General features: G+C 54.0%; 6 protein-coding genes and 1 pseudogene across 7 annotated transcripts; 4 read left to right on the top strand and 3 right to left on the bottom strand.

Annotated features, from left to right (window-relative positions):
* Positions 1-12,283: 12,283 nt before the first annotated feature.
* LOC102852884 lies at positions 12,284-17,014 on the bottom strand (annotated as a pseudogene).
* On the top strand, positions 17,013-23,985 carry SCNN1D (sodium channel, non-voltage-gated 1, delta subunit). The gene is made up of 13 exons (XM_006885946.1): positions 17,013-17,048; positions 18,657-19,015; positions 19,685-19,898; positions 20,029-20,201; positions 20,380-20,486; positions 20,687-20,880; positions 21,054-21,146; positions 21,323-21,440; positions 21,606-21,684; positions 22,148-22,214; positions 22,310-22,495; positions 22,723-22,816; positions 23,780-23,985. The coding sequence occupies exons 1-13, from the start codon at positions 17,013-17,015 to the stop codon at positions 23,983-23,985; spliced, it is 1,926 nt and encodes a 641-aa protein (XP_006886008.1).
* A 1,860-nt stretch (positions 23,986-25,845) lies between these two features.
* On the bottom strand, positions 25,846-41,289 carry ACAP3 (ArfGAP with coiled-coil, ankyrin repeat and PH domains 3). Its single transcript, XM_006885850.1, has 24 exons — positions 41,243-41,289; positions 37,359-37,416; positions 36,139-36,258; positions 35,891-35,944; positions 34,670-34,728; positions 33,545-33,728; positions 33,132-33,176; positions 32,956-33,051; positions 32,791-32,865; positions 31,540-31,551; positions 30,711-30,823; positions 30,553-30,604; positions 30,189-30,289; positions 30,000-30,111; positions 29,530-29,738; positions 29,384-29,453; positions 29,194-29,288; positions 28,875-29,098; positions 28,607-28,714; positions 27,188-27,286; positions 26,852-27,072; positions 26,497-26,606; positions 26,298-26,408; positions 25,846-25,993 (listed from the first exon to the last, which is right to left on the bottom strand). Exons 1-24 carry the CDS (start codon positions 41,287-41,289, stop codon positions 25,846-25,848), a joined length of 2,523 nt encoding a protein of 840 aa, XP_006885912.1.
* Positions 41,290-42,381: 1,092 nt separating this feature from the next.
* On the top strand, positions 42,382-45,046 carry PUSL1 (pseudouridylate synthase-like 1). The gene is given in 8 exon segments (XM_006885945.1): positions 42,382-42,455; positions 42,672-42,729; positions 42,874-43,061; positions 43,232-43,381; positions 43,464-43,634; positions 44,452-44,506; positions 44,592-44,823; positions 44,904-45,046. Coding segments are annotated over 8 exon segments (1,071 nt in total).
* Positions 45,047-45,761: 715 nt separating this feature from the next.
* CPSF3L (cleavage and polyadenylation specific factor 3-like) lies at positions 45,762-55,827 on the bottom strand. Of its 2 annotated transcripts, XM_006885848.1 has the most exons (17): positions 55,797-55,825; positions 52,716-52,813; positions 52,371-52,444; positions 51,430-51,658; positions 48,742-48,840; positions 48,625-48,659; positions 48,203-48,341; positions 47,901-47,965; positions 47,628-47,817; positions 47,279-47,362; positions 47,002-47,091; positions 46,739-46,901; positions 46,526-46,633; positions 46,379-46,440; positions 46,137-46,279; positions 45,934-46,063; positions 45,762-45,831 (listed from the first exon to the last, which is right to left on the bottom strand). In XM_006885848.1, exons 1-17 carry the CDS (start codon positions 55,822-55,824, stop codon positions 45,766-45,768), a joined length of 1,803 nt encoding a protein of 600 aa, XP_006885910.1. In that variant the 5' UTR covers position 55,825; the 3' UTR covers positions 45,762-45,765. The 2 variants fall into 2 exon arrangements, with proteins under 2 accessions (XP_006885910.1, XP_006885911.1); XM_006885849.1 differs by lacking the exons at positions 51,430-51,658; positions 52,371-52,444 and having other exon boundaries at positions 55,797-55,827.
* Positions 55,828-58,125: 2,298 nt separating this feature from the next.
* GLTPD1 (glycolipid transfer protein domain containing 1) lies at positions 58,126-59,038 on the top strand. Its single transcript, XM_006885847.1, has 2 exons — positions 58,126-58,247; positions 58,516-59,038. Exons 1-2 carry the CDS (start codon positions 58,126-58,128, stop codon positions 59,036-59,038), a joined length of 645 nt encoding a protein of 214 aa, XP_006885909.1.
* Positions 59,039-61,290: 2,252 nt separating this feature from the next.
* On the top strand, positions 61,291-64,672 carry LOC102851664 (taste receptor type 1 member 3-like). The gene is made up of 6 exons (XM_006885944.1): positions 61,291-61,481; positions 61,660-61,960; positions 62,051-62,833; positions 62,967-63,170; positions 63,392-63,512; positions 63,687-64,672. The coding sequence occupies exons 1-6, from the start codon at positions 61,291-61,293 to the stop codon at positions 64,670-64,672; spliced, it is 2,586 nt and encodes an 861-aa protein (XP_006886006.1).
* Positions 64,673-65,423: the final 751 nt, after the last annotated feature.

The raw sequence follows: 65,423 nt of genomic DNA, 5'->3' as shown, positions 1-65,423 counted from the left end.
CCAAGATGGCCGCTGGCGGGGCGGGACTGGCGGTGCTTCCGTTTCCGGGGAGCAGAAGCGGCCGCTCTAGGCGACGCTGGAGGATTGTGCTCTCGTCTTGCTGTCCCCTTGTTCGCCAGCTGAGTCTGCGTGGCGCTGCTGCTCCAAGACGAGGGTTGATAACTTGGGTGCAGCCCGCGGATCGGGCCCTACAGCAGGCATCCTGTTACCGGATCGTCCTCCGCGCAGGCGGTGGCGGGGAGACAGTGACCAGCCCGAGCCCCATACTCACGGTCCCCTCCAAGCTTCGCGTTCGGGCGGATAGCAAGCGAGCCAGGGCTACAGTTTCCCAAAGAGACAAGCTCAGTAAAAGAATGACTCCGGCAAGGACACCGACCTGCACTACAGCAAATTTCCCAGAGATCAGCCCCGTTCAGGTCCAGCACCCCAAGTCTTGTAAGGCATAATGAGCACCCAATCAGTGACCAGTTTGCCTGTAATGTCTCAGGGCCCGGAGGAGTCAGATCCTGGGCTGCCTTTGAAAATCTACCCCAAGTAAAGTCCCCATGGACAAGCCTACACAGCCCCATAACGTCCGTGGAGAAAGAGAACTCATAAAAATACTCCACTGTTTCCCCACTGGCCGAATTTTCCACCCAGTTTGTGAATAGGCTCATTGTGCATCAGTGGACACCGCACTGAACTTGTTTTCTGCTCCCACGGTCCCCTCCCTAGCCCTGGGGAGGAGGGGAGGTAGAGCTGGCCATCGGAGTCTAACATGAGGCAGAACAGGGAAGTGACATGTGGAAGGTTGGGGTGTACAGGTAATAGAATGGAACTGGTCACCAGAGATGGCATTGTGAGAGGCCCTGGCTGCAGCACGTGTAGCCACTGTCCTGGAGCTCCTTGGCCCCATGGCTGACATCTTCCAGCTTAGATCTAACCACACTGATCAATGCATCAGCCTTGGGTTGACAGAGGAACAGACTCAGAGAAACTCATATGTCAAGTGATCCTGTGTTCAGGGATATGTGTGAACATTCATGTGAACTCATGTGAGCTCTTTACATCCCATGGCCTTGCTCCAGCATCCTCCCTTACCTCCTCTTTGCCTGCTGAGCTCATGGTTCACCTCATGGCTCTCCAAGATATCTTTCTTCTAGCAGCCCTTCACTCGCTAGAGTTGCTCTCGAACCCCTGCCTTCCAAAGCAGAGCACCAAAAACAAGAAGGGCTTCTGTCCTCTCGTGTCCTCATATCTGACTTTTTAAAAAATTATTTTCTGTGTGTGTACCATCAAATCAGATGTGACTGGTACAGGAGGAGACTGCTCCTCCTTCCCCAGCAGAGCACCTGCGTGCCTCTGGGATTGCAGTGCATCTTCTTGCCACTAGGCCACCAGAGCTCCCTATATCTGACTTTTTTTAACTGATGTGAAGGTGACTGACATGTGGGCAGGTGAATTGTGAGAGTGGATCAATCGATGACTAGATGAGGGGAAAATTAGACAGGTGAGCATATAACCTACCACTGTGAAAGTCAGCCAGGACCAAATGGGGGAATTGGGGATCCTCTACAGGTTGTCCTAGGATACCTCTGCCCTTGTGGCCTCCGCAGTAGCAGAAACAGATATTGATTACAGGATGTGCTTGGCCTTGGAGAGCTTGGCTTTGAACTTGCCCTTCACCTCCTCACCTCTCCCTTCTTTAAAATTCAACCTGGACTGATGTGAGAGACCATGTGACAATTCATAGAGAACAGAAACCTGGCCTTCTTCCTAGCCATCAGCAGAGGAGTGTCATCACAGGTCCGGGAAGAAGCTCGTGTGCCTGCCTACTTGTGTATGCTGCCAACGTCATGAGCCAGTCGCTGCGAGTCTGCCCCTAGTGTCTGCCCCTGAGCCTTTTTGGTCTTACTCCGCAGAGCCCTGTTACCTACCTCCAGAAAGAGTGGGTGGCACTAATTATTTTTTTAGCTCTTGAAGAGTTATGTAAGGGGATCAGAAGGAGCACTGAGATTCTGGGAACAGGAGGCCCACAAACACTCATACACACATGTAAAGTGCCACCAAGGAAGGGGACAAATCAGGGATCTCTCTGCCTCCATATACTCTCTCTATTCTCTTTTCTGCCTCCCCCCAAAACATGAAAATATGACACCCATGTAGGAACTTAGGAGAGTCATGTGGAAACAGGGCCTCTACCATGCAATGAATTACATAGTTGTTGTTGTTTTGTGCCGTCGAGTCGTAGACAACTCACAGCGACCCTATGAACCAACAGCCTGAGCACTGTTCGTACATAACGTTTCTGGAGGCAAGTCACTTCGGAACTCCTTGCCACTAGGCCATCAGAGTGCCCTGTGAATAAATTACATAGTAGGGTCCTTTTTTAAAAAATGTATTATTAATTTCAATGAAAATTTACAGAGACTTTAGGTTTCCATTCATTCATTGTTGAACTTTTCTCCCCTCCCAACCCTCCTCCCCAGTACACTACCCTCTTGGAAAAGTTGAAGAAAAATTCATTCATTGTTCTACAAACCCTCCCCCAGGTCCACTCCACTATGCAGCCTTCGCTCTGGACTCCTATCATGACAGAAATACCTAATCACATATGCCTTTTAAACAGTTTTCTCCCTCATCTGTTTCAATGCAGTATACATTATTGAACCCATCTTTCTCAGTCTCCCCCCAACCCCAAGGTCAGTCCTGTTTTACAACAGTGGCACCATGCAGTATTTGTCCTTCTGTGACTGAGATATTTCACTCAGCATAATGTCCACCAGAGTCACCCATTTTGAATACTAGTGCATGAGTTCCTTGTTTTTCAATGCAGTGTAGTATTCCATTGTGTGAATATATCCAGCTTCTCTATCCATTCATTTGTTAATGGGCACGTAAGTTGTTTCCAGCTCCTTGCTATTGTGAACAAAGCCACAATAAACATGGGTGTGTATAGTAGGGTCCTTCTGAAAGACCCACTGTCATCATAGTGACCCTTTATCAAGGCTGTAAATCTATACGGGGAGATACTGCTCATTTTTCTCTTGAGAAACACACAGGTGAAATCGAACCACCAACCTTTTGGTTAACAGCCAGACACATTGCATATTACACCTCCAAGGCGATGGTCCTTCTGTTCTTTATAACGCTCATATAATGACTGGCAGTAACTATGCAAAATAAGGTACTGTGGTCCACAAAATGGGTTGGACCACCTGCTGCTGATGCAAATAAAGTACATGGAACCTGTGTGCATAATAACTCGCCTGGGCTGTGATGTTCAGTGGTTTGGAAGTTCTATAATCCTGTAATTGGCAATTACTTAACTACATAATATGATTTTTGCTTAAAATAAGACCCCACTTTTTATTGCAATTTAAGGGGAAATCTATGCAGGAAATTGGTTTTCCAATCAACAAGTCATACATCTTTTGTTTCATGACATAAATTACAGTGCCCAGATGTCAACTCCCTTCCACATTCTTCCTGTGTTTTCCATATCTATTCAGCCTTCTTTCCTATCCTTTCCTTCTTTTTGAACTTTAATCCCTGGACAGATGCTGCCTTTTCTACCTTGTATAGTAGATGGCTCTAAGGAGTCTTGGTGTTACTAGTCACTTCCTGTTGTTGTTATTGTTAGGTGTCATCAAGTCCATTAGGACTCGTTAGCAACCCTATGCACAGCAGATCCAAGCCTTGCCCTATGCTATGAGCCACCCTCATGATCTCTGGTATACTTTATCACTTTACAGGCCTACCTTGGGGATGAGTTGAGTTCTAAGCTCGAAAGGTAACTAAAGTCCTTAGTCTCAGAGGAACCACTAGTCTCTATCAGATGAGTAAGCCTAGCCTTTTTTTATGCTTTTGAGTTTTGCTCCACATTTCCCCCCACTTTGGCCAGGACCCTCTATTTTGATCCTTTCTGGAGCAGTCAGCAGTGGTAGCCAGGCACTATGCAGCTCTTCTAGTCTCAGGTTTGTGGAGACTAGGGTTAATGTGATCAGTTGGTCCTTTGGAATAACTGTTTCCATCCATATTTAATTCTCTTTACTCTTCTTTGTTCTACATGCGAGGAGACCAATGATAGTTCCACTTTAATATTCTTCATTTTGTTATGTACCTGTATGTCTGTAGTTATGGTTCCCCTTGCTCAAATCAGAAGTTCCTATGAAAATATTGCTAAAGATCATCCAAAACCAGCTAGAATAATACATTGACAGAGAACTGCCAGAGTTCAAGCTGGGTTTAGAAGAGGCCATGGCACTAGGGATATCATTACTAATGCCAGATATATCCTAGCTGAAAACAGAGATACCGGAAGAATATCTATCTATGTTTTATTGACTATGTAAAGGCATTTGACTGTGTGGATCATAACAAACTATGGCTGACATTGAGAAGGATGGAAATTCCAAAACATTTACTTATGCTTATCCAAAACCTATACCTAGACCAAGAAGTTGTTGTCTGAACAAAGCAAGGGAACGCTGCATGGTTTCAAATCAAGAAAGGTGTGCAGCAGGGCTGTGTCCTTTCTCTACAACTATTCAGTCTGTATGCTGAGGAAATCATTCAAGAAAATGGATCTTGTGAATGAGAATGTGGTATCAGTATTGGAGGAAGATTCATCAATGATCTGTGTCATGCTTGCTTGCTGAAAGTGAGGACTACTTGAGGTGCTTGCTGCAGAAGATTAAGGACTATAGCCGTCAAATATAGACTACATCTCAATATCAAGAAAACAAAAACTTCATCACTGGGCCAACAGACATCATGGTAGATGGAGAAAAGATTGAAATTGTCAACAATATCCGCGTTCTTGGATGCACAATCAACACGCTTGGTACCAGGAGATCAGGAGACATAGCATTTGAGAAAGTCTGCTGTCATGAACCTCTTCAAAGTTCTGATGACCAATGATGTCAGTTTAAAGACTGGGGTGCACTTGATTCCAGCCATGGTCTTTCCAGTCACCTGTTATACATCTGAGTGCTGGGCGATAAATAAGAATGACAGAGAAGAGTCAATGCTTTTGAGTTATGTTTTTGGAAAACAGTACTGAATATCCCATGAAATGCCAAAAGAACAAACAGATACGTCTTGGAGAATGTGAAAGCAGAGTGCTTTTTAGACACAAGAACGATGAAGTTTCATCTCATGTACTTTGGGCATGTTGTTGGGACAGACTATTCTTTGAAGAGGTACATCATAGTTGGAAAGGTGGAAGTTCACCAAAAGAAAGGAAGATCTTCAGTGACTGCGACAATGGGCACCAGTGTGTCAGGAGTGATAGGGTTGGTGCAGGTTAGGACAGTGTTCAAATCTGTTGTTCATAGGGTCACTATGGGTTGTGCTAAACTCGAAGGCACCTAACAACAACAGCAATGAGGGCACAGTCTGTAGATGAATGCTCTGGCAAACGTCTCTCTTTTGCTTGGAATCTTCATCTTTGCTCATCATCATCTGACCTCCAGTTGTTGGAATTCGAGCCAGCAGCCCGGCCTCTACCTGATTCACCAGCTTTCACGACCTTGTGAGCCAGTAACCTGCCACCTGACTTGCAACCACATGTGTCAGGAGAAGCCTCCAGAGAACCCAAAGCCACATCTCAGGGGCAGGACCACTTCTGGATTGGAGAGGCTGGAAGTGCCCTCAGAAAAGACCTCTTGCTCCTGTGCACTGGGTAGCCAGAGTGGCTCGAGCAGCTGTCTATGATGGCCAGATTACAGAAAGAGGGTGACATCAGTCACTCCTTCCCACATTCTAGACAGAAAGGCCTGTGTCCCCACAGCTTCCAGGATGCTGGAAGGTGAGCATCAAGAAATTATGCTCCAATAGACCATGTCTCACCAGGAGCTGGCCCTGGTCAGATCTGACCAATGGACACAATTGGGCTGAGCTCAAAGGAAGGTTCTGAGGTAGCCAAAGGAGGTCTGCACCACATACCCCTATCGACAGACTCCTACCTGTGGGAGGTGAGGGGCACCTAGGCACACCACATCTGTGCAACCACATGCTTCCTAAAATCCAGCTGTGGGTCACCTGCCTTGACAATGGGGTCTATTCTGGGAGAGAACAAGGAGAACCAAAGAGGCAGCTGTCTAAGGACAAGGCCCTAACATCCCACCCACTCCTGGCCCCACTGGGAGCAACACACAAGTGCAGAGCCCCTGTGTCTCAGGCTTTATATGAGAGGGTCAGGTATAGGCCAAGGGCAGGCTCCAGACTGTATGTGAGGGTGGGGTTCCATTCAATGCTCAAGACACTGCACACTCATGTTTATCATGGCTTTGTTCACAATAGCAAAGAGTTGGAAACAAGCTAAGTGTCCATCAACAAAAGAATGGATAGAGAAGCTGTGGTATGTTCACACAATGGAATGCTACGCTGCATTGAAAAACAAGGAACTCATTCAATATTATTCAAAATGAGTGACCCTGGAGGACATTATGCTGAGTGAAATATCTCCATCACAAAATGACAAATACTGCATAGTGCAAATGTTGTAAAATGAGACTGACATTGGGGTTGGAGGGGAAACTGAGAAAGATGGGATAAATAATGTATACTGCATTCAAACAGATGAAGGAAAGAACTGTTTAAAAGGGATATATGATTAGGTATTACTGTCATGACATGAGTCCAAAGGGAAGGCTGCACAGTGGAGTAGACTTGGGGGGAGGGATTGTATAACAATGAAAGAATTTTTCCTTTACTTTTCAAAGAGAAGAAAGAATTGGGGGGGAAGAATTGGCAGGGAGAAAAGTGCAACAATGAATGAATGGAAATCTAAAGTCTCTGTAAATTTTCATTAAAATAATTAATCACTCGAGACACCTAGAGTCTCCAGACAGGTCCTCGTTCCTCCCAAGACTTAGCTGTAAGAAGGACAGAGGCGCTGAACTTGGGGCCGTACTCAGCAGGCTGGCTGGAGAATGCAGAAGGCTGAGGGGAGCAGGGCTGCAGTTATGCACTCACACCATCCATTCCCAGGCACCCTCACCTGCTGTCACTGCAGACTAGAGAGGATCAAGCTTGGCCCAACCTCATACTAGGGGTCAGAACACCCATCCTACCCTAGCCAAAGCACCTAGTACTCCCTTTGGACAGGAGTCTGGGAACCAGCCAGGCAGCAGAAGGACCTGGGAGGAAGAATCTGTGGCCTCTTTGATTCTAGGGGATGTCTCTATGCTGGAGTAGGGGGCATCAGGAGACTCTGCCCTCCCAAACCAATGAACCAGGGCCACCTCCTGACCTCTGTCCAAGCTCAGACTGGGCTGTGGCTCTGTACAGTGGTACCTGGATAGACCTTAACTAGAAGCCAGAAAGGTGGGCCAGACTGCATGCCTTGGGCTGCACAGAGCCCGTCCCTCTTCCCAGACACCCCAGTTACCTCGCAGCCTCACTGCTCTCCTGGAACTCACTGTCGCAACCTGATGACGATGGGAGACACAGGTTGCTCCAGTTTTAATTAGCCAGATAGAGCCTGAGGGCCCATCCTCTGCTGTCGCTGATGGCCTCCCCAGACAGTGTGGCTCAAGAGGTACAGTCCCACCTCCAGAGGGAAACGGCTCATTATGGAAGGGAGACCAGAGACACCATGGCCTGCGTCACAGTTGGAGCCCTGCACGCTTAGCATAGCTGGTCCAACCTCCAAGCATACACCTTTGCACTTAAGGAAATCAGCTCAGACAGGTTGAGCAATTTGGGTATGTCACACAGCTGGTCAGTGACGGTGTCTTGATTCGCACCTAAGTCTGGGTGAAACCATGGCCGAGCTTTTGGCTGTGTGATTTCTCATGTGACGTCACAGGAGATATCTCCGTCCTTCCCAGCCGTGAACCCTGCTCACGGTCCAGACCCCCCATACTGGGTGGGGTGGGGTGGAAAGCACCCAGAGCCTGTTCTAATTTGATGCAGTGGGGCCCCGAGTCCACTGCTCAAGCCTGGGACTAGGTTGAGAGTCTGGTCATCAACAAGATCATTGTGTTGTCTTGGGGATGCAGTGGGTCCTCCAGTGAGACCAGGGGCAATGAGTGGTCCTTGGCCACAGGGACACCCTGTGATCCTGGGGACACAAGGACACCTGGCTGTTTTGTTGTTGTTGTTGTTGTTGGGGTTTTTTTCTTTTTGTGTGTGGAGCTTCTGGTAGATTTGAACTGCGTACCTTCGGGATTGCAGCACAGCCTCTTGCCACTAGGCCACCAGAGCTCCAACACCTGGCTGTTTTAAGGGTATAGGGATATCTAGAAATCATGAGATGAGCTCTGGTGGTTTAGTTGTAAGGAATTGTGCTGCCAACCCAAAGGCAGGCAGTTTGAATCCACCATATGTCTCTCTAGAGAAAAAAGGGCAGTCTCTTCCCATATGATTTTCTGCCTCTGAAAACCCACTCAGCTCTGAGTCAGTTTCAACTTGTTGGTACATGACAACAATCACAACAGCAGTCATCTTAGGACTACGGGAACACCTAGTGGTCCTGGGAGGATAAGGATATCTAGTCCAGAGAGGAGAGGGACATTTGCCTTCAAAAACCACTGGCTTCGTGTGAGCACACGTAAAGTGAGGACATCAGCCTCAGAGATGGTGTGATTTGGAACCTGTGTGAGGTATGTGGTCTTATGGTGTGGTGTGTGGATGTTGTTTTGCTGAGTGGATGTGGTGGTAGTGTGTGCAACATCATTTTAGTAGGTGACATGTCATCTTACTTAGTGATGTATGATTTTATCTTGTGCTGTGTGAGCTTAGTGTAGAGTGTGCTCTGTGCATGTGTTTTCTTAGCATGTAACACGTCATCTTATTGTGCAGGCTTAGCATGTGGTGCCTGGTCTTAGTATGTGGTAGTGGTGGTTGTTATGTCCCATCGAGTTGCCTGTAACTCATCGTGATCCTGTGTACAACAGCTCAGAACTCTGCCCTATCCTGACTGTCTCACCTAATCCCACTGACCCAATTACCGTGTCAACCCATCTCATCCGGGGTCTTCCTCTCCTGTGCTGTCCCTCTACCCTTCCAAGCATGATGTCCTTCTCCAAGGGCTGGTCCCTCCTGGCCTTGTGCTAAGACTATGTGAGACAGAGCTTCAAAAGCCTTGCCTCTAAGGAAAAACTTGGTTACACCCTCACCAAGACAGACCTATTTGTTGTCCTAGTGGTCCATGGTATGCTCAGTACTCTTCTTTCTCCAGCACCACATCTCTGATGCACAGCATGTAATTGCGAAGACCATGGCCTGGATCAGGTGCACCTTAATCTTCTAGTTCCTCAGCACTCTGGAGAGGTCCCTGACAGCAGACTTCCCCAGTGTAATTTGTCTTTTGATTTCCTGACTGCTGGTGCCAAGAGTATTGGTTGTGGAGCTGAGCAACCTGAAATTGTTAACAACCACAATCTTTTCTCCACCCATCCTGGTGCTGCCAATTGGCCCAGTGGTAAAAATCTTTGTCTTAGTACTTAGTGGATGTATGTGTATGTTATGAATTGAATTGTTTTCCCCCACCAAAATAGACATTGCAAATCCATAGTGAAGACTACAGTCCTTGACATTTTGCAGCAAGCACTTCAGGTCCCATCTCAGTTGCAGCAAGAGCTTCAGGTCCCGTCTCAGTTTCAGCAAGCAAGGTTGTGTCATCTGCATAAAATAGTTTGTTAATAAGTCTTCCTCCAATCCTGACGCTACATTCCTCCTCATAGAGCCCAGCTTCCCACATGATCTGTTCTGCATATAGATTGAAGAGGTATGGATACAGGTCACATCCCTGTCGCACTCTTTTGCTGATTTTGAGCCATGCAGTATTTCTCTGCTCTGTTCTGAGGACAGCTTCCTGGTCCAATAGGTTTCTCATAAGCACAATCAAGTTTTCTGGGATTCCCATTCTCCTCAAGGTTAACCACAATTTCTTGTGATCCACACCATCAAATGCCTTTGCATAGTCAATGAAACACAGATAGACATTCCTCTTGTACTCTGCTTTCTGCCAAGATCCATCTGACATTGGCAATCATGTCTCTAGTGCCACAGCCTCTCCAAAATCCTGCTTGTATTTCTAGTAGTTCTCTGTCAATGTACCAATGTACTGTTCCAGTTGTTCCAGTTGTTTCAGGATAATCTTCAGTAGGATTTGACTTGCATGTGATATGAATGATATTGTATGATAATTTCCACACTCCATTGGGTCCCTGTTTTATGAAATGGGAATACATATGGGTGTCTTCCAGTCAGTTGGCCAGGTAGTCGTCCTCCAGATTTTTAGCACAACCTGGTGAGTACATCCAGCATCAAATCAAATACACAGAAACAAAAATTTGATCTTAAGTCTGTCCCACCTGAATTTAGAAAACAACTCAGGAACAGGTTTAAGGCCTTGAACCCTAATGAACCAGATGAGCTGTGGGAGGATACCAAGAATATCATCCACAAAGAATGTAAAAGGTCATTACAAAGACAGAAGATGGAAAGACCATACTGGATGTCAGAAGAGACTCTGAATATTGCACTAGAGCACCAAGAAGACAAAGCAAAGGGAAGAACTCAAGAAGTTAAGGAGCCTAATAGAAGATTTCAAAGAGCAACACGGGAAGACAAAGCAAAGTATTATAATGTAATGTGCAAGGGACTGGAGTTGGAAACTCAAAAGGGCCGTACTCGCTTGGCATTTCTTAAGCTGAAGGAACTAAAAAGCAAATTCAAGCCTCCAGATGCAATACTTAAGGATGTTATGGCAGACTATTGAATGATCCAGGAAGTAATTAAAAGAAGATAGAAGGAGTACACAAAGTCAATGTACCAAAAAGAATTGGCTGACACAGAAGAATTTCAAGACATAACATATGATCAAGAGGCAATGGTGACGGAAAGGAAGTTCAAGTTTCTCTGAGGGACTTGGCAAAAAAATATATCCCAGCAATTGATGGAATACCGATTGATATACCAAAGCTTGATAGCCAAGAAAACCCAATGGAGCGTTCTCCTAGGTCAGAATGGACTCAGGGGCTGGAGGTTTGGGTGTTTCCTTCTGGTTTAGTATTGGAAGCTTAGATTTCCTTTAAGAAACTGTTTAAAAAAGAATTTAAAAAGCTATTGATAAAACTATGAATATCAAAGGCAATTCTGGTGAGGAATCAGAATAAAGTAAAGAGAACTACTTTTTAAAATGTGTGTGTGTGTGTGTGTGTGTGTGTGTGTGTGTGTGTGTGTGTGTACCGTCAAATCAGATCTGACTCGTACAGGAGAAAATTGCCCCTCCTTCTCCAGCAGAACGTCTGGTAGATTCAAACCGTGTACCTCTGGGATTTCAGTGCAGCTTCTTGCCTCTATGCTGCCACCAGAGCTCTGAGAATTACTTTTTAAAAGTCTCTGTTATTGTGGTGTTTTGTACAATTGAGTTGGAATGGACTCTTTCTCATAGGAACAGCTGGAGAATTTGAACTGCATTCCTCTGGGCTGGTAGCACAACTCCTTACCAGTAGACCACCAATACTCCCTAAAGTTGTCGATGTTGTTGTTATTGTTGTTGTTGTGTACCGCAGAGTCAGAATCAACCCACAGCTGACTCTCTGGCAGATTTTCAAAGGCTATTAATCGCATGGAAGGAGATTACCCATCTTTCTTCTGCGGAGCAGCTTGCGGCCTTGAACTGCGTGCTTTCAGGATTGCAGCTCAGCTTCTTGCGACTAGGTCCAAAGTGTCTCTAGTTTTTGTTAATTAACTCATTGCTGTCAAGTCGTAACAGACTCACAGCTGCTGCTCCAGCAGGTTTTTGGAGGCTGTACGTTGCATGGAAGGAGACTGTCCATCTTTCTCACACAGAGCCACTGGTGGATTGAGATTGTCAAAGAAGCGTCAGCTCTGGTTAGTGACACAGCTCCCTGCTGACTGCACCACCAAAGCCACCTTCTGCAGCCTTAGAGAATACATTTGGGGCCAACAGTGAAATGTGGCAATTAACAGGGATGTAAAATCTGTCTCTGGTGAAGGTGTAAAAAGAATGTAATGGACACATGATTAAATGATGGGGAGAGGACAGTGTTTTTTTAACAAAGTAGCAAAGAACCCATTTAAAATATTTTGGAATGTTTGGGGGAAGGTAAAACTTGGAAGTGATGAACTTGAATCTACTCAGGGAACTGACTCAACAAACTCTTTTTTTAAAAAAAAACACAAAAACAACAAAACAAGGCTTTTAATTTAAGCACTTGTAAATGCAGAGACAACAGGGTACTTTTCTCATCTCATTTTGCTTTTCTGCACGTTAGGAGTTTTTTAATTGAGCTGGCTGTCATGCAAATTTCCTCGCGTCCACCTAGAAACACTTGTGGTGTACAGTCGAGGGGCCAAACTCATACTAGTCCTTCTTGCTTATGCACATATCTCAGAAGGTAGACAGGGAGGCTAGCATGGAGGCACCCATGCCCTCTGGAGGAGCAATGATCTTGATTTTCACACTCCTGGGAGCCAGTGCCACCATCTCCTGCATCATTCTGTGAAGCCTGAGTACATGGTGGAACCCCCAGAGAGAACTGCATTGCTGTAAAGTTCCTTGCGGATATTGATGTCACAACTTTGAATGGATTTTATGGCCATTTTATGTAGGCCACAAGTCTCCATGCCCAGGATGGAGGGCTGGAGGAGCACCTCGGGGCAGTGGAAACGTTCACTGCGAATGTGGATGAGCTGCCCATCTGGCAGCTCATAGCTTTTTTCTAACGAAGAGGAGCAGGCTCAGTGACCATCTCCTGCTCGTAGTCCATGGCTACATAACACAAACTTTTTTTTATTTTTGTGTGAGTGTACCGTCAAATCAGATCTGACTGGTACAGGAGGAGATTGTCCCTCCTTTTCCCGGCAGAGCATCTGGTGGATTCGAACCGTGTGCCTCTGGGATTGTAGTTGCAGCTCCTTGCCACTAGGCCACCAGAGCTCCCCAACACAAACTTTCTTTGATGTCACACACAATTTCCCGCTCAGCGACTGTTAAGAAGCAGTAGCCTCGCTCCCTGAGGATCATCATCAGGTGGTCAGTCAGGTTCTTGCCTGCAAGGTCAAGGTGCTGGACAGCGTGTGGCAGAGCATGACCCTCGTAAACTGGAATGACATGTGTGACGCCATATCCAGAATCTACCCCGATGCCAGTGGTGCAACCAGAGGCAAACAGGGGCATCACGGCCTGGATTGCCATATGCATGGTGGGCCTGTCGAAGCCCTCAAACATGACCTGGGCCAGCTTTTCTCTATTAGACCTGAGGCTGAGAGGGGCCTTGGTCAGCAGCACAGGATGCTCTTCAGGGGCCACACGAAGCTCACTGTAAAAGATGTAGTGCCAGATCTTCTCGATGTCATCCCAATTGGTCACCATCCATGCTGGATGAGGTACTGGAGGGCCAGGATGCCTCTCTTCCTCTGGGCTTCATGACCCATGTAACAGTCTATCTGGCCCATGCCCAGCATCATGCCCCAGTACCGAGGGCACCCCACAATGGAAGGAAAGACAGCCTCGGGGGCATCATCGCCCTCAAAACCGGCCTTGCACATGCCAGAGCCAAGGTCCACCACGATCACAGCATTCTCATCAAACACAGTCACCTTCAGAGTTGCTGGTGTCACCTTGTATCAGTGACTCTCTGGTGGTGAGGGGCTTCTGTCCCCACAATGGACACTGTCTCCGCTTTCGGTTGCAGGTTTTTTTTCTCCTCCTTATCTTCATTAGTTACAGAAGGGCATTGCTTGCAGAGAGAAAATGAAGATGCATGATCTGGTATTTTTTTAAAAAATCCTGGTCTCTAATGCAAGTGTGTCTATTATCAGTAGGAAGAGACTGGATGAGCCCTTGATGAGGGCCCATGTGTGCTGGTGGCTCTAGGCCAGGGGCAGAGCCCCCATGGGCCTTGGCAGGGCCTAACTCAACAAACTCTTAAAGAGGCCATGTGTTGAGATTTTTTTTCCACCTTGCCATTTGTAGTAGAGAGAGCTGATGCAAAACTTCTTGGCCCGAGGGCCACAGGTCCCAGGGCCCAAAACTCTTTTTCCGGCAATGGGGTCGGGGTGTGGGCTGCATAGTGCACCCTGGGGTACCTGGTATAGAATGTGCCGATCAGGAAAGTTACACCTTCTCTCCTCCTCGAATCCCAAAAACTCTTTTTCTGGCAATGGCGTCTGGGTGCGGGCTGGCTAGTGTGCCCCGGGGTATCTGATGTAGAGTGTGCAGATCAGGAAAGCTCCGCCTCTCTCTCCTCTCCGAATTCCAAAGAAAGAAATGTGCTTAAAAACAAACTGAAAAATGAAAACAAAATTTTAAAGATCTGGAAAATCCTATATGCATGTTCACCAAGGAGGTGGCTGCACAATCATTAATTATTAAGATTATGCCTACGATTGATAAGCTAACCAAGAGGAGAAAATGCATCTGTTTAGATCAAAAGGAAAAGAGACATAATGAAAGGGAAGTTGCCTGCCTCTTAGACTTCTGCAGGCAGGAAATGTACCCAAGGGGTCACCTCTGTCATTCTCCAAGGAGAAGAAAGGATCATCCCTGGAGCAGCAGAACTTTGGGAAGGAACACCGAAAGCAAGCAAGGCTACAACAGCTGCAAAGGGTGAGGCCACAGCTTTCTAGGTTGAACAGTGTCAAACTTTCATTACCTCAGTTCTGGAGTGGTGCTGTTGTTCACAAGTGTCAGGGAGATGAGGCCACTTCCCAAAGCTGAGAGAGTGCCATGTGCAAGAGGCAGAAGAGTGAGCGCTGTCAGTGCCGGGGAGCATTGGGGCTGGGCAAAAACCAGGAGAGCAGAGGTGCTTTCCCAGAGGACCTGGAAGGCAGAATAGAAAAGTCCAAGGCCACGAGGCCTCCACCCAGAATCCAGAGATCATCATCAACACCCCAAATCTTGAGGACCAGATCCAAATGGTCCCAAAGAACAGAGGTTCTACAAGGTTGTAGAACTAAAGTAAATTATTCTGCTGGATTTTGAACTTGCTTTAGCCTAAGATAGAGCTTTGGCGGTGGACTCCCCATAGGGAGTTGAATAGCCAACCCAAAGATGACGCTTCTTTGGCGTTTCAAATCCACTAGTGGCTCCGAGGGAGAAAGACAGACAATCTCTTCCTGTGCAATTTATAGCCTCCAAAAACCCACTGGAAATACAGCTATGGGTAAGTTCTAACCCCCTCATGGCAATGAGGTGTTTGGGCTTTTGTGTGTTTGTTTGTTTTCCTTATTGTGTGCCATTGAGTCAGATGAAACTGGCACAGGAAGAGATTGCCCATCCTTCTCCAGCGGATCATCTGGTGGATTTGAACCATACACCTTCAGGATTGCAGCTCAGCTTCTTGCCACTAGGACACCAGAACTCCCTTCACAATTGAGGTTTTTTTAAGGTTTCTGCCTATTGCCTCTTCTTTATCTCAAGTATTTTTCATTTGTAATGGAAATGTCTCCCTCGTGTCTGTGCACCCAATGAACTTTGGAAACAGCTCATGTCCCAGATTTCACCGGGCTGCCAATGAGGAGGAATTTTGCCACAAGATAGGATATGCCCAAAGTATCATCTGTACTTGATTTAGATGATTCAGAAGTGAGATGATGATGATGATGATGATGATGATGATGATGATGATGATTACTCGGAGTTGATTTGAAACTTTGAGCATGACCTCATAACCTAAATGTGGTGGTGGTGGTGGTGGTGGCGTTTTCTTTTTGTGTACCATTGAATCTGATCCAACTGACGCAGGAGAGAAATTGCCCCTCTTTCTCCAGCGGAGCATCTACTAAACACTGTTTTGCATGTGAAAAGAATATGAATTTGGGATAAGGGCAAAGAGTGGAATGTTAGAGATTGAATGTGTCTTAGCATTTAGCACGATCCTACCCTGGAATGTGTCGCCTTAATGTGGAGCATGTCAAGTTGCCATAGTTATTACTGGTAGGTGCCATCGAGTCAACTCTGACTCGCAGTGACCCCATGAATAATAGGTTGAAACTGTGCCTGATCCCCGTGATCTCTGACATTCATGAGCCTGCTGTTACAGTCACGGGGTCAATTCATCCCGTTGAGCACCTTCCTCTCTTTCGCTGACCTTTCCCAGCATAATGTCTTCTCCCAAGGACTAGATCTTCCTGACAACATGCCCAAAGTATGTGAGATGAAATTTCACCATCCTTGCCTCTAAGGAGCACCTTGATGCACTTCCTCCAAGACAGATTTATCTGTGTCATCTCTCGGGGGGTAGTGAGTAAGGAGTTGCACTGCCAAGCTGAGGAAAGCTGGTTCAAATCCACCAGCTGTTCCTGTCGAGAAAGAGAGGCAATTCTTCTCTCATGCAATCAAGCTATCACCTCTGAAAACCAGCTGGAGGCTCAGCTCTAAGTCAGTTACAGTCCAATGGCACATTACAACAAGCAACAATCATGAGATGTGTGGACTTCCCATGTGGCATGTCATTCATCGTGGCCAGGATTGTGTGATCTCAGCCCATTGGGGGAGGCTGGGCTTCCATGGTCACCCAAGAGCACCAGGGACTGTCTCGACACCAGGCCCTGGGTTGTTCCCACAACTAGCAACCATCTAATAGCTGGGGATAGACAGGTGAACCCCCATCAACTCCCACCCAATGCGCCCCCCCCCCAGTGCTTAGGGCTTTCAGTGCCAGCTGAGCAGGAGGAGGCAGCATCTAGGTTAGGAGCTGGCGGGAGCAGGAAGAGCATCTGGTGGACCTTGTTCAATGCCATGTTCCATGGGGGACCTGAGCTCCAGGGCTGAGTAGGCAAACTGTGCAACCAGGGGTTCCCAGGTCAACACCTACTTCTCTCCCTACCAGGCCAGGGTTTTGGGTCCCACACCTCAGCCTGCAAAAACTTTCCCTTCCTGGTCCCAAGAGCAGGTGTGGCCACCCCCAGGCCCACTCTGCCCCTCCCTTTCCACCCGCCCCTGCATGCCTGCCTCTCATAAATAGGAGGCTGCCTGGCCAGTCTCAATTCACATCCTGGCCTTGTCTTCTGCTGAGCTGATACCATCGTGCCCAGCTGTCAGGACCATGGACGCGTCTACTCCTGCAAGCTCTGACTTTAAGGTATCCAGACAGCTGGAGGCAGAGGGGTATCATATGGGCAGGGAACCATGGGCAGGAAGAGTTCTTCAGGGCTCTGCTTCCCACTGCGGCCTCTGGGATGATGCTGTCAAGGCAGGATTCTGGCTGGGAAGATGCTGCAGTCACCCAGGGCCTTGCCCTCTCCTCTCTGAGCAGGGAGCAATAACACACACACACACACGTGTCCGTGTGGTGGGTGAACAGAGCCACTGAAGGCGCCCAGGGTGGGCACCTCCCAGAGTGTGTCCACAAGCCACATACCACACAGGGATATGAGTGGGAGTGTAATTGGAGCCAGGTCAGAAGAGGGTGGGGTACTAGCAGCATCAGTGGGGTGCCTAATGGGCTTTAAAGACAGCATATGTGTACAGTGGTGTGCATGTGCGTGTATGCACACAGGTGTATGGATACACATGTGGGGATGTGGATTTGTGTTCTGGGCTATGTTTGAGAAACCTTGGGTCTCTGTGAGTCTCTGCCCTGGTACTCAGGTCCCCAACGTCATCTCGGAGAAGGCCTGGCTACACTGGTTGGTCTGCAAGACTCTCTGTTCAGAGATGCCCCTTTGCCTGCCCTTGTAGCCCCAGCTGTGCTAGGAGAGGTCAAGTAGGAGAAAGCTAGTCTAGGTGAAGAGGAAAGGCAATTAAAAAAGTCAGACAGAACCTTCCAGGGTCTCCTTGCCTCACCTGTAAGGTGGTAGCTGATCGGTCCTATCTTACCAAGGTGCTTAACGTGGAGACATGTGTGGGTACCACTGGATGCTATTGGGGCCCACGCTGGCATGAGGAGCCCCAGGGGCCACGAGGCCAGGGGACCGGGGGCTCTGATCCTGCCCTCCATGCCTCACCCCTGGGGCCCGGCACAACTGGCTGGCCTGCCTCTGCAAGCACTTCCCAGCATGCACGTGAGCAGCTTGCCTGGACTTACCTGCTGGGACACACAATTGGCTGAGACCCAGCAGGTGCTCCCCCCAGCCCAGCCTCCTCCCCAGGGCCTTCCCAGCACCTGGGCAGCAGGAAGAGGCCAGAAGGCTCAGCTAATTCACACCACGATGAGGGGACTGTGCAAAGCTCACAGGAGTCATGTGCAAGTGTGGCCAGGCCCCACAACGGCCACCTGCTGGTCCTTGTGTTCAGGGAAACTGAGCTCCAGGCATGTCCAAGAGGGAAGTTGGCCAAGGGACCGTGGAGGCAGGCAGGACACAACCAGAGTCCTAAAGTGGCCCTTTTCCCCTGGACCTCCCAAGTCCCCATACTTAGCTGGCCCCACTTGCCCACCTTACCCTGAAACCGAGGTACTGGAAAGGGGTTCTCCAGAGGCTCAATTCAGCGATGGTGCCTTGCCCTGGAGCACAGCATTGGACAGAGCTCAGGCCTGACCTTTTTCCCAAACTGGGCTAGACCAGCTTGGCTCTACACTTACTGGTTAAATAGCATTGGGCCTTTGAGAATATAGACCCAAGACAATGTCCAACACCTGACCAGGTACCATGGAATTTGAGTTGCCAAGGCCCAAACTGTCTCAAGTCTGTAAGGGCGGGGGAGGGACCTGGCAGGGCCAGAAGCCTGCTATAACACTTGTCTACCCCAGGCAGGAGATGGAATCCCCAAGGCCTCAGAAGGACCAGTGACCTGGAGGTACCCCCAGGCACAGCTATCAGCACCACCACTGCCACAGCCTCTGCCCCCCATGAAGGAACACCAGGATGAACTGGAGGAGCTGCACACCTCCTTCACAGAGCTGTTTACCTTCTTCTGTGCCAATACCACCATCCATGGCCCCCGCCACCTTGTCAGCCGCAGTCGCCTCCGAAGGGTGACCTGGGGGCTGCTGCTCCTGGGTGCCCTGGGCATGTTCTGCCATCATCTTCAGAAGAGGAACAATGACGTTACCCACGGGGACAGCAAGCCCTCCCTGGCAATCACGCTGTGCGACATGAACCCACACCGGTGAGGGCAAAGTTCGGGGGAAGGGAAAGAACAGGAGTTAAAATAGGGCAGGGCCAGTGCTGTGGGGGGTGCAAGCTAAGAGGGCAACTTCTCACCTGGCAACCTGTGGGCACCCTCCATATTGCCTCCTTTAGCTGGCCAGTGATGACCTCATCTCCTCCCAACTCTTGGCCAGCCAGGGCCTTCTGGACCTTTGCTTGGAGGAGGGGGAGGGATAAAGACACACAGCAGGTACAGCCCAATGTGACCAGCATGTCCCCAGGCTCAGAGGAGGGAGTATGCTTTTCTGAAGGGCAGCCCAGAGTTGAGCTGCGGTGCCAATCATTGAGAAGGGAGCAGAGCTGGACTTGGGAGTTGAGGCATCAGGGGTGCAGGCAGAGGGGATAGGTGGGCCAGGATGATTGAGCCTGCAATGGGGACAGGGCATGAGAGCCAGGCTGGGTTGAGGGATCTGCCACATTCTGTAGTCTCTAGAACCCATGGAAAGTTCCTAAGTTTGGTTCCAAAGCACCCCTTCAGGTGTCCAGGGCTGGGTGGCATACAGAGACTAACGCTGCAAGGTCTGCTACCTTGGGGGTCAGTGCAGCCCATCCCAGCAATGCCCAGGAACTGGGGTGAGGAGCCTCAGGACTGGAGCTCTGAATCACCATGCCCACTTATCTCACTCAGGCTTGTTCGCCAGCACCTGGAGGAGCTGGACAAGTTTGCACGGGAGAATATCTACTCTCTGATCAAGTTCAACATCAGTGAGACCAGCGACCCCACTAGGACCACTCCAATGGACAAAGGCCCAAGCCCTGAGTCAACCTTCCGGCTGGCCCGACAGCTCCATCTTCAGATGCTGAAAGAACCAGGCAGGCATTCTAAAGTGGGGTTCAGACTGGTGAGTGCCCTGCTGGGGCCACAGCAGGGGTCACTACATGCTGTCTCCTTGAGGGGCGAGTGGAGAGGAAAGCACTGCATGGGAGGGAGGGGCCTGTGGCCACAGGGCTGATCCCCCCATCACCCCTCAGTGTAACAGCACAGGAGGAGACTGCTTCAACCGCACCTTCTCCTCGAGGGAGAAAGCTATCCGTGAGTGGTACCACTTCCACTACATGAACATCCTGGCTGCCACCCAAGAACACAGCTACAAGAACCCCTTCATCCTCTCCTGTGAGAACAACCAGCAGGACTGCGAGGCTGAGTGAGGATTGGGACCAGACCGGGTGGGTGCACCCCCGGGAGAATGGCTGGCTGGAGGCTGTCGGACTTATAAGCCCCCCCTCAGATGAAGCAGGCTGTGACCCCTTCAGGCCAACTGAACTTGGGTGGTGGAACACCTATCACTAACATGGGCCTGATGGAGCTTCGCTCTATTCCAGGAGCTTCTACCATCACATTTACGGCAACTGCTACACCTTCAATGACATCTTGGCCTCAACACACCAGCATGCCACACAAAGTGAAGAGCGACTCTGGCTAAGTGGAGGTGCGGCTGAGTGGAGTTGGGCAAAGAGAGGGCCAGGCAGAGGTGAAGGTGGGGGTGCCCAGAGCCAGAGGGTAGACAGAGCGCCTGCTCAGTGGGGATATGGGAAGAGGGATGGAGTGGGTGGGCAAGGGATCAAATTGAGTGCCGGGTAGGGGCTTTGAGGAGCCAGCAGGAGGCTTCATCCTGTCACCATCCTCTAGGGATCACCCTGGTGCTCAGAGTGGAGCCACAGGACCACCTACCCTTGCTGTCCTCTGATACGGGCATAAAGGTCACGATCCACAAACGCAACCACACCCCCTTTCTGGAGCCGCCCTTCCTGGAGCCCCGCGTTCCAGAGTCCCAAATCTTCAACATCTTGCCGAGGACCGAGACCACCATCAGCATAGGAGAGGTGGGTGGCTGCTCTTCTGGGGTAGGCAGGGCTGTGGGAGGGCGTGGTCTACGCAGGGGGCGTGGCTTTGGGCGGGGTAATGCGTGGGCGTGGCCTGGGGAGGAGTCTGGCTCTCTTTGGGCGGGACCCATGGCAGGAGTTTGAAACTGCAACTTATTTCCTCCCCCCAAAAGGAATCCTGGTTCCCGAACCAATTTGCAAGCTGTGTGGACGGAGAAAAGGGCACAGACATGCAATTGCTGTACAATAAGTCCTATACCAGGCAGGTACGCTCTCAGAGTGGGCACCATGCTTCCCAGGGCGGAGCAGGGCCACACAGTCAGGGACCACGAGAGACGGCTGCTGCGGAGAAGAAGGAAAGTGGTTGTGTAGGCAGACAGGCCCCGGTGGGAGAATGATGGTGCTCAGGATCCCCAGTTCCCATCCCTTCTTTTTCTCCTAGGCCTGCCTGGTCTCCTGCTTCCAGCATCAGATGGTCAAGGACTGCTTCTGCGGCTACTACCGCTACCCTCTGCCGGCAGGAGCCGAGTACTGCACCTCTACCCGGTACCCAGCTTGGGGTGAGCAAGCCCACCACCTACCACCTTACCTCCTTGACCAGGGTTGAACCCCGGCCGGCTCACTGGGACTGCCTGCTCGGGTTGGACTCTCACCCATTCACCCCTACACCTCCCAGCCATCTTGGAGAGGACTCCTAACGGGTGATCTGTAACCCCCATCTCCAGGTCACTGCTTCTACAGCCTCTACCAGGAACTGGAAACTCGCAACCACTCTTGCTTCTCCAGCTGCCCCAGGTCCTGCAGGTGAGCAGATTGCACAAGGCGGGGACAGGTCACTACCTTAGGTACCAAGGCAGGGGGCTAACAGGTTGATCTGTCTTTCCTAGTGAATCTTTACATAAGCACTCCGTGGAAACTTCCAAGTGGGCTTTGTCCGAGTCTGCTGTAAGTAACCCTTAAAGGAGTGGAGGTGGATGGGGGCAGCCCTCGGACCTTGGTGCTAGGGGTGGGGGACTGGGCAGGAGACAATCGCCACATGGAACCTTCTGTGAATAGGACTGGATCCTGGCTATGCTTGAAGGCCCCGAGAAAGAAAACCAGAGCCCAGGGTAAGTTGAAAGCTTCCCCAGGGGGTCCTGTCCTAGCCTTTCACCCTGCCAGTAACATACCCTAATGCCCCCGTCAGAGGCCCCAAGGAAGCACCCCACAAAGCAGGGCAAGCGAGACCTGTGGGCCTACTCCCTCAGACATGTGTGTTCCTACCCAGGAGCAGCATCGCCAAAGTGAACATCAACTGGAGGCTCAACTACTTCAAGATGGAAAGGACACCAAAGGTAAGCTGTCAGGTGGGAGCTGGTCAACGAGGGGCGGGGCAAGGGCCGCCTGGTGCTGGTGGCCCTGCCCAAGCTCACTGAGGGCCTCACCACAGGAGGGCCCCATCCTACTTAAGCTGCTCGAAGAGATGAAGAATCTGATGGGCCAGTGTTTTGGCATGTCCATGCTGTCCGTGATGGAACTGCTGGAGCTGCTGTTTGACTCTGTGGCTCTCTCCCTGCTGCTGGGCTACCGCTGGCTCTATGACATGTGTGCATCCCGGGCCAAGTGCAGCACAAAGGCAAGATCAGCTCATGCCCAGCTAGAAGCTGGCCAGATCCCCAACAGCTGCCAACATGAACCCAAGCAACCCGGGGGTCAAGCCAACTTCATCGCCCATGGACGCTTCCAGGGACCCTGGGGGGGAGACTCAGCTAAAGAGTTAGGGCTGGGAGCCCCTTGCCAACCCCAGTCCTAGCACCTGAACTAGCTCTGCAGGAGCCATCAGCCATTTTGCCTGATCTTCAGAGCTGTGGCAAAATCTGCCCAGTGCAGGCCAGATTGCCCGCAAGCCCAGAAGTCCAGAAAGTGCAACACCTGGCGAACAAGGGCCAGACTTCTGGTACATCCAGGCCTGTTATGGGCCCAGCTGCCCTCCCTAGAGGTGGCATCACAAGTCTCAGGGGGCCCAGGCCAGAGAGGAGGGAGCGTCCACACCAATCTGAATGCCCATGTTTCAGGGGTGACCCTGTGTGCTCGTGTGCCTCTGCATGTATGTGTATTCATCAGCTTTGTGTGTCTGTGTCTGGAGGGGATGCATGTCTGTGTCAGCGTGTGGTGTGTCCATGTGTGTGAGGGATTCGCCTGTGTTTCAGAGCATGGAGACTCATCTGTTAATATCCATTATCATTTATCAAGTAAAGGCTGCTGATCATTGGGGCAGCCAAGCCATTTGGTGACCTTGAATTGTTTTGTAATAAAATATTGTTTCTACCTACTGGCTAGTGTTTATTTGCATCCCCATATCACTCTGCTTTGGCTAGGCTGACACCTCCTTAGCAGACCACAGCAGTAACATGGGAGGTATATAGACAGAAGGGTGAGGTAGGGTCAAAGGGGGTAATGGGCAAAGGGCCAGCTTGCAGGCCCTGGGAGTGGCCAGCTTCTGTTGGTGTCACCCTTTCCATCCTATCAGAGAAGGCTAAGGATGTTAAGAGTCAAAGTGTTGGAACTTTCATTAAAATTAATAAAATAAAAGGAAAAAAGAAAACATAAACAAGCTGGAAAAAAAAGTGTTGGAGCTTTGGTGACCTAGTGGTTAGGAGCTGTGCTGCCAACCTGAAGGCATGTGGTTCAAATCCACAAGCTGCTCTACGACAGAAAGATGGACACTCTCCTTTCATGTTCTTCATTGAAAACCCACCGGAAGGTCAGCTGTGGGTCAGTTCCAACTCAGTGGCATAATAACAACAGTATGTGCAAATTCTTAAATGGCACAGAGCATGAAAAGAAGACAGAAAGACTATAGTGTCACGGTACCAAAAACGTTTAAAAAGTCAAGAGTTAGGTCTCCTGTGTGCTGCAGCCATGATCATTCCCATGCGCTGTGTCTCCTGCGGCAAGATCGTGGGCAACAAGTGGGAAGCCTACCTGGGGCTGCTACAAGCCGAGTGCAGTGAGGCGGACGCCCTGGACGCACTGGGCCTGAAATGCTACTGTTGCCGCCGCATGCTGCTGGCCCATGTGGACCTCATTGAGAAGCTGCTCAACTATGCTCCCCTGGAGAAGTGACCACCCTGGAGAAGTGACCACCCTGGAGAAGTGACCACCCTGGAGAAGTGACCATGGATGGCTATGCCTCCAGGGCTGGGGCTCCGAGTGGGCTTGGCCCAGCCCAGCCCATGTCACCTCGGTCACTGCACCTCTGCTGACCCACAGATCGAGGCAGTGGTGGAATAAAACTTGTTGAATATAAAAAAAAAAGATCAAGAGTTCATCAAAATAGCTCCATTATTCTTATCAGGCCCCCTGCAGGTGAGGGCTGGGCTCTCCAGTTTGACCAAGGCTGAGAGTTGTCATTTTGGTGAAGAGATGCTTGTCATGCCCTACTCCTTTCGGAGAGGGCGGGAACCAGAAACAGAGCGAACACAGCCAATGAGCAGGCGGCAGAGATTTATTGACAGTGTGTAATCCGGAGTGGTGGGGCTCAAGCAGGGAGAAAGGAAGGAGTTAATTTTCTCTTCAGGGTTCACAGCCAGCAGGAGAGGGAGTTGGGGGTGCCTCAGGTCAGCCTTACCACCCACTGAGCCTCTCCGGACAGCATTTTGCATAATGGCCAGTTGACTGGCCACCGTTGGGGAAAGGGCCCAGCCACTGCCCCAGCCTTCCTTCAAAAAAGGGAAACAAAGAGGGCATTGGTGGGGCCCTGAAGATGCTGAGAGACCCCTCGCCCCAATGAGGGCCCAGCCCAAGGGGCAAGGCTGGTGGGGGCAAGGCCAGGCTGCAGGCAGAACCAGGGAAGGGAATCCTCTAGCATCCACAGAAAAGACGCGAGACAATGCAGAAAGGGCGTCGTAGAAAACCCGCTGAGCCGTAACAAAGGACATCGGATGCGGGTGGAAAGTGCCAAAGTTGCTTTATGCAGGGCTCTGGGTCGAGTACCGGAGAAGGTGTCTCCGGAAGGGCAGGGACAGGCCTGGGGTCGTCCCGCACCTTGGGCCTGTGTGGCCAGCCACAGGGCCCAGGACGCCAGCGTCCAGCAGAGGCCTAAGCCCCAGACCAGAGTCCTACCCACTCAGCACCTTCAAAGCCCAGCCTGGATGCTGGGTCCCTAAGTGAGGTACACGGGGTTGATCCCTGGATGGGCTATCCCTCCCTGCCCTGGTAAGGCACTGGTGGCCAGCCACCAGCCTTGGGGCCTAGAGAAGGGGCTCTGGGAAGAAGGAACTCAACTGGCAGGCCAGTGTTCTGGGGCAGTAAAAGTGGGGCACAAGGTGACATGAGCTCTGAGGACAGAGAGGGCACAAAGTGGCATGGGCCCCAGGAGGTGACCTGGGTTCTACAAGGTGACCCAGGCCCCAGTGCAGAAGAGGGCACAAGGTGACACAGGCTGAGAGGGCACAAGGTGGCATGGACCCCATAAGATGACCCAGGTCTCAGGGCAGCAAGGGCACACGAGGTGGCATCGACTCCAAATGGTGACCTGGGTCCTAGGTTTCAGGGGCACACATCAGATGACCCACACCCCAAGGGCAAAGAGGGCACAAGGTGACATGGGCCTTGAGTGGTTTGTGGTGTGAGCAACCCAAGCCCCAGAGGAAGGGTGGGTCACTTGAGGACATAGGATTCCCCAGGAGAAGTGAGGGCTACCAGGTGATGTGGCCTCCCTTCCTGAGAAAAACCTAGGGCTTGAAGACTCAGTGTCCGGCTCCCTCCCCCCTCCTGAGAAGTCTGGGCAGTTTGGAGGAGGGGAGAGTGGGTGAGCAGCGCCCCAGGAGCACCTGGCATGGGGGCTGTTGGAAGTGGGCCCAGGTGTGGTCACAGGCAGGGCCGGGGGGCGGGCAGGGCCAGGGTCTCCAGGAGCATGCGGGGTGGCCGGGCCGACGGCCGGGTGCCGGGGTAGGGTCCCGCGGCTGCCCGGCCGGCCCGGCCCTAGCTCTCCTCCAGATGGAGGCCAATGAATTCCTGGATACACCTGCGGTACTGGAGCTCCGTGGGGCTGCTGCCCGCCAGCGGGCCCGGCTGGCCAGGGGGTGCCTCGGCCTCACGCATCTCCTCTGTCATTCGCGCCAGACGGAGCCTGTGGACAGAACCGTGAGACATCCACCAAGGAAAATCCCACCCTTATCCGAAATGAAGAATAGGTCCCAGGACTCCACCTAGCCTCTGAGACTTATATGGTTAGATTCTCCACAACCTCATCCAACCCCTGACCTCCTAGGACCGCCCACCTCTCTGACCTCACCCCACCTCATGACTCACCCTGCAAGAACCCGCCCCTGGAGCCCCGCCTCCTAGAGCCCAGCCCCCAGAGCCCTGTCTGGCAGACACACACACAACACATACACACACCCCGCCCCCGCCAGCGCCTACACTACACGTACAAGGTGACGATGTCTGCGTTGGCCGCCTGCACTGCGATGCTCAGTGGGTCCTGCTGGTCATGGTCGAGAGCGTGCTGATCGGCCCCCCGCTTCAAGAACAGGCAGACCTGGCTATGGAGTGAGAGGGGCCGAGTTGGGGTGGGCTCAGAACGCGTTGGCAGGGGCTAGGGTGGGAGGCTGGGCAGGGAGGGCTGCTCACCCAGTACGGCCTAGGAGTGTGGCGTGGTGCAGGGGCGCTCGCCCCCGGCTGTCTCTTTGGTTCACGTCCGCTCCATTTTGCAGAAGGAATTCACAGACGATCAAGGAGCCCTGTGGAGTAGGGGTTGTCAGGATAGGCGCCCCCTCCCCCTGTCCTCTGCACCCATCCAGCGATGGGGACCCTGCCAGTTCCGAGTCTGGTCTCTGCAGAGCCAACGGATCCTTGTGTGGGCACCACAGAAGAACAGGTCAGGAATATGCAAATGCACGTGTATTATGCAAATACATGTCAAATTACTCAAATGAGCCTATGTTCCAGTCCACTGTTGCCCTGGACAATAGCTCCCCCTACTCACCCCTAGCACAGCCTGGACCAGTGGTGTCTTGCCTTCGTCCTCCGAGTCAGCCCAGTTGACCTCAGCCCCGTGCGCCAGCGCCGCAGCCAGTGCGGGTAGGTCGCGGGTGCGCGCAGCACGATGTGCTAAGAGCCCGGGATGCAGCTCACGCACATCAGCCAAGCCCCAGGCCTCCGCCTCTCCATCTGCTTCCCCGCTGGAAGCCTCCGACTCCCCGCCCTCTGCAGAGAGGGGTGCGGTCAGAGGCTGCATCACGGCCAGAGGACGCTGCAGCTGTGTCTCCCTCCCCCCACCCCGCAGCGAAGGGGCCCAGGGCACTAAGGGGCATACACTCACCCTCCTCTGTAACGCTGTCCACTACGGAACCCTGCCCGAAGGCCAGTACATCTGAGCTGCCATCTGAGCTGCCGCCCAGGCCGCTGTCGCTGCTCAGACCTGTGGGGACAGCGAACAGAGGGGTTCCTGAAAGTGAGGTCCTGAGCTCCAGTACCCCAGGAGAAAGGCTGAACCCTATCCTTCCCAGAGCAGCCTAGCCCCAGGCTTGGAGAGGGTGCAGCAGCGCCCTCTGCTGCATGCTGTCACCCCTCAGGGCGGCCTCTACAGCCCTCTCACTCCTGGCTCCTGTCCAGTCAATCCCTTCTGCCCACACTGCCCAGGAAAGGTCTGCACAGCGTCCTACGTCAGTGGGCTCAATAAACCTTCAACACTCATCTCCGTGGCTCAACTTTCAGCCAAACAATAAAATGGCCTATTAAAAAAACCACATCGCTAGGGAGCCTGAAGGAACTCAGATTGCTGGAAGCTGTAAATGGCACAGATTACTTATCTTTCGCCACCACCAGAGAGGTATCACTTTTGCATTGGCATGGAAACTCCCTAAGGACTACACCACCAGAACTCTCTAAGAGGTCTGTAAGTTGGCCAGTAACAGGAGTCAGACACTCACTCACTCCTTAGAAAAACCAATCACAAAGAGGCAAGAGAACAGTACTTGTTCAGGGCCAAAGTCCTACAGGCAAAATGAATGACTGACTGAATGAAAGATAAATATATTTTGTAAACTTTCACTCAAATCATAGTATTAAAAACATAATAAATAAATTTAAATTATTTGTCTTGCTTGTAGCATTTGCTGTGATATAAATAAATATGCCCACCAGTCAATTCCAAGCAGAGTCGAGAAAGATGTACAAAATTGTCTTTTATGAGCTGGTTCCTAAACATCACTGCTCCAGAATACACGCATGCATGCATACACACACACAAACACACACACACACACCCCGAGGATACACAGCCTGTCACATTCCCACTTAGACAATCCTCCAGTCTCATGTGCACACACACACACACACACACACAGATACGCAGATACGCTCACACATATACACACCTCTGTGCACACCACACAATCTTATGCATTCACACACATCCACCTTGTGTGCACACAGCTACACACACATAGACTTGCATACATCAGCCTCACCAGCCTTTGTCTTGGCTGCCAGGCCAACATGCATCTGAGATCCTCTCGGAATGCTATTTCTGCTGTAGTTCCACCAACTTCCTCCCTTCTCCATACTCCTAGACCAAGCTCTCTGTAACATCAGCTGCTTTCTCAGCCTGGTCATTCTCACAGACACTCCTGTGCCTCAGCAAGCAGGTGAGCCCTGCCCTTGGCCCCAGCTCTGCTGGCCTGGCTAGGATTTAAGGGCTATATGACAGGACGATGAAGGAGGGCTCCCTAGGACTTACTGCGTGGACCTGCACCAGCAGCCCCTGCATCAAAGTAGGAGAAGAGGGAATCCAGCTCATCTGGGCAGAAGAGCGAGTCTCGGCGGAACTTGCGCTCCAACGTACCAGCTGCAGAAGGTTCAGATTGTGAGAAACTGAGGTCCAGGGTGGGGTGGGCTACCCCAGGACATTCTGGGAGTTGGAATCTGTGAGCCCCTGCTTTCTTTCTAAGCACTTGAGCTGGGGGCTAAGCTTTGATAAGAATGCAATCCACTGAGGATCCTGGTACCTGAGGACAGGGCCACAACCGAGGGCAGGGTGGGCTCGAGCCGGACCTTGCGACGGGCAGTGGGAGCCCGGGGGGAGCTGTGGTGCCGCTGGCACTTCTGCACCCGCCAGTGCCGGGAGCCTAGCTCCCTGCTGGCCGGTGCCTCCTGGTCAGGTGCTGCCAGCAGCTTCCTCAAGAACTTCTTCTCCACATATTTGTCCTTGATCCAGGCCTCCTTGTCCTGCCTGGACCAGGGCAAATGTCAGGTGGGCCTCCCTAGCCCAGCAGGCCACACCTTTCACCTGGGGCTCGCTGGCCCAGTCAGCTGCACCCCTCTCACCTGGGACTGTTGGCTGTGGGCTTTTTGCTGCCCAGGCCCTCACATTGGGCCTCGTAGATCTGGTTCACAGTGCTATTTCCAAGCTCACACATCAGCTACAGGAGATCGTAGAGGGCAGTCAGCCTCTGTTTAAAGACCTTGACACCAGGCCCCACGACGGCCTAAGGCCAGTTCCCGCCCCAGTACCCACCTTCAGAAGCTCTGGCTCCCATGAGTCCAGTGTCAGGGACCGAACCTTGGAGCAGTGAACACCCAGGCTCCTGGAGGACAAGGGGCAGGACTGAGTCAGGGTACGCCCTGCTGCCTCTCCCCAGGTTGACCACCACCAGCACCTACCTGTGGATGCCTGAACACTCGATACAGAGCAGCACACCCAGGTTGATGCTGGCCCAACGCGGGTCTGGCTGCCCACAGTCGCCACACTGGCTGTTGCCAGCCACATTCTGCACACGCTGCAAAGTGCTGTCGGCCTTGGTGCTGCGCTCCCGAGAGTCCGAAGCCGAGTCTATACTGCTTGTGGAAGGGGATGCAGTGCGGTCCAGTCTCTGAGGACAGAGAAGGCAGCACGGCAAACTCAGCCCAGCTGGGTGTCAGTCTCCAATAGACCTGTTTCCACAGCAAGGCACTTCCTCCTCCCCGTCAGAGAACCCAACACAGGTCAAGGCCCCTGAAGTCTAAGGGTTGCACGTGTATGCATGCTTCCACGCAAACATGCTCACATGCACACATGTGCACACACTCATGTGCAGCCTGCAGGGCTCATCATGCAGCTGCTGTGGGTGTGTTCAGGGGCAGGGAGGGCACACCTCGCTGTAGCAGCTGTCGGGGCTCTCCCGGTAGGCAGAGGCAATGCTGGCCTGCACGGCTTGGACCCAGGCCTGCCGGAGTTTCTCGGAGTCGGCCTGCAGCATGCAGCTCCTGGAAACAGGGAGGCCATCAGGCCAGACTGGATGGGATACACCCCCAGCCCCCACCTCCAGGCTGCACCTCCTCACTTGGTGGGCGACACCACCTCGAAGCAGAACCTGCGCTCGATGTCCTCGCAGGGCTTCACGGAGCAGAGGCGGAGATCGTCGACGACCACGGTCAGCATGTCCTGCAGGTGTCACCACCGCTGGCCCCAGCTCTGCATCTTGGCCCACCCCCTCATCCTTGACGCCACTCACAGCCCCGCCTCTGAACATCACTTAATTCTAGGCAATCTGAGCCTCACATTCAGTCCTATCTCCAACCCTCTGGGCTTCTGATCTTGGTGCCCACAAATGTCCTCCCTCTGCTGGACCCACTGACCAGCCAAGCCATAGTCCAGATAGGAGAAGGGCCCAGCTAACCGTGACCCGGCCCAGTCCCTTTGCTCACCTTGAGCTTTTTCTGGTAGACCAGCTGGCTATTCTGAATGGAGAACCAGCGCCTGGCAGGTTAAGTAGGGCACAAGGAGTCAGCAGAGCTGCTCCCATTTTTTTCCTCTGGCCCACTCTGGCCTGCCCTCCCCCCAGCTCCCTGCACCAGGGTTTTACCGGTTCCACGTCTTGAAGGCATTGCTGGCCCTCTTGAAGAGGTAGCCCTCCATCACCACGCCGCTGGGGGCATCCACGTCAAACTCTGCCTTGGACTCGTCATAGGAAAAGTCCTGGGGAGGTCAGGCCTGAACCTCAGCAAGTGCCCCTCGTGCCTCCCTTCCCCTCACCCCCATGAAAGCTTCAGGGGGTGCTTGTTGGGGTGGTCACACAGGTCGCATGCACACACATGACTACATGCTCTCAAACACTAACCCTTGGCACTTCCTGCCCTGAAACCCCAAGGTGCAGCAGACCTCACTCACTCACAGCTCCACAGCTCGGGGCCTTGGTGCCAGCTTGCCCTGCCCTCCCCCCAGTCTCGAAAGAAAAAGCAGACTCCAGGACCAGGAAGGAAGCCGTCCCCGTCCCCCCTCCCTCCACATCCTGAGTCCATTCATGCCACCAGCTGGGCCTGTCCTCTAGCGCCTGACAGAGCTCCATTTAAGCCAGTGCCACTGAGCCCTATGTGTTGGTGTGCAGTGGGCTGGCGGCAGAGGCTGGGTGGAGGGAAGGAGGGGCTGCACCTGCTCCCAGCTCAGGCGGTGGAGGCGAGAACAGCTGCTGCCACCCCCACAGGCCAAGGTCTGCACTCAGCCGGAGTCCTGCTGGTGCCAGCCACAGCTCACAATCACAAGCACACAAGGGCCAGGAATGGCTAGAGGTCTGGGACCAGTGGAGGTGTCCTTGGTGCTGAATTGTCAGAACATCAGGGGAGGGCAGAGACCCTGCCCAGTCTGGTGTGCCCCAGCCCTGGGCCCCACACCCCTGAAGGTGGCAGCTCACTCACCTGCAGCAGTGTCTGGCAGGCCAGAGAGGGTGCAGGGGGGAAAGAGAACCAGTAAGTACTCCTGCCCCACCCCAACCTGAGGCTTTACTGCCCTGCCCCACCAGCCCACCTGCCTACCCCCACCCCGTTCTCAGCCCCGCCCCCTTCCCAGAGATTGATGGCCTCCAGGGGCTCCTCACCCCACCCTGAGGAACTGAAGAAGGTTTTCCACCACCCCCAGCTCCCACAGGCCTCTCTGCAGTCTCAAAATAGTTCACTCCCTTGCAGGCCTCCCACCTCTTTCCTTGGTCCCTTCAGGGGCAGCTGTCTGACAAATGAGCAGAGGCCACTGTAGGAGCCAACCCAGTGTCTGTGGCCACCACTGGCCCCCAAGAGGGACCCCAGGGAAAACCAGAAACCAAACCCATTGTCCTTGAGTCAGTTAATTCTGTATCAAGGGAGTCGAATCCACCGCCCCACAGGATTTCCTGGCAGTTCAGTCTTTATGGGTGAAGCTGACTTAGATTCTTACTGAGAGCAGCGTCTTGTTGTTGTTGTTGTTGTTATGTGCCCTCAAGTCGCTTGCGACTCATAGCGACCCCATGTACAACAGCCCTGAAACCTGCTCTATCCTGTGCCAACTTTATGTCTCTGACACACCTACCCCCATTACCCCAGTCACTGAATCAACCCATCTCATTGATGGTCTCCCTCTCTTTCTCTGTCCCTCTACCTTCCCAAGCATGACAGCTTGAGGGTCTAATTGTCAACCTTTTGGGTTAGCAGCCAAGCACTCAAACTCTACAGCATCAGGGTTCCTTGGGACCCCAGGGTTTCAGCCCGCAACCAAAGCATCTGCCAGACAAAGGGCCTTGGCCACCACCGCCCAGCCCAGCCCAGCCCAGGAGCTACCCACAGTCCCTCCCACCCCACTGAGTCAGAGGCCCCTCCCCCGCCTCTCATAATCCTAAAAGGAGCATAACAGAGTGAAAGTGACTGGGGCCAGGTGGGCAGGCCTGGGACAAAGTCTGGGCCATGTATGTGCTAGAGGGGGCCTCCTCAAGGTCAGGGGGAGCAGTGAGGAGCAATACCCTCAAGACATGGTGGTGGGGCCACTTGTGTGTGAAGAGAGAGGCCCGTTGTCTGTCAGACGGACAATTGGCCTCAGACAGACAACCGGCCTCTCTCTCTCTCTCTCTCTCTCTCTCTCTCTCACACACACACACACACACACACACACACGGTGCGGTTCGTGGGCTGGACCTCACTCACCCTCTGCTGGATGGCGGCATGCTTTCGCTCCATCTCCCTTTTCTCCACAGCTGAGTCAATCACCAGCTGGTCCAGCTGTGGGCAGGGCCGGCATCAGGGAGGGCAGTGGGCACTCACCTCCCACCCGGAGACCCTGACCCTGGGCCCACCCTTCCCATGGCTCACCTCAGCCGCTAGCTTCTTCATGTAGGGGTCCAGCTGGTGCAGAAGGTTGTAGCCTTGCTGGAAGAAGCTGTACTGGGCATGCATGAATGATAGCATCTACAGAAGAGGGTGCACAGGTGAGGCTGCTGTCTGAGGTCACAAATACCTGCAACCCCTTCACCTGCCCTGACACTTACAGAATCTAAGATCTCGAATTTCTTCTTGGCCTGGAGGACATTGATCTGCCAGAAGAGAGAGTGAATAGGGGTGTCAGAAATGTCCCTTGTGAGAGTCCACACCAGATGCTTGTGGTTTCCCATAACCCTCAGACCATCTTCTGTCCCCTTCACTTGTGCCAGCCCCTGCCTCTCAGACCATCTTCTGTCCCCTTCACTTGTGCCAGCCCCTGCCTCTTTCGGTTTTGGAGCCCCTGTGTCTGTTCCCATTGCCCGCACAGCCAGACTCGTCACCACCTTAACCGGTGACCTCCAAAACTAGCTGGCCCCCTGCCTTGTTTCACAGGATGTGGCATCTCTGTCCTCTTCCACAACTTCCTTCAGGAAGCCCTCCCACTGTTTCAGGAGTGGTTGCCTCATTGCCTGGAACTGACCTGCAGGACATAGTCCAGTGCCAGGTGGCGGAAGCATTTTCGAGTGAGGGTCAGGGCGCCCGTGGCTTCCTCTACTTCATGGGGCCGATGCCGGGGGGCCTGGGCGTTCCTCACCAAGGACAGCTCCATGTCTTCACGAACCTTGTCAAACTGCTTCTTGGTCTCCTTGAACTTTCGCACATCCCTAGGATTAGTGGACAGGGTTCAGGGGGAAGGATGCATGCTAGTGCTTATGCTCAAGGGTCTCCCTCATCTATTCTTTGTTACTCCTCCTCCCTTCCTGGGCTTTCCTCACACTCTAGTTTCCCTGGCTACATCTCTTGACCACCCTACCACCCCGCCAACCCCATCTGATTACATCTAGCCATCACCTCCTCTTCCACACTCAGCTACCCAGCCTGGCCTTTCTCCTGACTGCTACTTCTCTCAACTCCAGAAATTGGTCCATCTCAGGGAGACTCCCCAGATTTCCCCTGGATGCCAGACTTACCCACCTTAAATGATCTCTTCATTTGGACACCCTAACTCTACATACCGGATGTCAGGTCTCCACCAGGTCTTACCTCAACTCCTTCAGGGAGGTCACACCCTACCTTGATTGCCCATTCCTGCTAAAAACTTTCTCAGCTCTGGGGGCCGAGTGGTAAGATGTTGCACTGCCAACCCAAAGGCAGGCAGTTCGTGTCCACCAGCTGCTTTTTGGGAGAAAGATGGGCAATCTCCTCCCATGAAATTTACAGTTTCTGAAAACCCAATGGAAGGTCAGCTATGAGTCAATTCAGACTCTGGCAGTGAGAGAAAGTGGGCCACCCTGGGTCCCTCTGCCCATGACACTGTTTCCTTGGTACTAAGCCAAACATCTAGCCTGTGCCCCTGCTCTGTCCTGCCCAGCCTTGAGGCTCCAAGACAAGGTCACTTGGTCCAGGCAGCCCAGCTCCCCTGGAGATGGTACATACCACACATTGTGCACACTTCCTTCCTCCGCTGTTGAGATCCCTGACCTTGATCTTGACACTGCTTTCTGGTGGGTGCCCTTCTATGCCTCACTAGGAAGACCTTGGCCCAGGGAAGGATCTCAGGGCCTCGAGAGAGGCCTAGGGCCTGGGGGCTACGGGAGACACTCACTCTTTGATGAAGTTGTGGAGCTGCTGCCGCACAGACCTCTGGGCCTGGTCAAACAGGATCTGGGGGTGAGGAAGGGTCAAGAACATCAGGAAATTGCTTCTATACAGTTCTTTTTTTTCTTTAATTTTATTTTATTATTTTGTGTGCGTGTACCGTCAAATTGGATCTGACTGGTACAGGAGATTGTCCCTCCTTTTCCAGCAGAGCATCTGGTGGATTTGAACTGTGTGCCTCTGTGATTGCAGTGCAACTTCTTGCCACTAGGCCACCAGAGCTTCCTGTACAGTTCTTAAAGCAAGGTCCCCATGTTCCCAGATGAAAACCAGGCATGAGAAAACCCCTCAGCCCTGCCCAGGCCCCCAACTCAGTCATGAGAGAAGCCAGTCCCCTTCTTCAACACAGTCCAGCCTGAGAAAGGACCCCAAGGGGTGGGGAGATGGTGTTCAGAAGCAACAGCTGTGACTACTACCCATCCCCCACGGAGCTCTCTGTCAAGCTGACAAAGCTGCTTGAATGGACCCCTCCTACCAGGCCTGCCTCACAGAGCCCATAGGGGGCACATCGGAAGGCCCCTGTCCTGCTGGGCCTGAAGATGGGCCAGTTGCATTCTGGGTTGTGAGAGGAAGGCCTTGGGTGAGAGCCCAGAGCTCCTGGGGATACCCGCCTGGGAAGGCGGCATGGAGATAGGGAGCTGTAGGAGGTTTCTGGGTTCCCTCCAGCACTGACTTGACCCAGAATCAAGTTGTTGGACTAGGTCCTGTACCAGAGGCACGCACGCAGACAGACAGACAGACAGAAGCTTTCTTTCTGCACTTCCTTGGAGGTGGGGCATGTTTAGTCTAGGGCTGTTTCCCAGGCCGGAGCTGGACCACACACGTGCTGGGTCTATGCTTAGGGCTTTGCCAGATGGAGTCACCAGCCCTGGTAGCAGTGGACTCTCCAGGGGCCACGGGGTCAGCTAAGAAGCTCTGGGCCTGGCTGTAGACCCTTTGCTTGGGCTGCGTTGTAGCCTGGCCACCTTGGGGGGTCCAGGCTCTACCCCATCATCAGGTCTTTGCTCAGCATAGCCTATTAGCCTCCCCCCTTCCCCTGCAACTTGCTCTCAGGGAGCAGCTGCCCACACCCTGGAACTGACAGCTCCGCTGCTGATGGTCTGGGTTTGGAGGAGGTGGGGGCGCAGGCGAGACCGTGCGAAGGAGAGGACTTCAGGGCTGGACTTACCATGTGGTAGTTGACCATCTCCTGCAGGCTGTCTCCGAACCTCTGCAGACATTCCTAGGGGTAGAGGGTAACACAGGGTGAGGGTCTCCAAACTGGACAGGAGAGCCCTGCTGCCACCACCCAGGGCACAGAACCATGCCCTTGGCTGGACACTGACACCCACCTGCTCCCAGCGCTGGGCAGCCCTTCAGAGGCTGTGGAGGATCTTGGGAAGCCCCCTAGCCCCACCCCCGGAGAGTGTCCCTCACCGAGATGACGCTGTCGCCCTGGCACTGCTGGGACAGGTCTCGGACGCCGCCCAGGAAGAGCCTGTTGGTGGTAATGTAGGCCTTGCCGGCCTCGATCATGCTGCTGCAGAGCCGGACCAGCTGAGTGAAGGAGGAAAGGATGGGGAGGGGAGGGGGCTACAGGCAGAAGCCCCCCTCCAGGCCTGTTCCTGAGCACCCACTTGGAAACCACAGAAAGGATCCCGCCCCCCGGGTAGGAACCCCAGGCTGGTCAGCATTTGACCAGAACCAAAAGGAGTTTCCAGCAGTGAGTACACTGTCCACAGGGGTCCAGGGTGATTGGAGCAGGGACTGGAAGGGACCTCCAGCACCAAACATGACACATCAAGGACAGTCTGGTGACAGGTGGTGTCAGCTGGTTCTCAAAGCAAGGAGTTCTGCCAAAGGCTGGGGACAGTTAGGAATCCAGAGGATCGGCAGAGAACAGGTAGGGGAGGCCCAGGGAAGACAGTAGGGCAGAGGGTGACAGGCTCAACAGTGTGGGGCGGGTCAGATCATTCAGGGCGCCCAGGCTTGGTGTTGTAGTTAAGTGCCACTGAGTCCACTATAACCCATAATGTTCTCAGCGACAACAGATCTGAACTCTGTCCTGTCCTGTGCTATCTTCACCATCTCTGACATACTTGAATCCATTGCTGCAGTCATTATGTCACTCCAGTTAGTTCGGGGTCTTCCTCTCTCTCTCACTGTCCCTCCACCTTTCCAAGCATGATGTCCCTTCCCAAGGACTAGCCTCTTCTGATTACATGCCCAAAGTATGTGAAATGAAGCTTCGTCATCTTTGCCTCAAGGAGCACTCTGTGTGACTGCACTTTGTGGAGAGGGTCTGTTTGGCCAGCAGTTCACTGATGCTCAAAGCTGCCCCTTCCCTTTCCTTACTCCTCACTTGCTCCTCTACCCACTCCAGTCACACCAACACATCACCTAGTGGACAGAGGGGTTGGACAGGAGGATGCTTGGATTCAAGGGAGTCCTGAGTCCACTTCCACTTAGAGGCACTGGACTTAGGGACAGAAGAAGGTGTGTGCCTACAGCAGATGCACCTGGAACACATTGAGCATCACTACAAAATTATGTTCACACCCATGAGGGGTGAAGGGAGAGATGGCAGGGTTTACCCTCGTCCCCTGAGACCTGCTGGGCATAGGGGAAGAAGTGTCAGCCCTCTGGGTCCCTCTCACCTTGTCCAGCTTGGCTTCAATTTCAACCACATCGGTTTCCACCTCATCAATGGTTGCCCTGGAGCAAGAGGGACCAGTGAGTGGGATGACTGCCTTCCATATCAGCTCATGCAGAGGAGAAATGGAAAAGGGCCTCGTCATTGCTACCTATGCCCCGGGGCCCTTAACAAGGGGTGGACAGATCAGGAAACTGAAGCTAAGAGGGGTGGGTGCCTGGTCCTTGGAGGAGGTAGGGCTTACTACAATCCAGGGCTGAGACTCTGGAGCTCTGCCACCTTGCCCACCTCTACCCAAGGCAGAAAGAGGCCAGATTGGCTGTGAATCTTAGGAGGTACAAAGCCTGACAAGCCATCAGTCCCTGAGGACAGAATAGGGGAACACCAGGAGAGAGGAAACCACACAGGACCATGACCCCTTCCTCCCGAACCCTCGCAGATGGAGATCTTGAGGGGCTTGACCCTTCTACTCCTTCAGGGCTGATTCCCTGGGTGAGACCTGTGAGTATGGGCTGTCAGGTGACTGCTTTGTCCATCCAGGCAGCACCTCAAGACCGCAAACCAGCCTCAGAGAGGAGGATCTCCCAGATCCCTCAACCTCCTGGAATGACCAGCCTTAGGAGAGAAGCAGGTCGGGCTCAGCAGAGCCCAAGGTCCTCTCAAAAATCTGACAATGGGCTGCCTGGGGAGTGAAGAGTTAACACATGACATCACCAGAGAAGCTGTGAAGGAGAATCCCCGGAAGGAAGGCAAGAGGCAGATGGATCAGACACGTGACACCCGCCCCCCCCCCAACTGGCTCCGGGAACAGGAAATTGGAAAGAAGGGCCAGCATCCCGGTTGCTCCCCACCCCCCACAGCCACTCAGCTGGCAAGCTGGACCCATCTGGCCTCTTGGGGACAAGGATCAGAGACGGGGCTTACGCCTGTCTGATCGTAGGTCCCCAGGAGCGAGCAGCCCCACCCTGGGCAGGGAGTCTGGCTGGAGGATGCCCTGCATCACAGAACTAGGATTTCCAAGTCCAAGGGGCGGGGCCTGGGGTCATGTGGTATAACCGGTCTTGTCCTCGTTTGAGGAGCTGGACCACTAAGCTCCGCAGGCTGCCCTAGTAGGGGACCTTCCAAGGTGCCTCTGGTGTATCCACCTCTCGGAGTAGCCCCCACGCTTCCCAGCTGAGAAGAGGACAGGAGTCCAGGCTGGGGGAGGGGGTCACAGGGGGAGGGGGTCACAGGAGAAACAGGCATCAGGAGGCATAAAGTACTGGCAGAATTTTGAGGTTTCTTCCACCTGGTAGGACAACCCCGAGCGGCCTGTCCAAGCATTCCAGGATTCAGGGGAGAGGCCAGCTGCCCAGGAAGTGGGGCTGCAGGCGGAGTCACCATCCTGAGTGTCCCCCCCCCCCAGTACAGCAAGGCTGAGGACAAGTTTTCATGCAGCCACTGGGCCACAATGGGAGCTGGAGATGAGCAGGCCCCGCCCTGGGAGCCCCACGCCCCTCTGTGCTCCCTCTCTCCCACCCTAGAGACCTGAGGCCTCCTCCCCACCATATTCCCTGCATTTCTGTGGCTGGGCGGAAGCAGAGGGTGAGGTGCCACCGCCCTCTCCCCAAAAGCCATGACTCAGCACCTGAAGCCCCACCCAGGGGAGGGGGCATTCAGAACAAGGGGCGGTGGCTCCATCTGTGGAGCTTGAAGCGAGTTAGAGACCCTGAACCACTCTGAAGACTGTGTACAACCCCCTACCCTGCCAAGTGGCAGCTGGGGCCAAGTTGGGTTGCAGCCACTGACCCAACACCACCATTCACCACCCCTAACCTCCACCACCCCTCACTCTTCCACCTTTCTTCATGCCCTGCTGTCCAGAGGATGGGCTATGAAGAACATCCAGTTACACTCTCTGGTAGCATCTGAGATGGAGCTGGGGGGTGGGACCTTCTCACTTCCATCTGACCCGGCTAATCCTAGCTTAGATGGCAGCCCCAGTTCTAGATCACACCAGCCAAGTTCCAGTGCACTGCCCTGGGGACCAGAGTCTGAATCATATTCATCATCACCCCCCACCCCACTCTCCCATCAGCACTTTCCCAAGCAGCCCCTCCCTATCAGGAGGAGCCAACCAGACAGCCAGCTCACCCTCCAAGCAAATGTAGGAGGGAAGACCCAAAGCAAATGAGGTGCATGTTCCCAGGGTCCAAACAGTCCCCTCACTCTGGGCAAAGTCAGCCCTGACCTCTGTACACCATGAAAGGGCACTTACAGCTTCAGGTTGGGGGATTAGTACAAAGCTAGGGACAAAGTCCCACCAAGGGGTCAAGGCCATACACAGTCAAGGCTCTGGTCGGACAGGGACCAGTGAAGAGCTGGGATCATAGGGTGCCTAAGCTGCCCAAGCCCACTTCCCTCAATCATCAAGGACAGTAAACGGGAGTGTTGTCCCAGTTGCTAGGCTCTGTAGTCTGCTGCTCTGGGTTGCATCCAGGGCACCCCTCACCCAGCCTCCAGAAGCCTTCACAACAAATGGGAGAAAGGATCCTGGGGTCAGTCCACCCCAGTGCTGAAGACCATGGGACATTCACACTCAGGCTCCTTACCACACACACAAATGCCTGAATTCACACGTGTACAGAAGTACAGTGTATGCAAATGGTGGCACAGCATAGACACGCAAATGCAATGTGCACACGCACAGACATATGTCAGTGATGGCACACAGGAGAACATGTAAACATTTGTATTCAGTGATTTGTAGGCAGTTACGCAATGCTTTACCACGCACAGTGCATGTATTACACGGAGAACTGGCCTGTGCACACATGTCCAGGCACTCATTGCTCGTGCACACCACTCATCTGTATGTCCTGATGCCACTCACTCACACATTCAGGCATTCAGGGACAGAGGGCTTGCACTTCACAGACGATGTGCACAGAGGGGCAGAGCCACACAGGCTGCACTTGGGTAGGCACACACCCACAAACACCCTAGCTACCTGGCATGGAAGAGATGCTTCCTAAATGCCCAGTATGTAAGGTGAGTGCACACGCCTCTAAAGCTGTAGTACACACGTGTGCATGCCTGCACACTCAGGAATGATAACTCACCACCACCACTACCAATGGACACAGCCCTTAACACCCTTTCACCCCACCTTTCCATCCAGTGGACTCAAGTAGTCCTCATCCATGGAGGCCCTCTAGGTCACGCATGCCGCCTCTCATGCCAGCTACCCTGCCAACCCTGGGCCCAATTATGGCTCCATCTGCCTGTCCTCCTGAACTGTTGTAGACACGTGGAGCAAGACTGAGACAAGCAAGACAGAGAAGAGGACTCAGACTCCACAGGCCAGGAGCAAGACCGACCTCCAGGGTTCACTAGGGTGTAGACCCTCCTGCTGAGCTCTAGTTTTATAGGCATGGCACAAAGGTGCACACACAGAGGAGGTGGGCACTCCCCACAGAATGTTGGTTGTGCCCACAGCTGCCCCGCTGGACAAAGATGCCGGGGAGGGGCTGGTCCAGCCCCCAGGCGGCGCCCCGCCCCCAGCACACACCCTCCGCAAGAGGTGACCAGCAGAAGAGGCATCTTTTGTTTCGGTCCCTCTGGGCTCTGGAGGACACGAGTACAGGGTTCAGGGAAGGCTGCACAACCATAGGGCTGCGGGCTTTGTCCGAGGCGAGATCCTCTAGCTCCCTACTCACCGGCCTGTCACCGCACTGACCCCATCCCTCCTCCCCCACCAGACACAAAGGCTGCATCGACGCCCCTTCCCCCTCTGTCCCTCCCTCGACCGGTGCCCGGTACCCCAGAGTCAGGCGGTTAGGCTGCGGGCCCCCTAGCCACAAAGGGGCCACCCGCGTCCTAGGGTCCGCTAGGACCTGGCCCGCGTACCTGAATCGCGGCGAGTCCTTGATGCATTCCTCGAACTCCACCGTCATGGCTGCGGCGACCGGCCGGCTCGCTGGCTCAGGACTGCGGCTCGCTGAGCGGCATCCCCGGCCTGCCCGGCCGCCGCCCGCTCGTCCCGCCCGCGCCGCGCTCGGCGCCCGCCCGCTCAGAATGAGGCCGCGGGCCGCCCCGCCCCGCCTGTCACCGCTGGGGAGCGTCGCCAAACTACGCCGCCTGCGCTCGCCGCCCGCTGTCACTACCAGGGAGCGTCGGCAAACTCCGCCGCCCGCGCGCGCCACCCGCTGTCACAGTCCGGGTGGGGGTGAGGAAGTATCACCTACGCCCCTCCCTTCAAGCTTCGTGTTTGGTTCACTCTGACCCAGGCTGGGCGCTTGGGGAGGTTAGGTGAACTCAGTGCAAACGGAGCTTCAAGAGCGGTGGGTGGGGGCATTGGAACCGCCTCCGCCCAATGCAGCGATCCTCGCCATTGCGCAGCCGTTGCGCAACTCGCCACTCGGGGCGTTTGCAAAAACCACAGCTTGGAGGATTTGGCTAGAAAGCTGCGCGGGGTGCGAGGGGCAGAGAAGGGGGGAAGTGAAAGGAAAGAGGAAGGAGGGAGTGAATTAATGAATGAATGAGTGCATAAGTGAGCAGGTGAAGGCGTGGAAGAGTGCAGGAGCGAGGAGTAAATGAATGAAGTGAGACAGGGACGCAGGACAACCGTGTAGGACATCACCAAGTGGTTGTAGTGGGCGATCGGGACCTGGCCGGCACTTTGCGCCTGCTCAGCTGTTAAGGGGAAAATTGTCAGTTTGAACCCACAAGTCGCTCGGCGGGACAAAGATGTGGCACTCGGCTTCCGTAAAGATTATAGTCTTGGAAACTCGATGGGGCAGTTCCAGTCTGTCCTACGTGATCACTAGGAATCCGAACCGACTCGACCGCAATGGATTTGGCTTTGGTTCTCCGCCCCTTCCCTTCCCCCTCCCTAGTTTGGGCAAGCTATGGGCGGGACGAGCACGCAGGCGCAGGAGCGCTCTGGAGGGCGTGGCTCTGCTGTGTGCGCGCGCCCGCGGGCCCACGTGTCGTGGATCGCTCATTCCCGCGCAGCCTGATTCGTTCCAGCCCGTTTGGTCTTGGCCATGGGCTCGGCGCCCGCGGGCTCCGTGCGAGCGCGCTACCTCGTGTACTTCCAGTACTTGGGCACCGCCTTCAAGTATGTTCCACCGCCCAGACGTGCGGAGCCAGAACGGACGAGCCCCAGGCGGGGCGGGGGCGGGGGCGCTAAATATAGGGTCGGCTCGCCCGGGTGCGCCTCCGGACAGGCAGTCCAAACATTCGCGGGGAAGGAAATGCTTTGTTTGGCGGCCGAGGGCGGGCAGGGCTGGACTGCGGAGACTTGCCGGTGACCTCTGCCTGCTTCCGTCCACAGCGGGGTCGCGGCTGTCAGGGGCACCCAGCGCGCCGTTGGAGTCCAGAACTTCTTGGAGGTGAGAGTCCCGCTGGATGCTGGCTGGCTGTATACGGGCGTATAGGAGCCCCGCGGGTTCCTGGGGGACTGGAAACCGTCTTCAGTGGTCGCTCTGGCCCTCTTCGGTGCTCCCTCTCCCAGGCTCAGCTACTCTATCCTGCAGGAGGCCGCAGAATGCCTGAATTCAGTGGAGCCAGTCAAGTTTACCGTTTCCAGCCGCACAGATGCTGGCGTCCACGCGCTGAGCAACGCAGCACATCTGGATATCCAGCGCTGCTCGCATCAGCCCCCTTTCTCCCCCGAAGTACTGACCCAGGCCCTCAACACCCACCTGAGACACCCAGCCATCAGGTGAGCCCTTTGGTGTAAACCTTGTCTGGCGTAGTCCTGCTCATGGCAGGCAGATGAGGAAAGACTTGGTCTGAACAGATCCTCCGAGGGCTGATGGAGGGTGGTTGTCCTGGTTCCTCTTGGGTGGGGTGGGCAAGACCTTCCCCAGTGCAGCACCCTGTGCTCCACAGGGTAATACGGGCCTTCAGAGTGCCCAGCAACTTCCACGCCCGACACTCAGCCATAGCGAGGACCTACCTGTACCGCCTGGCCACTGGCTGCCCAAGGGCAGACCAGCTCTCTGTGTTTGAACGGAACCTGTGCTGGACTCTTCCAGCGGAGTGAGTATGTGAGTGGGGAGGGAGCTGGCAGGCCCTTTCATTTGGCTTTTCCACCTGACTGCCCACCTGACTCCCACAACAGCACCCTGGACGTGGATGCCATGCAAGAGGCTGCCCACCACCTCCTGGGGACACATGACTTCAGTGCCTTCCAGTCAGCTGGCAGCCCCGCCAATAGCCCAGTGCGCACACTGTTACGTGCCACTGTGTCCCCTGGGACTGCTAGCCCCTTTGTCAGTCCCCAAGAGTACAGGTGAGGAAGAGGCTGTACCTTGACTATGCCACACACCACCAGATCTGAAGGTCCTGGGAGCTCAGTGGCACCCCAGTCCCTCACCCCACACACAGGCACTATAGGTACAAGAATGGGGGTCAGAGGCCTCTGACGCCCCAAGTGGTGGTCACCACATAATCCAGCTGGAGAGTCTTGGCCCGGATGGCCTGCAGCTGTGGCCTCCCTGGTGGGGTCCCTGCCAGGCTAGGGACAGGGAACAAAGAATGCTTTCTCTGTATGCCCCTCCCTGACCCAAGCTGGGTTCCAGTGATGGATTTTGGCAGCTGCTGAAAAGGTTCCATGGGGGTAGACTATCCAGGCTGGTGGTTCCGGCCCGGCCCAGCAGGGGTGGGTTCTGCTGCCTCCATTCTCCTGGACCACCTCCGAGCAGGTGGTAGGACAGTTGTGAGGGAAGAGAGACTTCAACAGTGGGGAACCTGACTCCCACCAAACACACCAGTGTGGGTTGTCAAATGAGCAGCAGTGGGCCTTCCCATATCCACCTCAGGCCCCCTGGCAGCATCTCCCGAGAGCCCCATGGGCTCTCTATAACCAGGCTCCCCTTTCCACCACCAATCTTAACTTGCTCCCTCCTCCAGTTCCTCTCAGCAGTTTTATTTGGGGAGTGGGGTGGGGGTGTGATGTTGAAAGTTCTCAGGGTGAAGAAGCCTTGGGAGCTAGAGCTTTTTGGAGTCCAGCACTTGGTCCTGGCTGGCCCCGTGTCTCATCCCTCGCCCTGGATGGCCTTGCTCCTTCAGTCCAACATTGCAGGACATCACAGTGCCTGTGTCCCCAGGGAGCTGCGGTTCTGGAACCTGGAGTTTGAGAGCCAGTCCTTCCTGTACCGGCAGGTAGGCTCTGGGCTGGGCTGGGGTTAGGGGCGTGGGTTAAGTTGGGAGTTCAGGCCATCACAGCAGCCTTGCCTTGGGGTCACAGGTGCGGAGGATGACAGCAGTGCTGGTGGCTGTGGGACTGGGAGTGCTGACCCCTGCCCAGGTGAAGACAATTCTGGAGAGTAGAGACCCCCTTGGCAAGCACCAGACACATGTAGCCCCAGCCCAAGGCCTGTTCCTCATGGCAGTTCGGTACCCAGGCCTCACATGACAAGGTGAGAGAAGACACAGGGACTGGCAGGAGCCAGCTGTGCTCTCCACTGCCAAGCCCTCCTGTGGGTCCTCCTTGGGGAGGGGACAGAGATGCTGGGTTGTTCTTGGTGGCTCTGCCATCACAGCCTTCTTGTCATTCTAGCAGACAGGAGTCTGGACTGCACCCTGCAGGGAGGCCCAGGAGCTCAGGATGGGGAAATTTCTAGCCAGCCCAAGGACCCTAAGATGGAGGTCTCATGGGACAGCTCTGGCCAAGTCTGCACCTCCACATTCCTGGGTACCTAGAAGTGGCCTTAAGGATGGAGGTCTCGTACAAAAGCTCTGGGTGGGTCTGCACCTCTACACTCCTGGGTACCAGGAGGCAGGCCCTGCACAGAGAAGTGAGTCCCCTCCCTGCATAGGATCATACATGTCTCGGAGCCTGTGCCCTGCAGATCGACAGAGCAAAAGCCATGGCTATCATGTGGCCAAAGTTAATGCAGGATGGCATGCTGGGCCCAACTGGGCACCAGCAGGCCCTGGAGGAACCCACCCTTTCATAGGCATTGAGCTGCAGCTGATTTGGCTTTCTGTGTCTGCCTCATGCATGTGGGGAGTGTCCACAGGCTGCGTGCACCCCTTTGGAGCACAGCACCCATGATCAGGCTGCTACTGTGAAACAAGGAGATGTGAACACTCCCTGTTATTGGTCCTGGCAGTCACCCCCAAGGTGATGAGTATCAAAAACGGAGCCCCCAGAGGCCTGCATTTACTGGAAACTCCCCAGGAGCGTTCCCCATCTCCTAGGAGGCTGAGAGAAACAAATAAAGACCTGGAGACAGCAGAGCTCTTGTTTATTTATCTGCAGGAGTGTAGGGCACTAAAAGGTCTATAGTCCCACCCTGGACTCCACTTACCCAGGGGGAACCAGCAAGCAGACCCCTGGGTGCTGATGCTGCCCTGGAGCAGAGCCTAGGCCCTTAGCAGGCAGAAGTGAAGAAAGAGACAGCAGGTCTGGTGAGGTCTCAGCTGGGGGCCTGAGGCAGGCCCTTCTTGAGCAGTGATGTGAGGTAGCTCCCCAGCTCCTCATCCTGCAGAGGCAAGGGGGTGGCTGCTAGGCAGGCCTTGCGTTCCTACACACTGCCTGCAGCAGCAGCATGCCCTGGGAGCCCCCTACCCCTGTGGCCACCTACCTGGTAGGTCCAGGAGACCAGCAACACTTTGGTGCTTGGGTCCTCCGAGTGGGCGGCAGCCTGGATAAGGATGGATTCCACCGTCACTGAGCCGTCAGGCAGGTGCTGCACACAGTGGTCCTTGAGGATGCTGCAGGGAAGGGGCACAGTGAGCTCCTGGCCTGGAGTCGGGACAGAGATGGAGGCCAGGGCAGGTCTGTCACCTCTTGAGGTGGCTGTAGACGCGCATCACTGTTTCTTGCTCCTTCCGGGCATCGTGCAGGTGTACGCGGCAGGTGAAGCGCAGCTGGTGCTCAGCCAGACCCAGCTCCTTGAGGGCTTGTTCTGAGGACACCAGCCGGAAGTTCTGCAGGGGCCACCGGGACAGGTTTGGGTGCATGAGTTTGTGGAGAGGAAACATGGGGTCAGGGCCCACTTTCTGCAAAGGATCCATCCACTCACTCACACTGTCCTTCATGATCAGGGTGCCCTGCAGCAGCCGGGGCTTCTTGGCATCGGGGAGCAGCCCTGTAAGCAGGAATCACAGCCATGTGCTGGGGAGCTGCCCACTCGACTGCCTTATGTGCCCCACCCACCTTGCTGCCTGGCATACCCTGTGCCATCTCCCTCTTCAGCAGTCCCAGCGAGATGCCCACAGGAATGCTGGGGCTCGTAGGCAGCGTAACCGTCTCGCCATTGGCTGGCATGTAGCAGTTCACTCCTGGGCAGATGGACAGAGAGGGCCTCAGTTCAGGCCTGGCCAGCCCTGCCCACAGCTAGTCCCACCAGTGCTGCCCTGGCCACAGCCGCCCCATCCGGTGCCTACGGAACTCCTGCTCTATCTTCTGCTTCAGGAACTCCATCTTCTTGGCCTCGCCGTGCACTAAGAGCACGTGCTCGGGTTCCGCCTGCCCGATAAGCTGCATGATGCCCTTGGCGTCAGCATGGGCGCTGAATGACATGTACTCCACCTGCATCTTGACCTCCAGCTGCAGGGCAGAAGGCAGTATCACCGCAGTGTGGCTGGATGGCCTTGCCCATGTCGGGAGGCATCACCCAGCCCACTGTACCCAAGGGGCAAGCTCTCACCACCTGCCGCCCCTCCATCTCCAGCTTGCGCTGCCCGCTGAGAATCTTGTGGCCCACAGTGCCCTGCACACAGTAGCCAGGCATGATGACCTGCAGAGGTAGGAGGGGCAAGAAGTGTGTTGCACCTGCAGACCCTTGACCTTGGCCTCCGCAGATGGCCACCTTACCCATCCCAGGCAGACACAACCAACTCATCCGTGGCCCTGACCCCCTCTTATGAGTGAAGATGCAGACCCCTTCAGGGTTTCAGCACACCCTGGTGTGCAGGAGCCCTCACCATATTCTTCTCATTCCCTGCCCACTTTCGGAAGATCTGAAGGGACTGGCCGGCGTGCAGCATCCCTGGCGTGGCAAACACCACCTGAAGGAGGGGTGCAAGGTGGTGGTCAGTGTGAGGAATACACCCTGGGAGTGTGAATCCACTGCAGAACCAGCGAGGCCTGGCATCCCTCAAGGCTGGACTCAATCCTTGCTTCCATCCAGTCTACCACTGATCCACCTAATTATACCCAAGGACAGGTATCCTTATTCCCCCAGGATGTATGCAAGCTAGATAAACGTGTGACGCTCTGGCCTAAAACCCCAGCAACAGGCACAGCATGGCTGCTCCCACAACAGGACTACACCATTGGGCCGGGGTTGTCCGCAAATGCTCGGTCGAAGGCCTTAATGTGCTTGAACTCAAACATGTTCCTCTGGACGAAGGTCTTCCGGATCTTCTGGTTGGTCCAGGTGATAAAGAGCTTGTAGTAGTGGTTGGCCTTCTCTGTCAGGCCGGTGGAGAAGTAGATGGGTGCCTTCAGGTTCATCCGCTCCCTGGAAACCCAACCTGGAGTCAGGGCAGTAGCCCTGGGCTTCCCCTCCCCCACCGCAGCCGGTCAGGTTCTTGCCACACCTACCAGAAGGTCTCCAGCAGGATGCACAGCTCCTGGGCCCGACCCAGCGCAAATACAGGGATCAACACCTAGAGACACACATGGAAGACTCAGTGGGGCTGGCAAGGCAGCAAGCCCTGTGCACACCTGCAGCACGGCAGACCATGCAGCGCTCACCACGGCCACCCTCATGAGAGCAGCGGGGATACCACTGTCGGGTCAGATGGCCCTAGGCTCTGTGTCTCGAGACGGTGGGACTGGACACTTTTGGGGACTGAAGATTATAGATGCCAGGGCCCACCCACACAGCCATGGGCATCAGTCACCTTTCCACCACGCTCCACAGTCTCATGGACCTTCTTCAAGAAGTCCCTCTCTCGGCAGCGCTTGGAGTCACGGATGGTTGTGGCATATGTGGATTCCGTGATAAGCAGATTAGGGCGGCACCTGTCGATCCATGCAGCCCTGGGATAGAGGTGGGAGAGATATGTCCCCACAGGGCAGGCTTCTGCTCATCTCCTCTGGATCAGCTGACAGAGCCACAGGGTACCAGCTCACAAGGGTAGGAGCAACAAGTGGGGGTAGTAATTCTGGCCCTCCCACCAGAAGCCAATTTCCTCTGCATAAACGATCGGCTCATAGGGGTGAGAAACAGAATGACAGCATTGTGACCCCGTTCCCTGTCTGAGGAGGGCAGGCTCTGGGGGAGAACCTCACAATGTGAAACAAATCCATCTCGGCTACTCACCCCAAGTGCCGATCTGGGGTCATGTTGTAATCGCCCTGGAGGAGAAGGATGATGGTGAGAAGGGGCCTTGTCCCTCTGCAAGGCCACAGCCCCCACTGGCCCAAAGCCTCTACTGACCGTGTAGACCACAGACTCTGAGCCCACTTTAATCTGGAACATGGCTGCTCCCAGCACGTGGCCTGCATAGTAGGCCTTGATTTCCAGTTCATCGTCCACCTACGGAGGAAGTGGGGAGCTCAGGCTTGTGTGCTGTGCTGGGCAGAAAGTCAGCAGAGGGGCTTAAAGAAAGCCTAATGGGGATGTTTGAGGGGGGGAGCTGGCATCCCTATGCACCCCTGGTGATCTTGTTTTCCACATGCGATGTCCAGTATTTATAATTAATCAGACCAGAAGCTGAGAAGTGAAAACAAAGGAAACAACAAACTTAAATGGCACCTGAAAATGGGCTGGCTTGGGCTGAGTGTGGCTACAATGGCTGTGGCTGACATATTCAGGGATAGAGAACAGATTAGGAATTAAGGAATAAAACCCCCAAACCAACTAGAGACTAGGTCTAGATACATATACATGGTATTTTAGGGGAAAAATTTTTCTAAGACCAATAATTATAATGAATCAAATTAAGACGTCAGTGAATTCTGTTCAACAGTAAACTCTGTGTAACCAGGAAAAGAATTACTATTCAGTACGCATTTGGAGACCAGCTGCTCTGCAGGAGGAGGAGGGGCAGTCTTCTCTCATGTGATTAACTGCCTCTGAAAACCCACTGAAGGGTCAGCTATGGGTTGGTTCCAACTTGACGGTACACAACATACAACACATGTATTTGGAGATACATCCAGCACACAGCACAAAGCAAAAGGATGGATGAGAGGTGCAAGCTCTGGGGAGAGGGCCTGGCATTGTGTAACTGGAGCCCCTCAGAGAGTGGGGAGCAAGACTGGACAGAGGCACATCTGAAGAAACCCGATGACAGGCATCCTGCCAGACTCAAGAGGACCTGGAGCTAAGTAAGAAAGAAACCAGACATAGGCCACCATCAACACCACAGAAGCCCCTCACTTTGGCAGAATGAGCCATTTATTCAAAGCACTGTAGGAAAATAACTGCCAACCTGGCATCCTACACCAGATAACACGGGTCCTTCACAAATGAGGGTCAAAGAAAATGTATGAAAGACTAATTAAAACAGGACGCACCTTCAAGGAGGAGGGGAACTACCACCAAACAGGAGGGTCAGGAATGGAAGGAGTTGTGAGAGGCAACAAGAGGGTGGACAGATGGACAAAACCAAGCAGGGACTGACTGCCCGACACAATTAATGATGGCTTCTTCCAAGGACTGGTCTGTGGAAACAGAACATGCTGGGAAAGACAGAGGGTCACACAAAGAGGAAGGACTTCAAGATGACGGTACAGTACTTGTAACAATGTGCTCAAGCATGGTGGCAAGCTGGGGATGGAGCGGGGATGGGACCAGGGTCAGATCTGCTGTTCACAGAGTCAATATGACTTGTGCAGTTAATTCAGCACACCCAACAACAACGATGATGCCTTACTGGGTCTAAAAGGTTTCAAGTAATAAGAAGTCTCTGAGAAGTGTTGGATGCATTCTGTAATCTCTACTGTAACTGCAGAAGAGCGGATTACCAGCCATCCAGAGGAGGATGGGCAATTTAGATATGTGTGTGTGTGTGTGTGTGTGTGTGTGTGTGTTGCACACACACAGAAACAGATATGCATATAAAAAACCTCAAATTTATTAGAACTGACCCATAACAGGTTTTCTAAGGTGATAAATCACACAGAAGGAGAATGTCCATCTTTCTCCTTAGGATCAGAAGGGAGATTTGAACCTTTGGGCTGGTAGCACAACTCCCTTCTCACTAGGCAATCAGATATATATGAGAAGAGCTTAGTCAGTAGGAACATATGTATACATATACATACATATACTTTGGACACGTGGCCAGGAGGGGCCAGTCCTTAGAGAAGGCTATCATGCTTGGAAGAGTAGAGGGTTAGTATAGGAGAAGGCCCTGGATGAGATGGACTGACACAGTGACTGTGGCGATGGGGCCAGGGGTGTTGGAGACAGGTTGGCTCAGGATAAGGCAGGGTTCAGTCACTGCTGGGTCGCTATGAGTCGCAGTTGACTCAACAACACATAACAACATACATAAATACATATATATACACATGGATATATGTATATCTCCCAAAAACCAATAAAGAGAAAAGACAGAGAAAGATGGATCTCTAAATTCTGTGACAAGCTACTTGAAAGAACCCATGATGCAGAAAAGCTGAACGTAGGAAGATGGAATAAGACATAACCTACCAACACTTAACATTGAAAGCATTTTAACTGTATTAATAAAAATGCAGACCATAGGCAAAAAAAATCATTAAAAATGTACTTCCAACTGACAAAACATCCAACCAGAAGAAAAACTGTTAGAACCTCACTCATAACAAAGCATCACAATTTAATATAATATGATAAATAACCTGCAACTAGGGGAATGTAATCAAATCTGACCCCTCATCCCTTTCCCTGGCCCAGGAACACAGCCCTGCAGACCTAGCCAGTACCCTAAGGCTGTCCTGGGCGTCAACCAAGGCCTCCTGATCTCACCCTTTGCTTCCAAAGTATGTTAATGAGCCCTGAGGACCTGGTGTCTATGTATACTCCAACCCCTACACCAGATAAATGCAGAAGCCAGTGCAGTGGCCCGAGAACTGGAGTGAGGCCAGTGGGTCCCGAGCAGACTCAGGTGTGCAGACAAGCTGCTGCAGGCCTGACCTGGACTGTCTGGTGCAGGTGGACAGCCACCACCTTCTTCATGCAGTCCTTGATCATCTGGGAGGTGAAGAAATTGGCTTCACCCTTCTTGTCCACAGCGATCTTACGGTAATCCTCCAGCAGGATGGGGCAGATGGCCTGGGTGGGGGGTGTCATGTAGATGGGTCCATCGTAGCCCACCATCTCACTGAAGTAGGGGAGTGCCCCACAGTGGTCCAGGTGGAAGTGGCTGCAGGAGGCAGGGGGCTCAGTCTGGGGCGCCTCCCTCCCCTCCCCCCGTTCTGAGTGCCTGCAGTGTGGCAAAGGCAGGAATGAGCATGGCTGAGAGGTGTCGTACTAAAACTCAAGGTCTGAGAATTTATTGGAGCAACACAGAAACCTCTGAAAGTTCACATAAAACTTAGAGGTGAGTTGCCAACTTTGGCAGCATCAAGATCTCACCAGAAAGGTGACACTTGTCCTGGATGGTGGAGGTAGGGACAGAGCCTGAGGCAGAGGGAAGGTCCTGGGGCACATCTATGAACATGAGCTGTGGGGTGAGTGGAAGGCCAAGGAAGAACCAAGACGGAGCCTCATCTTCCAGGGGACCCTCTCCCACCCATTTCTGGGTGCAGCCGCAGGCACACTGCACAGGGCATAGTCAGTAGCCTCCCAGGCATAAAACACTGTGCTGGGGTCTGCACAAAGAACCTAGTGGTGCAGTGGGCTACGTGTTGATCTTTTAACCAAAAATCAGCTGCTCTGAGAGAAAGACAAAGCTATCTTCTCCCACAAAGATTTACATTACAGCCTTGGGAATCCTATGGGGCAGTTCTATTCTGTTCTATAGGGTCACAAGTCAGACTCTAACTGGGTGACAGTGACTGGGTGGGTGTGGCACCAGGGCTGGGCACCATCACTGCAGCCAGCGGAGGAGGAACCACAGATACAGCCCCACTCACCTGATGATTACACAGTCCAGGAAATCGGTCAGCCGGCCGTTCTGGGTAATGTACGAGAAGTCGGGAAAGCGCCTCTGCTCACACCAAGGTAAGGAGTCAGAACGCAGGGCAGCCAACCCAGGGCAGGAGTCGGGGTGGGGGGGTGGGGAGGGATCAGGGCTGAGGATGAACAAAAGAGCAAGGGCCAGACACAGGACACCAGCACTCCCCTCCCTGCAAGTGGCCAGGCAGCTCTAAGACCATTTCCCCAGACCTCACTGCCACCCAAAGCCTGGGCATGCTGAAGGGTCCACTGGACTCCGGGATCCAGTGTTGATGGAATCCACTGGTCCCAATGGGACTTACATCATCATTGAAGCCCATGTGCATCCCACAGTCCAGCATGACGTTCTTGCCCGCAATGGAGACCAGGATGCAGCTGCGGCCCACATCCTGGCCGGCTCCTGTTCAGGGGAAGAGGTGATGAGGGGAGTCCCCATGCTTCCTCCCTGCATCTGTCTCCTCCTCTCTCCCTCAACAGGAGTGTGAACCCCATAGGTGGACCTGGCTGTCTCCTCTCGACAGCTTCCCTGGCTCTGAGCTCGACCTAGCTCACGGTGGCCATCAACCAGCATCTGTGGAGGGAAGGACCACCCCCCACAGTGTAGGACCCTAAGGAATTGAGCAGTTTAGTAAGAGTATGCAGCATTTAATACTTCAGGGCCCATTTTCTGACCCTAGAAACTAGCTCTTAAGGGCCTCACTGTCCTACTTCCCAGCAAACTCAACAATTGAGAGAAGCAGAGTTCAGGGTACACAGGAAGGGTGGACTCAGTTAACACGTTGCTGCAAATGACGGCAAAATGTGTTTCTAAGCACGGTTGTCAATTTAAGTGTGCGGCAACGTGTTAAGAGAAAACAAGAAGGCAGCAAATTCCTGTTCACATGGAGCTTGCATTCCAGGTGAAGGAGTGATGAGAAAATGTGATGATGAAATCAAACAAGAACTCTATCTGGGGCATCATATGGTAACAGGTGACAGAGTGGAGATGGTGCGGGGATTGTGGTGGCATGGACCACCAGTGCACTGCCCCTATCATGTCTTCCCTAGAGGATGACTCAAGTGTGCAGGCTCTGCAGTGGAAATGCCAGGGATACTGGGCGTCAGCCTGCCGTCTGGAGGCTGACGGCTTTAACTCACACAGGGAAAAATGTGAGAGTGGAAGGGTTTGTTTTGAAGTGACCTTGGTAGTGGGGAAATCCGGTGTAGATGTGAAATAACTGAAGCCATAAGAAAAGATTATGAGACTGAGTCGACAATAGGAAGAGGCCCAAGTGGGAGAGAACAGGTCGGAACTGGGGAGGAGGAGTTTACGGAAACCTTAGGAGAGTGACAGAGAAGGGCTAGGGGTAACAGTGGCTAAGAGGATTCTACCTTGTAGGAGGCGGTGACACTGTGGAAGGACAGGTGTACACTTTGTCACTGGAACCAACTCGTAAGTGACGTTCCAGTGAATAATCAGAGGCAATAAACTGTATGAGAGGAGAGTGCCCATCTTTCTCCTGGTGAATTCGAACCACATGGTTTTGGGTTGGTAATGCAATGCCTTACCACTAAGCCAACAGCACTCCACCTGAGGGCCAAGACGCTCATTTGTAGCTCTGCTGACAACTGCAGCACTGAGAAGGTGTGGAGCCAGACTCTGTGTATGGGCCGGGAGTGTTCACAGGGGTGGGAACAGACCCATAAGATGCCCCTGACACACTGTCTAGAAAAGGCGGCAGGTTCTAGACTGTGGACACGCAGAGCTGCTCTGGGACCCCTTGCTTAGCACTGTTAAAACCAGGGGCCACAGCATCAGTTCTGACTCATGGCAACCACATGTGTGTCGGAGCAGAACTGTGCTCCACTGGAATTTCAATGGCTGAATTTTTTTTTTTTTTAGATCAATAGGCTTTTCTTATTTCTACCTCTGGGTAGCATCAAACCTCCAAACTTGTATTTATCAAGTGAGCACATTAACATTTGCACCATCCACGAACTCCTATCAGAGAATGAAAAAAATAAGCATGTGTAATTTCTGATTTTGAACAAAAACATAAAGCTACTTTTTTATTGCTGTATTGAAAATTATACAAGTGTTCAGGTCTTTCGTTCATAGGGTCGCAATGAGTCGTCTATGACTCAACAGCACATAATAACAACAACAACAACACAAAGAGAGCTAGTTGGCCAAGTAGAAAAGTGATGCTACCAAGCCAAAAGTGGGTGATTTTAATCTACAGCCCTCAGGCCTGGTTTTAATTGTTTTTTGTCAAACATTCTTCTAAGTGGTAAAGCACTGGTCTGTCCATTTGCTGTACGGAGATAACTCGAGGTTGCTGTGATGCTGAACACTGTGATACTGATGTGTCAAATGTGACAATGGTTACGCATGGTGGACTGTACTTGGTGGAGCTTCCCAATTAAAGCAAGCCTGGAAGCAGGAGTGGCATCCACTTCTGGGATAGCTTGCCTCTGGAAACTCTATGAACTTGGGAGAAAAGATGAAAGTTATACAACTGTTGATGTTTTTCGTTCATAGGGTCCCTAAGACTCCTTTACGACTCGATGGCACTTAACAACAACAACACTGGGCAAATAAGTGGCCACAGATGATCTCTGCATGAGCAGAGCGGTAAGACGGAGTAAGGGAGTGGAAGGCCAGCCAGAAGTGAAGTGGACAAAGAAGACTTGAAGAACTGGTTGACAGGCAAGGGTAGTTAACACGCTGACAGATGAAATGACTGTAAGGTCATGGGACGTTGGGGGTTTCTGAATGGTCTCCCATAACCACTCCCAGGAATGCTGCAGCATCTGCTGAAGATCAACTCTGTGCCAAGCACTTTACTTGACAGCCTCCTGTGATCAGATATGCTCACACCCACCTCACTGTCAGAGCAGGTCTAAAAGATGAAGAATTGATATCACACAGTACTAGCAAGCCAGGAATCAAGTCTAAAGCCAGTCCCTTCACCACTCTCTCCAGGTCCTGCATCTACGGGAACAGCTAAGCAGAGCGATCAGGACCCCGGCCCACACTTTGGTAAAGTGACTGCCAACTGGCCTCCCCAAAACAGAAGAAGTGCAATGCAGCCCCAACCCCTTAACAGCACAATCATGAGTCCAATGAGGCGCCATCTAAGAAAGGACTCTAGAAGTTGGGACCCATCAGAAGTAACACAGAGAGCGAGAATACTGCCAGCTTCAAACTTGATAACCTTGGGCTTTGAAAAAGTCACTGAACCATTCTGTGAGCCAGCAACAAAAGCTTTAAAATACACATGAGTGTCTCTAACCCTTCGAAATGTGGTGAAGATGAAGAGTGAGAACAGAAGAAGGGGACAAATGTCCGCCCCATTCGAGTCCCCATCTACTCCAGCCCCTCTTGCTGGATTCAAGCTTACCCAGAGGAGTCACTCTGATCTCTGGCATCCTGACCAGGCGAACTCCCAGGCTCGGAGCACGCGCAGGGTTGGGTCAGGCCGACACGCTGCACTTAAGGCCCCGTTCCGTCTTTGGGGTCTCGCAGGGGCTTTAGCCAGTAAAAAAAAAACCCGAGACCTAGAAGCGGTGAGGAGCGCCGTGGGCATCAGTTCCCTAAGAGAAACGTGAGTGCCGCTCCTCCTCGTTCACTGAGCTGGCTACGTCGGTCCCAAAGAAACTTCAACACAAGCACACGGGGACCACAGGTCGCCGGGACCGCTCGTTTGAGCTGGAGCCCTCCGTGCCTCTGCTCACCGCGCAGGCGCGAACCCAATAGCTCCGCCTTCTTGTCCGCTCGACGGAAACGCGGGTGCTTCGGGCTTCCTGATTGGGCGCCTCACAACCAATTGTGTGGGAGGTGACAGACGCCCAGAAGTGAGCGGGGCAACTGGGGCGGGCGGGGCGGAACTGGACGTCTCAGACAGCTGGGACCGCAGTGGAGGTGAGCGGGGTTCCCGGGCTCGGCGGGATGGGACGGGCCGGACGCGGTCAAGCCGATCGAGGCAGGTGTGGAGACTCGAAAGAACGGGGTGCGGGTCTAAAGGGCAGCTTTTGGAATCCCAGACATGCAAGCTGGGAGGAGACACCCTCTCAAAGGGCTGTCGCGGGGTGATCACCTAAGTAAGTCCTGGTTTCCAAGATGGGGCCTCTCATCACTACTCTAAGCCTCCCACCCCATCCCGAGGTCCTCACCTAGACCGAAACCATCCTCGGGCCCTGACACCACTCTCTTTCAAGTTACAGACCCCAGCGAGGTACCTCCACAGCTCCCTTCCCAAAAGAGATTTGCAGGATGCAAAGACAGGGACCCAAACTGCTTGGCCCTGCTCCCACGCACAAGCCTAGGTGCCAGGTTGCCTGCTTTCCTGTCAGGACTCCAGTCTGCTCTGTCACAAAGCCCCTGTGCCTAGGCTGACTACTCAGTCCTGACCTTGAGGCTGTGGCTTTTCCTTGGAAAGCTCTGACAGGGCCTCTGCAGTCTCCTTCCTGGAGCTGGCAGACTGCCTGCCTTTCCTGTTGCAGACTGACAGCTCTAAAAGACTCACCGGCAGCTCCTTATGAGCTGCTGGCTCGCATCCTAAGCAGGAAGGCCCAGTGACAGGACTTTCAGGGACCAGGAAGGAGTCCTGGAACCTCAGAGACCATCTGGCAAAAAACTGGGGCCCTGACAGGGTTGCTGCTTAAAGTCTCCAGCACTATCTTCCTGATCCCAGATACAACCTTTCCCCTCCACCTGAAGATAAAGTAAGCTCACCTCTAAAAGACTCTACACTCACCGTTTGGGGCTCCACCCAGAGCCAGGCATGCAGCTGAACCCGTGGGACCTGCAGGGCCTGAGTGCCAATTGCTGGAAGGAGGAATGCTGCTCAGCCATCCTTCATACCTCCCACCTGGATCCCTTAGACCTCCTTCCTTCACGTTCACCACTTCATATGCCACATTATCTATATTTACTGCTTGTTTTCTATCCTTCCCACTAGAATGTAGCCTCAAGAGAACAGGGTTCACCTGCTCACAAAGGGTCTTAAGACCCTAAATCAGTGCTGGTTCTGTTAGGGACTCAGTAAGTGTTCTTCTAACAGGGAAATCAGACATACACTCTAGTGAGAAACAGATGGTCAGTAAGCACTTATTCGGGACAGAGCACAATATCTTGAAACCCAGCAGGGAGACTGAGGAAGCCTTGCATGGTCTTCTGCATTGAGCAGGTGATCAGGGACAGCCTCACCCAAATGGATATCTGTGGATGAGAGTTCTGGGCAAAAACACAGCAGGCAAAAGCCTTGAGGCTGAGACAGGTGGCAGGGGCAGGTGGCATGGAATATGTGAAAGCAGAGGAGCCAGCCTGGGAAAGAAGCCTGTTCTAGGTGGGAAGACACCATGACAGGTTTCTGGGTATTGTTGTTAGGTCCTGCTGAGTACAACACATAGCAACCCAGTGAACACCAGACTTGAACTTCAGCCTCCCTTGTGCCATCCTCAAAACCTCCAACACCCTCAAGCTCCTTCCTGCAGTTACTGTGTCAGTCCACCTGGTTGAGTGTCTTCCTCTCTTTCACCGTCCCTCCCCCCACCTTTCCAAGCTTGATGTCCCTCTGTAAGGATTAAGGATTAACCTCTCCTAGCAACATGCCCAAAGTATAATCCAAGCTCTTTTCTTCCTTGCCCTTTCCTACTGGGGAGCGAGGGGAAGTATTACAGAAGCTGATCTGGAACCACCTTCATGTGTGTTTCAGTTCCTTTTGAAAAATGGATGATCCAGAAACCGACTTCAACCTGAAAGTCGTAATGGCTAATTTCAAGCAGTGCCTCAATGAGAAAGAAGAAATCCTTATGGACCACTACCTCAGTGGCTGGCAGGGGCTGGTAAAGTATGTGCCCAAGTGGGACAGGTGATGGGGGAGCTTTCCTGTCCAACGGTCTCCTTCTCTCATCCCGGCATTCCTGCAGGTGCTTGTAAGCAGCAGACTAGTGCCTGCTTGCTGGGGACAGAGCTGTGCACTGGTACGACGGCTGGCGGCACTGCTTTCCTTAGAAGGACCACCAAGGGAGGAGGGGCCAGGGGCAGAGTCCCAGCCCTCACAGCCCTGGGCATCAGCCATAGGAGGCACAGACTGAATCCAGCTTTCCCTTGAGCAGGTTTCTGAACAGCCTGGGTGCCATCTTCATGTTCATCTCCAAGGATGTGGTGGCGAAGCTGCAGATTATGGAGCGGCTGCGCAGCAGCCCACAGGGTGAACAGTACGCCAGCCTGCAGTCCATGGTGGCCTACGAAGAGGAACATCAGCTGGTGGACCTGCATCGGCGTGGACACCATCCTGAGTCGGGCTGTCGCACCGTGCTGCGGCTACACCGTGCCCTGCGCTGGCTACAGCTCTTCTTGGAGGGGCTGCGTGCCAGCCCCGAAAATGCCCGCACCTCCACGCTCTGCACCGATTCCTACAATGCCTCGCTGGCTGCCTACCACCCTTGGGTTGTGCGTCAGGCCGTCACCATGGCCTTTTGTGCTCTGCCCACGCGCAAAGTCTTCCTGGAGGCCATGAAGGTGGGGCCTCCCGAGCAGGCTGTGGTGATGCTGGAGGAGGCGCTGCCCTTCCTTGAGCGTGTCTATGACATCACCCAGAAGCTCTATGCAGATCACACGATGCTGGACCTCCCCTAGTGCAGTGGAGGCAGGAGGCTGTATGGGTTCCTCCCAGCTGCCTTCCTTCATTCCAGGGTAGACCGGTGGAAAACCAGGTGCTGGCCGTCTGCTCCCATGCCGTCCTGGTCAGGCTGTGGCCATCCCACACTGCCTGAGATTCCCAGAAGACCTCTATACGGCCAGGCTCACAGAGATCCTCTGAGCAGAAAGGCAGCCAGAACTGGAGGTGGAAGGAGGAGGCAAAGTTGTTGGGGAAGATGACCACCGCCACAGCCCAACAGTCCTCCACCTACCCATCTCTGTGAAGTGAAGGTGATGGTCACAGGGGCTCAGAGAATCCCTTGCTGGCACCCCAGATGTGTCTCCCTCCTATGCCTGCCTCAGGTACAGAGCAGCTCCTATGTCTGCCCAGGTGTGAAGCCTTCTAGGCTGCCCATTGCCAGGGCAAGGAGGGGACAACTTGGCCCTGTGAGCTGTTCTCTGTCAGACCCAGGACCCACAGTAACAGCTGTCACTGAAGCTCCTTCCACGCCCTCTGCAGATGCATCAGTTCCAAGGGCACAGCAGGCACCTCCCTTGGCAGCTGCCTGTGGTCTGCATGACCCCAAGGTCACCAGGGAGCCACATACTACAGAGCTAAGGCATCGCCTTGCCCTGGGTTCCTGAGACACTACATTCCCTACCCTTCACTTTGCTGCCCCCAGCACAGTGCTCAGCAGTTCCTGCTCTACTGTCCTTAGGCAGGTAGGTGGGCTGGATCTCCTGCCATCTCTGCCTACCCACAGGGTGCAGGGCCACAGGAGTGGTGTGTGTAAAGGAGACATGTACCCGTGACCCTTCTGATGGACTTTGGGGAAGTGTTATGCCTGGGGACTTTTCCAGTAGGAATAAATCGCATTTACTGGGCCTGTTCATTCTGCAGATGAAAGTGTTGAGATGTGCAGGTACCTGCCATCCAAGAAGGGGGTCGAGAGACAGGTGAAAGAAGCCTGGTGGTGGACGACCCTGGAGGTGTCCTAGATGAGTGTTCCCCACCCCGAAAGGATGTGTGTGTACATGTGTACAACTGTGTGTGTACAGTGATTTATGGGGGGGGGTACATGTGTACTGATTCAAACATAATAGGGTAGACTGGTATATAATGAAGGGAGGCATCTAGACCAGCCCCACCAGTGTGTGCTGGAGCTGGTCAGAGTGGAGATCCAGCAGGATTCCTCCTCTACCTTAGCAGGGTCCCTTCATCATTCACCCTCGAAGCTCTGCCGGCTATGCCTTTAGAGTTCTCCTATGCTCAAGGCCAGTGCATATCCACCACGGGCTCCAGTGTGTTGTGTCAGGGAGGGCTCGCTCCCCAGGCCCAGGCAAGGAGGGTGGTGTCCGGAAGTTTGGTGGAGCTGCCGGGCTCCTCACCCAGTGGGAGGGCCTGCCTTGCTGAGGCGTGCATACACACGAGAATGCGCATGCTGGCACGTGTGCTCAGTGAAGCTCTTCCAGCCACGCACAAGCACACACACCTGTGTCAGCCCATTTGGTTGTGGCCTTTCCCCTGTGATTTGCATGGGTCCTTCCTCAGGTCCAGCTGTGAGCTGTCCCCAGAAGAAATGGCCCCTACCTGCCACAGCCAGCAAGCAAGTACCCACCCCATAGATGCACCTGCCATGACAGGCCACAGCCCAGCATGTAAGCCCCATGGTCCAGGCATGCCATGCTCAGGTGAACCCCCTCTTCATGCTCTCCCATCCTACTGTCACCAACCACCCACCACTCTGAAATTGCCCCCCAGAGAGGCCAGGTGCTTGATGTGGAGATGAGGCCACCCTGGCTGCTCCCCAAGTAAAGAGAGTATGACTTCTGCTAGGCGAAGACTGGAGGCACCCTTGAGACTGCCAGAGACCCCCAGTGAACACATCTGAGCCCCTCCAACAAGTGGAGACCCCTGGACCCCTTTCTGAGGCACCCCATTGCTCTTCTTCTTAGGCCCCCTGTGGTCTGTTGGGTCGCTCTAGGACTGGGGACAGCTGGCACTCAGAGCCCACCTGCTCCAGTCTCCTGGTATTGGTGGCCTCAGAATGAAGCCCTGTTGTGTGCAAACCTGCAGTAGGGTCAGCTGGGACAGTATGAAAATTCCTCTGCCACCACCCCGGCCTCAGAGGCCCAGGGGCATCACAGGTGGGAATAGCAAAGGTTTTGTTAAGCAAATATGCTGCTAACTCCCTATATCTGGCCTCTGAGGTCCCCAACACCATTCCTGCTGGAAGTTGCCTTCCAATATGCCTGGTCTAACTCCATTGAGCCTCAGTCTGGCAGCAATCCTGGGCTTCACAGCAGGGGCCCCTATGTGTCTCTCTCGCCTGCTCAGAATGCAAGGTGACTATATGCTGGGTGGGCTCTTCCCCATGACCTCGGCTGAGGGCTCTGACCTTGAGAACAGAATAAGGCCAGAGAGCACCACATGCAAGAGGTAAGGGGCAGGAGGCCTGGGCTGCTAGGAATAGAACTGGGTAGGGTAGGGACCAGGCTGGGAAGCCAGGCCAGTGTGGGGTGGGACAAGGACCAGGATGGAGTTCAAGTTCAAGGCTGGCCTTGAGTAACCAGCAGAGACCCTCCCGGTCCAGCACTCTCAGCCCCTTTTGCCCCAGGTTCTCTGGCCTCGGCCTGCTTTGGGCGCTGGCCGTGAAGATGGCAGTGGAGGAGATCAACAATGGGTCACGGTTGCTTCCGGGGCTGCGTCTGGGCTATGACCTCTTAGATACGTGCGCAGAACCCATGACAGCCATGAAGCCCAGCTTGGTGTTCCTGGCCAAGGCAGGCAGCCATGACATTGCTGCCTACTGCAACTACACACAGTACCAGCCTCGTGTGGTGGCTGTCATTGGGCCCCACTCCTCTGAGCTCGCCCTTGTCACTGGCAAGTTCTTCGGCTTCTTCCTCATGCCCCAGGTTTGCCCACTGCCCAGCTCGACCACCCCACCCCAACCCATTCTGCCCCACCCTACACAGCAGCCCCTGACAGAGGCTCTTGACCTGCAGGTCAGCTACGGCGCCAGCACAGACCGGCTGAGTGACCGAGAGACGTTCCCATCCTTCTTCCGCACGGTGCCCAGTGACCGAGTGCAGCTGCGGGCCATCGTGGAGCTTCTGCTGCTCTTCAGCTGGAACTGGGTTGTGGCCATGGGCAGTGACGATGAGTATGGTCGTCAGGGCCTGAGCATCTTCTCCAACCTGGCCAGCACCCAAGGCATCTGCATTGCTCATGAGGGCATAGTCCCACTGCCTCGTGACCACAAACCACTCACGGGCCCAATGGGGAAGCTGCTAGAGATTGTAAACCAGAGCAATGTGCAGGTGGTGGTGGTATTCTCCTCCGCTCGAGCCGCCCGCACCTTCTTCAGCCACTGTATCCACAGCCAGCTCACACCAAAGGTGTGGGTGGCAAGTGAGGCCTGGCTGGCCTCGGAGCTGCTCACCACACTGCCTGGCATGGAAAAGGTGGGCACTGTTCTTGGCTTCCTGATGCGAGGCACCCAGTTACCTGAGTTCTCGGACTATGTGGCCAGGTGCCTGGCCTTGGCCTCCGACCCAGCCTTCTGTGCCTCACTGGATACTGTGCACCAGAATCTGGAGGAGGAAGTGGTGGGGCCACGCTGCCCGCAGTGCGACCTCATCACGATGCAGAACCTGTCGACTGGGCTGCTGCACCACCAGACCTTCGCTGCCTATGCAGCTGTGTACAGCGTGGCCCAGGCACTCCACAACACGCTGCACTGCCAGGCTTCAGGGTGTCCTGTGCACAAACCAGTGCAGCCCTGGCAGGTGAGGCAGGCCCACAGGTTCTCCCCATCCCCATCTACGCACACAGAGCCACCAGAAGCAGGGCCCGAACAAGAAGTCTGGGGGACGAGGGTGGTTCTGGGTTCCACTAAAGCATCTCCTGGTCCCTGGCCAGCTCCTGGAGAAGATGTACAACACGAGCTTCTGGGCCCGAGACATGGAGATGGCCTTTGACGCCACTGGGAATGTGGACATGAATTACGACCTGAAGCAGTGGCGGTGGCAGGGCCAGGTTCTCACGATGCACACTGTGGGCACCTTTGATGGCCAGCTCCAGCTCAACCGCTCCCTGATCCAGTGGCATTTGCCAAACCACCAGGTAAGTCAGGATCATGGGTCCCCTCCATGTGGTCTCAGGCTGCCTGGGGCATAACACTCCTGCTGCCAGGGGAGCAGAGTACAGCAGGCACTCAAGTCTGCACCCTCACCCACAACTCCTGCCTGGTGGACACTAATGGGACACACCTCCTGCCAGTTAGGTGGGGCGGGGTGGGGGGGAGTCGCAGCGGCTGATGAGCTGAAGCTGCCCCCCCACTCCAGGAGCCGGTGTCCCAGTGCTCGCGGCAGTGTGCGGACGGCCAGGTGCGCCGGGTGAAGGGCTCCCACTCCTGCTGCTATGACTGCACGGACTGCAAGGCTGGTACCTACAGGAGCAGCACAGGTGAGCCAGGCAGCACAGCCTGGCGAGCTGGGCCTCCATACTGCTGGGGACTGGTGGGCACATGCAACCTAGGGATCCCAGTCTGTCCCCACCCCAGTGTCCCCCAGCCCGTGGAGGGGTGAGGCCAGGCCCATCAGACCAGAACCTCTCGTCGTCCTCCTCCCTATCCTGCAGATGACCTCTTCTGCCTCTCGTGTGACCTCAAAGAGTGGTCCCCTGACCGAAGCACGCGCTGCTTCCTCCGGACGCCCAAGTTCCTGGCGTGGGGGGAGCCAGCCACGCTGGGATTGCTAGTGCTGCTGGGCCTGGTGCTGGGCCTGGTGCTGGCCACCTTCGGGCTGTTTGTCTGCCACTGGGACAGCCCCATGGTGCAGGCCTCCGGCGGGCCACTGGCCTGCTTTGGCCTGGCCTGCCTGGGCCTGGTCTGCCTCAGTGTGCTCTTGTTCCCTGGGTGGCCCAGCCCCACCAGCTGCTTCGCACAGCAGCCTCTCTGTCACCTGCCACTGACAGGCTGCCTGAGCACGCTCTTCCTGCAGGCAGCCGAGACATTTGTGGAGTCAGAGCTGCCGCAAAGCTGGCTGGAGCGGCTGCAGGGCCACTTTCGAGGCCTGGGGGCCTGGCTCGTGGTACTGTTGGCAGTTTTGGCTGAGGCCGCCCTGTGTGCCTGGTACCTGGTGGCCTTCCCCCCTGAGGTGGTCACCAACTGGTGGGTGCTGCCCCAGGAGGTACTGATACACTGCCATGTGCGCTCCTGGATTGGCTTCGGCTTGGTGCACACCGTCAACGCCACCCTGGCTTTCCTGTGCTTTCTGGGCACCTTCCTGGTGCAGAGCAGGCCTGGCCGCTACAACCGCGCGCGAGGGCTCACCTTTGCCATGCTGGCCTACTTCATCATCTGGATCTCCTTTGTACCCATCCTTGCTAACGTGCACATGGCCTATCAGCCCGCTGTGCAGATGAGCGCCATCCTTCTCTGCGTTCTGGGCATCCTGGCTGCTGTCCACCTGCCCAAGTGCTACTTGCTGCTATGGTGTCCAGCACTCAACACCCCCGAGTTCTTCCTGGGAGAGGGGTCTGGGGTTGCAAGGGAGACTCAAGGAAACCAGGAGTTAGTGACTCCTGGTCCTGTGAACTCACCCCCAGCCACCCCAGCCCAATAGAGATCACCAAGCCCTAAACCCCAGCCCATGCCCTGATTCTGGGACCCCCCCCTCCTCAGCCCTAAGTTCTAACCCAAATGCAACTTCTGACCTTGACCCCACAACTCTGACCCCAGGTCTAACACTGTGTGCAAGGGACCTGGGCCCCACAAGTCAGTCTCTGTCTGTCTGTCTGTCTCTACAGAGTGAGTGGCCCCGGCTCACATTCTGATGGAAGCCCATGTGACCCTACAGAGTCCTGGAGCCCTGAAACTCTGAGAGTGGCCCTCAATGGGAAGCTTCTGGCTGGACTATTTGAGACCCGAGCTGGGAACCTCACTTGGACACAACCAGCTTACACCTGATCCGGGGCATCACATGAGAGGGAAGCCAGTGAAACCAGCCACCAGCCTGGTGCAGCCCCTCCACCGGCCTGCCCACCACCAGGGGTCCCAGGGCAGGCACCACTCAGAGGGGAACGGTACCACGTTCCTTCTCCTGAGACCCTAGCAAGTAGAACAGGGATAGACAGCCACCAGCACCTTGGACAGAGCCCAGGCAGTGGGGGTCAGCACCGTGGCCAGCGCCAGCCACTGGGACCCCTGAAGCTAGAAGCCAGCACCACTGACAGCTACCCGCTAGGACCCCAGCAGCAGCCAGCACCTGGGACAGAGCACAGCGGGCTGCCTGGGTCAGTTCTCTCCGTCCCTGAGGGTGGTACCCAGGGCCCTACAACAGGCAGAGGAAGAAGGGACACAGCCACACATCAATC

This window comes from Elephantulus edwardii, unplaced genomic scaffold (genome assembly GCF_000299155.1).
Source record: "Elephantulus edwardii isolate Elephantulus edwardi_28Jun2011 unplaced genomic scaffold, EleEdw1.0 scaffold00045, whole genome shotgun sequence".
NCBI classification, from domain to species: Eukaryota; Metazoa; Chordata; class Mammalia; order Macroscelidea; family Macroscelididae; genus Elephantulus; species Elephantulus edwardii.
The sequence above is the reverse complement of the archived record's forward strand: the minus strand, read 5'-3'. Positions and strand labels throughout refer to the sequence as shown.

What these genes read in the sequence shown, in the direction of transcription:
- SCNN1D (XM_006885946.1), top strand. Translation starts at nt 17,013, where the DNA reads ATGGACGCGTCTACTCCTGCAAGCTCTGACTTTAAG. An exon ending in GCGACTCTGGCTAAGTGGAG is followed by an intron (nt 20,487 to 20,686) that starts GTGCGGCTGAGT and finishes ACCATCCTCTAG; the next exon opens with GGATCACCCTGGTGCTCAGA. An exon ending in GAACAAGGGCCAGACTTCTG is followed by an intron (nt 22,817 to 23,779) that starts GTACATCCAGGC and finishes TGTGTGCTGCAG; the next exon opens with CCATGATCATTCCCATGCGC.
- ACAP3 (XM_006885850.1), bottom strand. Translation starts at nt 41,289, where the DNA reads ATGACGGTGGAGTTCGAGGAATGCATCAAGGACTCGCCGCGATTCAG. An exon ending in GCCTTCAAGACGTGGAACCG is followed by an intron (nt 30,605 to 30,710) that starts GTAAAACCCTGG and finishes TTAACCTGCCAG; the next exon opens with GCGCTGGTTCTCCATTCAGA. An exon ending in GAGTGTTCAGGCATCCACAG is followed by an intron (nt 29,454 to 29,529) that starts GTAGGTGCTGGT and finishes CTTGTCCTCCAG; the next exon opens with GAGCCTGGGTGTTCACTGCT.
- CPSF3L (XM_006885848.1), bottom strand. Translation starts at nt 55,824, where the DNA reads ATGCCAGAGATCAGAGTGACTCCTCTGG. An exon ending in CTGGACTGTGTAATCATCAG is followed by an intron (nt 51,659 to 52,370) that starts GTGAGTGGGGCT and finishes TGCCTCCTGCAG; the next exon opens with CCACTTCCACCTGGACCACT. An exon ending in GTCTACAGCCACCTCAAGAG is followed by an intron (nt 46,064 to 46,136) that starts GTGACAGACCTG and finishes CCTTCCCTGCAG; the next exon opens with CATCCTCAAGGACCACTGTG.
- GLTPD1 (XM_006885847.1), top strand. Translation starts at nt 58,126, where the DNA reads ATGGATGATCCAGAAACCGACTTCAACCTGAAAGTCGTAATGGCTAAT. An exon ending in GGCTGGCAGGGGCTGGTAAA is followed by an intron (nt 58,248 to 58,515) that starts GTATGTGCCCAA and finishes TCCCTTGAGCAG; the next exon opens with GTTTCTGAACAGCCTGGGTG.
- LOC102851664 (XM_006885944.1), top strand. Translation starts at nt 61,291, where the DNA reads ATGCCTGGTCTAACTCCATTGAGCCTCAGTCTGGCAGCAATCCTGGGC. An exon ending in AACCAGTGCAGCCCTGGCAG is followed by an intron (nt 62,834 to 62,966) that starts GTGAGGCAGGCC and finishes GTCCCTGGCCAG; the next exon opens with CTCCTGGAGAAGATGTACAA. An exon ending in GGCATTTGCCAAACCACCAG is followed by an intron (nt 63,171 to 63,391) that starts GTAAGTCAGGAT and finishes CCCCCACTCCAG; the next exon opens with GAGCCGGTGTCCCAGTGCTC.